Source organism: Chiroxiphia lanceolata, chromosome 9, assembly GCF_009829145.1.
Source record: "Chiroxiphia lanceolata isolate bChiLan1 chromosome 9, bChiLan1.pri, whole genome shotgun sequence".
Lineage (NCBI taxonomy): Eukaryota > Metazoa > Chordata > Aves > Passeriformes > Pipridae > Chiroxiphia > Chiroxiphia lanceolata.
In genome coordinates this window covers 7,837,185-7,909,273 of record NC_045645.1, presented here as the reverse complement: position 1 = coordinate 7,909,273, position 72,089 = coordinate 7,837,185, and positions in this window count along the sequence as shown.

Below are 72,089 nucleotides of genomic sequence, written 5' to 3'. Positions count from 1 at the left end.
AGTAATTGAGACTATTGTAATGGTATGGAAGATTAGCTGGAGATGGGGGAAGGTATCAAACTGAGGTGGTTGCATTTTTCTCACAGTAGTGCATCTATAACTTGGGAATTGAGCATTGGACAGATTGGAAAAAAGAGTGAAACATGTAGGGAGATATTTCACTTCTGCCTGGTCCCTTTGCTCTTGAGCCCTGTGACAGGGCTCCAGTGTGGCCTGGAACAGAATGTGATGATGGAGAAGGAAAGGATGCACACTGGCTTTGGCAGGCCCATGCTGAGTATGGCAGCTGGAAGGGGGAAAAGCTGTTCTGCAATTCCTGCCTGGAGAAATGTAAGGTAAAGAATCTACAGAGACTGAAGAGCAAGTCATGGGCTGCAGTCAGCAGTAGACTGACTCTATTCCATGCCCACTAAGTGCTGGTGAAGGGATGAGATAAAGATGAAACTGGGAAAGTAGAATTTGACTGGGGGAAAGGGAATGGATTTTAAGACCCTGAAGTGATGTTAGCAGTAAAGAGAAGTGACCTCAAAAATGCAGTCCTCAGCTGTGTGCACACAACTCCTTTTCCATCCTTGGAAATAAAGCCCTAATGTCCTGAAGCAGTTAAGAGAGGCCCTTTTCTCCCACATGTACAGGGAGCATATATGATTCTTAGTGGAAGGTGCACGTCTTGAGTAGCCCTGTAAGATTTGAGAACCATCCAGTTAGGGCAGTGCTTTGTGATAAGTATTAGTAGTGGTTATTCTGGGGGAATGCAAGAGAAATTCTGAAGAATGATATTTGAATTAGCTATGTCTCTTGATTCTATAACACTTGATTCTATAACTTCCAATAATGGAACAAAATCCCCAGTGCCTCTCCAAGACTTAGAAGATGTGGTCTGATGTGGTCTACACTGAACTCATGAATATATATAATAGCCATTATATATGCCATGTAGAGTGAGGATCCTGGGTCTCCACTTGACTAGAGAAATGGACTTTATTATCCTATTCCTAGCCCAAAAAGGTTCATAGTTTTTCTAATATGTAATATCCATTAGCTAAAAATATTGGTCCATTATTCTCAATGTTGTACTCCCCTCTTCCCCCACTTTTTGTCCTGGGACTCATGCTAGGGATAAACTTGGCAAAATACTTTCATTAGTGTGACTAAGAGAAGCTTACAACTTGTTTCATTAAAATGGGAGCAAGATTGATACCCTTTATTAGCAAGCTGGAGCAATCCCTGCCTTTTCTTCTCAAACACTCCATATCTACTTGGCTCTGGAGTGCAGGATCTTGATGGATTGTGAGTTAACTTAATGGAGAAGAAAATGTGTGTAGTGCTGGTTGAGGGCAAAAGGGAAAAATACAGATGAGAATCAATGGAAGAGAGAAGAGGCTTGACGGAAAATGAAATGGCCTCTTCCCAAAAAAGTTGATGAAGAGAAAATAAACAGCTGGCAAGCAGGCTCAGAGACTGGCAAGCAGGCTCAGAGAGGGAATGCAGGAAGCTACAAAATTGTCTCTGAGGGGAGAGATGGATCACAGGCACGATGTACAGTTTTTGATTTTTGAAGAGCAGAAAGCGTGGAACTATTTGGATCAAGGGCCCTGGTTCTGGCCCATCTTCGCTCAAATTAAGTAAGAAAAGCTCAAAACAGGAAAAAAAGTGAAAAATTCCTCTCTTCCCCTGAAGTACAGCATATAAAATAAACACTAGAAATTTAATTTTATTTGGCAAAATATTTCAGACAATTTTTGAATGTTAGTGTCTTTTCCCATGTTTCCAGACTCAAAAGCAATTGCTCATGAATGGCAGGTTTTTTAGCCTGTAATTTCTGCTACCTGGGTATATTCAGAGCTACATTCTGTTACTCTGCTGGCTAAATCAATGTTATTACTTCTGCCAGGGGTGTAGTGACAGTCCAGACTGTCCTGATGGCTTATTAGCTAACCTCTGATTTCACAGTCTACTGCTGCTAATGTATAAGCCAGAACAGATCTTGCTTGGCTTTCAGAGTTAGGCAATTACCAGGAGTGGCTGTTGGAGGTGAGAGGGGAAACACTTGAAAATTGAGCTGCCTCAATGAGGAAATCACAGAAAGAGAGAGCAAAAGAGCAGGACCCTAAATACCGGTGTGCTCTTGCAGTTCTAGGGGAATTTTGTTTGTATGATAAGGAATAGAATACAAAAATTTATTTCCAAACTTTTATGTGCCATAAGTAAACCTCACTTTCCTCTTTTTTTTTTTTTTTTGAATTTAGAAGTGGCTACAGGAAACTAAACCCAAGATCAACAGCTACATGGGGTTCAAATTCAGTGTGCATGTAATGAGCATTAACAGCTATTTCTACGTTACCCATGGAAGTTATGCAGCTCAGGGGGATATATTTTCTTTATATAAAGATAAATAAAGATAAATATTTGTCATTAAACTTGTGCTGGGGCAGATGTTGATGTAAAACAGTAGCAGCTGTGTTTCTGAATCAGGGTGTTGAGCATTCAAGCCCATGATAAGGCTCTGTGTTTGTATCCAGTGCTGGCTGCTGTGCCTAATTTATGAAAGATTAGAAGGCATGTCACAATTTTTGAGACTGACTAAAAGAAAGTGGTTTATTTTAGGGTTCTCTCTTTTTTTTTTTCCTTTTCTGAAAAATAATTTTTGGACATTTTTTCCGGACCCTAGATAGAAAGGCACCCTCTCTATCTTTCTGCCACATTTTTTTTAAACTCTCCTTTGTAACCCTGGGTAGTAGAAATTGCACGTGGTGAGATTCCCATGCAAATATTGGTTTTGAGTACCTGGGAATTCAGGAAAAATACCAAATATCCCAAAGTCATTATAAAAACACAGGTTTTTGGCAACAGAACTACTGTTCCTCGTGTGGTCTTTGTTCTCAGTTAGAAGGAGCTGCTCCTGAAGCTGGTAACTTTGCAGAGGGTAGTGGACAGTAGGGAGGAGAGCATGTCACCTTGCATGTCTATAATTGTAACATCTGAGATGCAAGTCACCCTGCCCTAGAAGAAGTAGCTTGTGGGTCTTGGTTATAAAACCACTAACAGATTTCCAATGAGCAGAAAATTGACCCCCTGTTCGCAAGTCTGTTTATCAGAGATTTGGCAGCTATTTTGCAGCTGTGGGTGCATGGCATGTCCACCTGTATATAGCACATCAACATTTAATGAGCTAAGAAACACAGGAGGAAAGAAGCAGAACTCAAGTCAACTAACAGAAGGTGCAAAAGTTTAAAAAAAAGGTGAAAAATGAAAAAAAAAACCTTCAACCCCCCCCAAAGCAATTGAAGAGGGACTAAATCTTTAATGATAGAGCCTTAGATAAAAGACTAAAATATTTATATCACCTTTTTAACCTGAATTTTATAGCAATGAAGTTTAACATATATCTTCTATTACCTTTGTCAAGTTTATGACTAGCTCTCATTTATGGATCCCTTAAATATGTATAAGACAGTTTTAGTTATCTTGTTTACATGAGTTTTCTCTTTGGGCATTTGTCTCCATCACTGCATAGCATGTTTATGGTAATTTACTATAATGCATGTATATCAGAGGCAGTTTAAATGACACTTAGCCTTGAATATATTTAAGATTTTTTTTCCTTGTAGCCACTAGGAAGTCAAAAGATATATGAAAAGCTATTAATTTTCAGATGATAGTAACATAAACAATATTAAAACTTGTATTTGCTCTTGGAACAGTGTGAGGGAGAAACATATAACAAATGAGGCATCACACAGGCAGTTATTAAAGAAGTAAATTAATAAACTCAACATTCAATCTTTTCTTTTCACATGTCAGGGATAATGTGGATGGTAGTTTGATGATTAGAAAGAACAAAATGTGTCTGATTATTTGGGTTGGCTTTAATCACTGACTTTGTTCAAGACTCCTCAGTAAACATTTGCTTTCAGTTAGTTTCATTTCCAGCCCTATGGAAAAGGACTGCTCGTGAGTTATCCCAAATGTTGACTGCAGGTACTTGTGTTATTGCCACTGTGTCCAAAGGACCTGAGGGAATTGCCTCTGTGAGAGGGGCTGATGCTGTGCTGGTACCATGTGCTATGTCCATGTAGCAAGGAAGAGTTTTGTCACAAAGATATTTCTGTGAGCAGACACAGAAGGAAAAAAACCCATAAAGGCAAGAGACTGTGGCTTAGAGACCCAAAAGTGTTTTCCCAGTTGGTGGCTGAGCTGGAGTAGAGCATAGGCACTGTGTAGACCTGGGGTGTGCTTTACCTGGCAATCTACATTGCTTTTAGCACCATGGAGAGGTATTATCTGGCCTGAAGGTCATTGTTTAGGGGGAAATGAGCTGTACTGCTGGGGTTTATTGTCTTGGGTCCAGTTTGTTCTTGTCTGTAAGTACACAAGTATCATTGATGTATCTTTACATTTAGGCATTGTTGTATGTTTCATAATGGGAACAGGATTTTCCGAAATTTCTTGAAAATGCCACTGCATTTCTTTACTACTCTTTTTGGTTCTGGAAGACCTTTAAAAATCTGCTCCCCAATCTTATTAATTTAAAAAATATTGCTATTATGGAGAGACTATTAAAAGCTGACAGCTTATTGAGTAACCAAGCTCTGTGGCCTTTGATGAAGTGATTGAGAAAGACTAGCAGATGTTAGGGAATACCAGAAAGCCAAGCTACTAATGATAATGGAGGCAGAAATCCTTCAGAAATTTCACTAAGATGTGTAGTTCTTCCCCTGTACCTCAGCCCACCTGTGCATACTGTGATGCTGACAAGAGAAAAGCTTACTATTAAGAAATGGTTTTCCCTGAATACATGTTTAGAGAAAAGTCTTTGAACTAATAAAATTCACTTCTGTTGTTTGTCAGTAAAGGTGGCTGCAGCATCCTTGCCGCATGTACGCGAATGTGTAATTGGGATTATTGAAATTTGCTATATTGCAAATACGGAAAGAGCCACCACGGTGGAAACAACCTTTCAGAGGAGGAAGCAAGGAATGAAATTCCTTTTATGAATAAACCCAAATTGAATGATTGTGCATATGCATTTGTATTTGCTTTCTCCCTTTGTTCTTTGTTCTTCCTTTAGTGATGCATTTGCATGCAGACTGCTAGTGATCAGCATGCAGAGCTCCCGTACAGCCGAGCTGTGTGCTGGCATTGATCTAGTGGTCTGTGCCAGCTCAGTGGTGCAAGATTTACTTTAATTTCCTCTTCCCTTTGTTCTTCTGCCTCTGTGCTTTAAATGAAGGCTTTTCTTTTATTACTTCCAGAAATTTTGAGAAGTCCTTGCTATTTTGTATCCAAATGACCGTGACACAATTCTCTGTGATAGATAATTGCAGACCTCCCAGCCTGGTGGGTCCCGCACTTAGGAACATCTGAAATTCTCAAAGTTATTAACTTTAGGGAAGTGTGATTTTTGCTGAGCATTTTAAAGCAATGAGGGTGTGAAGCTGGAGATTATGTGCTTCTGGAAAGAAATCTCTGACACAATTTTGACAGAAGCTCTGGACCAGGAACATACATTCTTCACTTAGACCTCAGAGTTATCAGGATTATTGAGGAAAGGCCCTAAAGAATGGTGTAATGTCTGTAATTTGGCCATTCCCTCTTTTTGTACTGTTGACATTGAGTAGAAAAATAAAGCAGAAAATTCATATGAGTTGATTTGTCTCCTTTACATAGAAAGAGTTAGAGTAGAGGTTGCCTTTTTCTTGCTAATTTTCCTTGTCAGAAGAACAGATGCCTTCATAAAGGAAGAAGACCTCATAAGTGCTGCTACAATTGGGGTAGTTTTGATATCTTTTCTCCTTGTGCTGTAATGTGTAGCTGTGCAGCAGTTCAAGGTGTATTTACATGATTGATCCAGGGTCAGCGGTTTCAACCTCTTTACCTGCACTTGATGTGGCTTTCTCCAGTAAATTTGTTAGGATTATATCCTCTTAGAGAATCAGTAGAACTCATTAGTTTCTATTCTTTAACTTCTCTGCTTAACACACATTTTCTACAGGAGCAGTATATGGTGGTTGTTTTAATTCCTTTGTTCTCCAGCTTGATTTCATACAGACTATTTTCAGGGCTGCTTTAATGAAAACTCGTATAGGAAAAATTGTGGAATATGTTCTTGGGTTTTGTGTTAATTTTGTTCCATTGCCCTCCCACCCAAGCTGTAAAACATGGCTATCTTTGGGCTTATCCTTGTATCACAGCTTCCCTTTATGTTGAAATGCTGACAAGCTGTTTTAATATCCCTGTCAAGAGAGCCATTCTGGTTGCTCCACAGGTACACAGAAGCTCAGTGAGCAAGGTTGCACAGAAACCATCCTTCCAGCTTTCTGGAAGGCGGCTTCTACTTCTGGAAGCAGCTCTAAGTGCTGGTGACCTCACCTGACACCTGGAGTTTTTGACCTTCTGCTTTGCAGCTGGAATTCCTAAGCTGTCAGCTGGTTCTTGGAGGGGAAGCAGATCCCTCTTACAGGCTGGTGAACACAGAAACCAGTGTCTCCTGGCACAGCTGCCCTTCTCCCAGCGTGTAGGCCAGGCTTCCAGTGGCACTAATTCCAGTCAGGATTACAGCCTAGTGGGTAGTTTTGGTAGCTGGTTAAGCTGTAGTTCCCCTTGTCGCAGGATCTAATGAAGACATAATGGACCATGACCGGAGTTGTGCATCTCAAGGTGTTGTGATGCAGGTGAGCACAGTGAGGAAGGTTGTCTGCTGGGCAGAGTCTGCAACAAAGGGGGATGAATGCTCTTTTTAATGAAGAAACTGAGCGGAATTACAAGCAGCAGATTAATTACTTTCCTCAAAAGGAAAATGTGCTTAGTTTCAAACTGGTTGTTCCAGTGAGCCTTGTATTGTGTAACACTCACCTGAGACAGAGGCTGACAGGCTGTCCCAACCTTTAATTGACTAATTAATAGTTATTAATTAGTATTCCCTGCAGTTGTAGTCTCAACCATGAGTTAATTGATTCTGATGGGGAATTAAATGTCCCATGTCAGAGATGAGTGCCCATAACAGCATCTGAGGCAGTTATTTTGTGTAATAGACTAAAACAAACCTGCTTTATATGTGTGTGTACACTGATTCTAAATGGCACAAACCTTTGGTTTTGTTTATTTAAACCTATTGCTCTGTGCCTGTTGGATCATGTGGTTTGTAAACACTTAATGGAGACACTTAATTCTTAGGTAACTGGGAGAGAGGGATGGCTGTTCTCAAACCCTGTGCTCTGATATGGGATTTGTTTCTCTCTCAAAACTGCCATAAAAACATCTGCCTTTCCAATTCACTTCTGTCATGAGTTAAAATCCTCTGGAGATGAGAGCTAACTGGTAGATTTGATAGTTAAGTATTCCAGCACTGACAGGCTGCAGTATTTCATAGCAGCATAAATAACATTGTGTCTGTTCAGTTTATTAGGTTAAGAGATTTTGGAAAATAGCCTCTAATGGGCGGCATGATTTGATAGGCAGGTGCAGCTGACAGAGCAAACATTAGTTTTTCTGTTCAATTTATACTGTTTTTGCAGTTGAGCCCCTGCCAGGCAGGAGCAGCTGGATGGCACTGACTTTGGTTAGGTGGTGTTACGGTCTCCAAATCTTCTTGCTGTGCATTAAAACTTCTGAAGCTGAAGGAAGCCTTACTCAAGACTTTTCAGCAGAGTTATCCCTAGGCTTGTCACTACTCAAATTCAAGCTGTCAAATTTTATGATATTATGAGAGCTCCTCGCACCACTTGGTTCAAAGTGTAAACATAGTAAATATATATTGATATATGAAATGGAATTATCCAAACTCTGCAACAGAGGGGCATTATAAGCGGTGTACAAGCCATGCAGGATAAAATCCTGACTCTGTCAAAGTTGATGGGTATTTGCTAAGCAGTAGAACCGAGATATCACCAAGGGTACGCAAAGAATATCTGACAATCTGGTCTGCAGGAGGTGGTACTTGCTCGGATGTGGAGCTTCATGACTGCTGCCATTTTACAAGAGCAGAATCCAAGTTTTCTCAGGATGGCTGTTGAATGATAAACCCAGAAATAAAATTCTGCAGCCCATCTCCAAAGAGCACCACCAAGACCTTCCTGTCACCTGCTCATGGGATATTTCATATTGCGTAACATCCTTGATTATTGATTAGAAGTCTCCATGGAGGAGAACCAAAGACAGTTCAATCTTCTCTGAAATGATGATTGAGAGGTGAATGGGGGTGAAGGGAGGTGAGGGAAACTGATAAATAGTTCTGAATATAACACTTTAGGCTAAGCCACCAAATGCCTAATTAACATTTTAAAGGAAAAGAGTTGCCCTCCAGGTGAGAAAAAGGGATGCTAAATTATTTTGAAAAATTCAGGTGTCAGGCAAGAATGGGGAAGATTTACATGTTAATGGGATCCTCAGCAGGGGAAGAAGCCTTGGTGTGGTGATGGCAGACAAATAGATGGACCCATCTGCACCTTCAGATGTTATCACACAAGTTTGAGTAGTCAAAAGTTGACAAAAATAAAAATGAGCAAAGATTGATGGTTGGAAGAGACCGACCTGTGAAAGAGCCTCGTGCTACTTTGGAAACCTTTCTATAGAACAGGCCTTCCCACCTGGCCTGACAACATAGCCTTGTCTGCTTTAATTTAAGACATAGCCTTGTCTGCTTTAATTTAAGACATAACCTTGTCTGCTTTAATGCATGCAGAGTTTGGGGGCTGACAGCTCAGAGCTGGGCACTGGGGAGGGCACCGGTCTCTGTGAACTTGAAAAGAAGCGACAGAGACCAGGAACATTTCTGATGGGACGTGACACACACAGCTGAGCCCAGCTGAGATCACTGTAACTAAATTGTAGGAGAGTGCTTAATCTGGTTAGGCTCTGTTTTAGACCTCAAACCACATGATTTTTTTCCTTTTCATTTTGTATGTTTTTTCTTCAAACTTTTGTACAGTTTTTTTCCCCCAGTTAGAGGTCTTCAGGGCGAGTCAGATTTTACAGTGAACTAAGGCAGCTCTCCCATACCATCTCTTGAAAAGACATACCTTGTCCTGAAGTAGCCTGTAAAAGGAATGTATAAAATATCTTCATTTTGTAAGTTTATCAAATTTCTGACTCCTATTTATTTCAATGAACTTTGAATTAAATCGCTGCTGATGGCAGATGCAAATAGCAATAAGGCACTCTGCTGTCATCTTTTTGCTGAAAAATATTTTACATGCAGGATCCAATAGCCATGGCAATATCTTCCCCCCGCCCCCTGTGTTAATATGCAGGGCCTAGTAAGCTTGCTGAACATTTCTGCAGAATTATCTGCCACGGCTAATTCAGGCTGGGCGAGGCATTTGGGCCTGCGGAGAAGCTTTTAAAGATGTCAAGCATTTCATAAATCAGATAATTTTCCTTGGTCAGTAAAAGCCGTGGAGCTCCAGTCCCTGGGCAGATTGAGCTCCTCAATTGAGATGTTAAACTTTGTTTCCTTTCAGGAGCAGTATGAGTCAGCTCCAGGCGAATCTAAGCATTATAGCGGAACTAAAACAAACATAAAGTGGAACCAATCCTAAATATATTTGCATCTAGATTTTGGCAGACATTGTTATGGCTTTCTGTATTTTATGTGCCTTTTTCATTTCCCCGTGAAATATTTTTTGGTAAACTTATAAGGTTTTTAAACCACTTTAAGTTGTTGACTCTTCCACTTATGCTAATGATGCCTCTTGCTCCACTACTTTAAAGTGAGAGAAATGACTTACAGCTTTGCCTCTGCCTTGCCTAAGCATGTGCTAGCAAGAATTTGTGCTCTTGAGAAGGCAAAACCATAAAGAAAGGGGAAAAAAAAAGCAGTGGATTATTTCTCTTAGTCTGCGAGGATGAATAACATCAGAGTGAGGTTTTTGGAGACTTCTGTGATTGAAATCTTACATTTAGCTTCACTGTAAGTGGGACAGGTTCCTAGCTGAAAATAGAAACCTATCCTGACCTTGTGCACATCCTCACTAAAAAACCCAATAAAATAATAAAAAAATTGTAGGAGCTCATGTGGTTTGTATGCACAACAATATAGACATTAATTCAAAAGTGAGTTAAGATAGCTGAAGTACTGCTCCCATCTTATCTTTCTCCTTGTTTAGCTGCCCCAGCAGCACAGGCAGCAAACTCAGTCTGTGGATGGGATTTTGAATGAGTTTGAACTGACACTAAATTGAGCCTAACCTTTGAATAGGCCTGGAGCTGGTAAGAAGAGCTCCATTCTGTCTGCATTGATGAGTCCAAATGTTTCAGACTTTGGTTACAATGGCTGTGGCAGCGACAGTGTAGCTAAATAATGTACTTTTACTTTTAGTATACTTTTTCAGGTCACACTCTTTTCTCTTACTGTTGTGATAGCTACAAGATGGCATTTAACTACTGCAGAGAAAAGGGCTAAAGCATCTCCACCCTTCTTTTAAAATAAAGAGGTACCAGGCTTTTCGGCTTACGTGGGTTCTTGATAGCAGTAAGAATAGTTTGCAATTGCTGTGAATACATAAAAAACACTTATCTGGTCATCTGAGTAGGTTTGCAAAACACAAAATCTACTTCTCTTGTGATGATGAAGTGGTTTCTTGTCAGTGTGTTTTCCTTACACTTTTCAAGGTCAAGTTTAATTAAGAATTTCAGGTACTCTCAGTGAGGGCTTTTTATTGCTTCAGTTTGGAAATATCTTGCTAGCTAGAATTTTCATACATTTATAGAAATGTTAATAATGGACATACCATGGAAATCTGATTTTTTTTTTTTTGCTTCTGAAAACCCATATATAAAATAGCTGAATGATTTATCATAAGTTATTTACTTGCTTTGTTATTTTTAAACCCAAAAGAAATGCTTGCTATTTTCAGTCAATACTTTAGATCAGCTTTTCAGTCCTATGAGCATTAGTTGCATGGTATATATATATTTGATGAATAACCTTGTTTGACTTCTGGCACTACTTGCATGAGTAAAGTTTCTTGTGCTTGTATAGTTCCAGTGTAAGAGGGACACAGAAATGTTGTTAATTTATAACAAGAGCATTGTAGAGATACCTGGTTAGCATGCAAGGAAAATATTTCTCCTCTAGATAAAGCCATAAGAAACAAGAAATCTTTTCATTTAGAGATGGCCAATGACAAGAGTTTTAAGCAAATATTTTAATATAATCCTATTATAGAAATAGCCACGTTGATACTTGCTGATTTTCTAAAATGAAAGCAAAACTTCAGGACCACAATCCACACTTTTACCTATAGTAAGTTTTTGCAAAAAGGACTTAAAAGATGCAGTTACCTAAGTACCTCAATACTTTCTGTCAGAGAGGTTCAGAAAACCCCAGTTTTTACTCCATTGGTATGAAGAATTCTGTTTTTACAGTTAGAGCTGGGAATGCAGATCTCCCAGTGTTCACCACTGAATGCCTCCTAGGAGGTAGCAGTTGACAAATATACCATGATAAAAATTCAGAGGTGTTTGATCCACATGCATAAAAAGGCACATTTGAACATCTTGCTGTGATTTCCTCCCATTATAATACATAATATTCAGTTTCATGCCATTAATAAAGTTCTTCCCTAGATAAAACTATTGTGAACATACCAGGTATGATCCTTATCACAATGCCTCTTTTTACCACGTCTGCATTATCAACAGATAAGACTAAATGTAGGTTACTTGTACCCAGTACAGATTCTTTTATGATGCTAGAAAAGTGTGAAGAAGCTGATATAAATGATAATTCAAATCTAATGTAGTTTATTCTTTTATATTAGAGAAGCCTTTTGTGCAATAGAAAACGTTCTCTATGGGCAGGAAAGCTTTATTATTAAATACGCTCTATTTTGGTGCTAATTTATTATTTTTGACATCTTAATTATATCCTGTCCCATAAAGTGGTGATTGGTAGTGTCAAGATTCCTAATCTGTATCCATGAAACACATATTCCTATTTTTTCCCCCTCAATTTGATTTTTGTGTAAAACTCACTCATGCAGTCAGAGACAGAATTGCAGAGAGGAGGGTCCCATCCGCCCTTCCCTCTGCCAGGATGAGCAGAGCAGAGGAATACAGTGGAAGCCTTAAAAAATGACTCAGCCTCCAAATGAGTTAGTGGGAACAGACAGAAACAGTGCCCTGCCCTCTTTTCAGTGGCATAGGGAATAAAAGACTGTGTATGAAGTAATAAGAAATTCTGTACAAGAGGAAGTGCTATTAGGTGCTAGTTCAGCCATGTCTGGAATCCTGCTTTATGCCCCAGTGAAAAGTCCTTTACATCCATGAGAATGTTTTTCAGAATAAGGGGAGGACAATAAACCCGAGCTTATTAGTTTCTAAAAGGCTCCATCCCAAAGCAAAGAGATTTTTAAAGAATTTGGCTTGTTCCTATGAAAAACTGTTCTACTGAAGTTTTGCAGATCAAATGTACCAGTCTACAGCTGTACAAATTCTCTTTCACAGAGTATGAATGCTGCAATTTGCTAATGTACATTTTGCTTTTCATAATATTCACAAAACCAGTTTACGGTTCAGAACATTCACAAAGCTGCCATTTTTAAACTTTGCTTCTGAACACATGGCATGGTTTTCCCACTTTTAAAAGCAGGGATGGGGTTGTGTTTTTTTTTTTGTTTGTTTGTTTTTTTTTTTTTTTTTGCAGGTGTCTTTTAGATAAAGAGAACACTCTCCAGCCTCAAAAGAAGCAAAAGATTGAAGGGAGTATCCAAACCCTGAATTCCCTGGCGAGAATCTCAACATTTTTTTTGTTTGTTTGTTTTGTTTGTTTTATTAATTATTTCTGGATGCTCCAAATGCTGTATTTGCTGTAACTTTGTATCCTCTAGGTCATTGTATGTTCTAATTCAGTTAAGAGAGTAAAAAATCAGTTAACATCCTAATATGTGCAAGCACTTCTAGTGTCTTCCCTAGGTTGCATTGCATTGTGAAGACCAAGAGTTAAGTGCTGGTTTGCATTCTCTTAGTTGGTTACAATTTACCAGCACAAAAGCCAAGTGTATATAACCCTGTACCACGCTGTGAAAATAGAAACTTCTCTCGTGAAAGCATAGATGAATATTTCTCTCTAAACCTGTTCTTGTCACCAGAAAACATGAACAGTACCTCTCTGCTAATGCCTAACAAAAGACCTGGAGCTTTTGGAGCATTTTGCCCTCATTGTTGCTGCTAACAGCGATAAATAACTACTGCACCTTTTCACAGCTCATCCCCGTGAGTGCTTTGATGACTTAGAGGAACCTGATTGAGGCAGGAGAAATGGTTCCTGCAGTAGAGCGAGGTGCTGTAACACCAGCTGCGTGGATGCCCCATTGCAGGAATTAGTGTATTGTTTTGACGATTTCAGGGTTTGGATGCATTTCTTTGAAACACACGCTTGAACTGTTGTTTACTGAACTGTCGTCAAGGCGTTATGCATTGGGGATATTGTGATGGAGGGGGGGAAAAACACATTGCCACAGATGCAGTATAGTTTTTTTATTTTATTTTATTTTGTCTCTCTCTATTGACTCAGCACCATGGCAGCTGTTCTCTTTTCAAATAGCTTTGTTTTCCTGAGACATAGTCTATACTTATTCCAGGAAGTTGTAGAGGAGGGAGAGCAAGTAAAGGACTCCAGATGAATTTCTGAACACAACCATTCTCACACTATTTAGCAGCAAATTTTATGGCCATGTATACTCTTGTGGATGGTCTGAAAAGAAATGGGAAATTTAAAGTTTTAAGACAGAATGATATCCTCAAATGGGGTACTAGTATTCCTAACAGTGTGTGTGAATGTGTGCATCAGACCTTGATGTAGTAAGGGGTAGTTGTGTCCATTTTGCAGCTAAGCAGCAGAGGCGTAGCAAGTGGTTTGCCCAGTATTTCAGAAAGTCTGACAAAGCTAAAAATAGGATAAACTCAGCTTTGTCACTAGCAGAGCATTTCCAGGGAATGCGAGCTGCACTGGGGTGAGATCTGAATTATTCCACTTCTAAGCCTGAGGCCATTTGAGCAAGGTTTGTTAGGTCTGCTGTAGTGCTTTGCAGTCTCACTTGGCTGTTTGCTCCTGTCTTCCCTAAGTGTAGTATTTTCTTGCTGAGGCAAAAGAATGCAGACCTTGTTGAAAACTAGTAGAGAGGGCCCTTAATAATGAAAAGATATATCCTTGTTTGCATACTACATGCTCCAGAAAAGGATCCTGTAGTATCTGATTAAGGTTACTTTCTCATAGGAGATTTTCTTTTTATTTTTTTTGTTATATTTTTCCTGTTCAGTGTTTTTCCTTTTTTTTTCTTTTCCACATGAATACGGAATTCCAAGAACTTGCTCTGAGAATATATAGCCTCTTGAGATGAGTAGTGAATGTCTACTTGGCACTAAGTTAACTAGCCTCCTTTAGAGATGTCACTAGCAGACACCTAGTTTGCTAAATACTTGCAGAAGTTGAACATCTTAGTGAATCAGGGAAGTGTCAGGCAAATTTCAAGACACTAGTGATGAGCTCTCAGTTTGAAAGTGGGCAGAAACGCTTTGTAGCCTCTCTTAGGTAATTTGTATTCAGTGGATTCTCCCGTCAGTGTCCTGTTATATTAATCCTGAGACACTTGTCACGAGTGAGCCAAAGGATTAAGAGAGAAAACTTTGAGTTGCTCAGACTTTCCTGGCCATATGCTTGGCCTTAAAGGATGTGATGAGTATGAGATGATTCAAATTGAAAAGCTCAGCAGTTTTATAATCTCCTGGTCTCTAAAATCACTCCAACTATGGATGCCAGAAGCAGAAGCTCCCAGACTGGATCATTGCTCTGTGTGTTTGGTACATCTTGCCATTACAGCTTTAGGGGTAAAGATCCAAATAGGAAAGCTCTCAGCCATTTCTTTCCTGTCACAGTGTAAGTACCTGAAAATAATTATATCCCTTTACTGGAAATATTTGGCATCAGTGATGTGGCTCCACCATTAACATTTTCTACAGTTTCATTCCAGACTGCCAGTTCTTTTTATTACTGCCTTGTTAGCATGACGAAATTATGACAATCTTCTATCCTTGCAGCGGATGCAGCCAAATGGCATAAGAGCATTTGTCTACAAAACTAACTGAATAAAAGTCTGAAATGACCAATTAATAACAGCACCTGCCTTACATTATCTGTAGAGCCTGGCCATGCATCCACCACAGTCTCTCAAGGTTTTGTACATTGAAATTAAGGAGATATGCTTCCGTTTTAACTAAATCCAAGCACAGTTTCCCAAAACATTATTTATTCTTTAAGGCCTCCCACTTCATTCCTTTCCAAATTTCTAGCAGTTCTGCTGTTTGTATATCAAGTCTTTGGCAAAAGCATCTGTGCTTAATGGGCCTCTGAACAGAGGGCAATCTATCTAATTAAGGGCTGATCCGAAGCCATATTCTTTTATCATGGTCACAGAAATGTACAGCAAATACTCTGGAATTTTGAATGGGCTTGAATCAAAGTCTTGGACAATGCAAGTCTGGAGTTTACTTTTTACAGCTGGTCTTTTATCTGTATGCTGATTTTACTCATAAATTCTGAACTGTTCTTGGGTTTGGTAAAGTCTATGTCTACTTTATCTTGGGCTTTTTTTTTCCTACTCAAACTAGTCATCCATGACAGAACATCTCAGTTAACATGGCTGTATGTCTCTGCATTAGCTGAATCCTTAGGTTAACAAAAAACCACGATGCTATTGAAGCATTATCAGGAGATAAAATGTAATTTTACCATCTAAAATGACTTCTCCCATACCTTTCCCTCTTCTGTGGCTGACTCATTTTTCTGATCTAAAGCCCCTTGAGCCATAATGTGGTCAGGCATCTCAGGCATCTCTTTGTGCTTCTATTAGCTCAATGTTTTCTCATTCTTTATCTTGCTTACTAGAGATATTAAAAAAAACACACCTGCAAAATGTGTATGGCTTGCTTAGATAATACCACTCAACATTTGTCTGTCCCTTGTTGTTTTTCTGTATCTCTTATCATGTTCTAGATTCGTCCAATTTTAACTGTGAGCATACACAGCTTGGTGTGTATGAATTAATGTTTGCACCTTTCTATTCACTGCAGCATGTCAGGCACATCCTCTGTAGGCTGGCTGAGACCTGATGAGCAGTAGGAAGGTTATAAAGCACTGTTTGAAATGGGTCTCTGTGTGGTCATTAAAGTGTGTTCATTGTCTATCTGTCTACCTCTTCTCTTACTGGTTTTTCCTTCAGTTCTCCTTGACCCAATATTACACTCTCATTTTCCATCAATTTTCAATTCTCTTTACCTGTCCAACTTTCTTATTCAATTCTGTAACAAAATATTCAGAGACACTTTTACGTTCCCTTCTTGAATAGAGTATAGTTCTCTAGAGGGTCAATGCTGGCCCTACCATTTCTTCATCTTCATCTTTCTGTGGATGTAAGAAAAAACGACTGATTCTTGTGTTAGCTTCTCTCATTTGTAGTAACTTTCCATAGTGACTGCTTCTATCCTGTGGGTCCTCTCTTGAAGGATTTCTTCTGAAAAAGTGAGTTAAGTCTGCTAGTCACAGCTTTTCACATTCCTGCTGTTGATACAGGTACTGAGGAACTGACTTGGGAAGACACCATCCTGTATCTCTGCTAACCATGATCAACATCTGATGTACCAAAGCTTTCTTCCTCCTATCCAGTATCTGTTTTCCCATCTCTCTCTGTGTGGCATTTTGGTTATTCTGTTTGTGTTTTCCAGGCATCCGACATCCTGCTGCATCCCACACCCTGCTGCATTCCTACCACTGTCAGGTACTTTCCTGTTTTCCTATATTAATGCACTATCTCAAGAGTTCAAAGTGTTGAAAACTACAGCAGCGAAAACTATTTTTCTGTGTCTTGAATGCATTTTTGAAGGACTACATAAAAGTAAGGATCTTGTAAATCAAATAATTGCATTATGCAGAGTAGAGGTTTTGATTTGTGAAGAGGAAAAAGAACCAAGGAAAAGAGAAGTCCAATTTAACTTGTTGTTAGCTAGGTCTGCTGCAGCATTTTGATGTTAGCCTACTTATATGTTATCTCTGACGCCTATGGGCTTTTAATATGTTTCTTGGAGAAGAGTGAGATTTCAATTGTCCTCCTGCTTGTCTGATGCTTTGGCTGGGTATTGGCATTGAGAGTGAAAGGTACTGATTTACCAGTGGTGATGCAGTTGACAGCACTACAATTCTGGATGTCTGCAGAAGAAGTAAAAACTGGGTTTACTGCCCTTAGGAGTGTAAAGAGAGAAAGCTTGTTTCGAGATGAAACCTTAGGACTTGGTGTAGGAAGTAGTCTCATATATCTAGTTTTATTGCATGCTACATGGACTGTTCTTGACCTCTGCCTCCCAACACCCTCATGTACCTGTCTGCCTCTCTGATTGTCACACTCTTCCATGTAAGAAATATTTTCAAAGTAGTCAGTGTTGCTTCCTGGCCTTATGGGTGCCTACAGTTTCCTGGGCTGGCATCTGTAAAACTGCTTGTGCAGTGATGTCGTTCCTACCACTGCCAAGCTACCTGCTGTTCCTGTTCAAGCCAAAGCCCCAGAGGTCTGGACTGCAACACGGAAAGGCCTGTCCTGTAAAAGTGTGCTACTCCATGAGTGTGCTCAGAGGACACCTGTGCCTGTTGTTCCCTGCTTTGGAAAGAGTAAGGGTTGAGTGAAAGGACAGTAAGGAGAAGGTATGATTAAATACAGAGGGAGATAAGAGGGATGTGTTGTGTGCTAAGTCATGGCCACATGCACAGCCGACCCAGCTTGGGTACTGAATTGTGAAAGAATGGGTGTTTGGTGCATGATCTCAAACAAAGGGTAGGGGGAGTGGGTGTGTTTATAGCTCTCCAGCCTGAAATACCAAATCACTTACTGGAACACTTCAGCCCCACTCCTCCACATCTCCCCCAAATCCCTGGCATCAGAGGCATTGCAGGGAGAGCTGGAGTGCCCCAGAATGATGCTGGAGCATCTGAGCAGCAGCCTCAAGGTTCAGAAATACAGTGGTGGGTGGGAGCTGGGTCACTTCTAAGAAGGGGGAGGATAGGGATGATAATCTTGTACTGCGTCAGATTTGCAAAATTGTTTGAGAATCTTCAGCATGAAATGTGTCGGTTTTCTGTTATGCTGGGTGGAGCAGCCTCACATGATAGCCAAATGCCCCCATGTTTTTCATGTTCAAAATATTGTCAGTGCCTAGCAGAGATAATTCTAGGCATCTATGTCTGCCAGAAATCATAGAGAGGAGATGAACTGCTAAATGAGAGAGAACGGGTTTATTTCTGCTAATTTCAACAGAATTGCCTCTTCTGCCATCATCTGAGAAAGAAGTCAGAGCCCTTAGGTTGTATCTGAAAAGAGAAACTGTAAATCGAGTATTGTATAATTTGAACCAGTAGATGTCAGCAATTCCTTTTGAAATGGCTCTGGAAATACAGCAGCAAATGAACTGACTTGTTCATGTCCAAACTTCTCCGTGATATAAAAACATTTGCCGAAAAAATCAGGAACTGTGTAAAACAGAGCCAAGAGAAGAGGATGGTCAGCTTCCTCCTGGTTATGGGGAGAGTGGCATGAAGAAAAGTGGAAAAAATTGGTCTTGATAAAAATAAAATGTTAAATAGGGTCTACTTTAAAGGTATAATCTTTAATTATTGGACCACTGCATGACATAACTTTCATGCTATGGTCTTTAAAATGTGAGAGCTGTGGTTCTTTTTTTGTCTCTTTTAGCTTAGGTGGTGCAGTAATATAGATGTATGTTACAGCTGATCAAAGAGGTTGTATGCGTCTGCCTGTAGCTGGGAATATATTGTTTCATATATTCATGTCTAAAATAGAACACATACTCTTGTGCCAATTCAGTTTTTAATCTGTTACTCGATGTATGTTTTTTAGAAGCGTAAAGATTGTATTAAACAGTTTTATTCTATTAGTCTGCAAACTGAGTAGTATCACTGAAATCTGAATTGGTAGCCACTCCAAAAGTAGCCCAGAGGGATGAAAATAAAACACATAATTTCCTTATTGCTGTTTTTTGGTCTATGATGTTAACAATGCTTAAATTAATGTCTTTCTGCAAGTCCACTCCTTTGACCTTGAGCCAATATCAAAAATGTTTGCAAAAGCATTTGAAGACAATTCATTTATTTGAGCTCGAGAGTCAGCAGGGGGAGCTCACACCCATGTGGTTCAACCTGGCAAATATTGGTTATTAAAGACATTTTAAACTAGGCCATTTTATTTACACACATGCACACACCCACTCATCCTCTTAGAGATGTATATGGGATTCTTAGAGCTTATAATCTATACATTAGCAGACTGTTAAAAAAAGTCTCATTTTCATATCCTCACGCCAGACATTTCATAAAAAGAGAGGTCAAATGAATGAATGTTTAAAAACAGCACCAAAAATTGTTCTCCTTTGCTTCTTATCTCAAAGCAAGGATAGGGAAACAATGTGTCCCTCCACCCTCTGGTCGGGAGTTGCTACTCAGTTGAAGAAATGCTGTGAGCTGTGTGTTATCCTGGACCTTTTAAGGAAACTGGATGCTCTGGGAGTATAGGCATTGAGAAAGAAGTTAAAACCAGGCTGTTGTCAATATTTTACCATGTGATTATTAAATTAAATATTTTTCTTAATTTGATTGTGAAAAGGTACATTCTGATTCATCTGATCGCGTGCATGCTAAAATGCTTCCTTTCTGTTTCACATGAATAAAAATTAGACTTTTACCATAGGTCCACAATATTTTCTGAAATGTCATTTGGATGAGTTAGTGCAAGTCAGAGATGGAGGCTGTGTAAGATCTTTTCTTCTGCTACAACTCTGTACTAAAAGGTGTTGTTTTATTATATCATATATATAAATCTGACATTTGGAAGATTATTAACAAGACTATAATTACTGAATGGAAGACAAATAAAACTTCTGCATACAGATCTTGAGCAATTTTAGGTAAGGAAGCACTTTTAATCCATTCTGACAGGGGACAGTTAAATGACTGGCCCAAGGTCATAGAGCAGATAGCTGGCATTGCTTGGAACAGACACCCTATCTCCTCAAGTTTCTCTGTGGTGCTCATCTATAGTGCCATGTCATTGCCTTGGGCAAAGGAAGAGATTTTCTATTTTCTGATGGCCTTTAAGTTTTCAGAAGTTTCTTAAAGTATCATGCATTATTTCCCCGGATACTGTTTCATTGTAACTGAGAATGTTTTAACCTGTTGATTGTATTGATTTTTGATGTGGAAATAGCAGGCTGCTCTATTTCAAACTAAAATTTCAAGGGCATGAAGATTGTCAGAATGGAAAAGCCACTTAGCTCAACAGAGTTGCTCCTTTTATTTTTGTCTGTCAGGTATAGAAAGAGCCTGAGAGGTCCTAGCCCTATTTTGTCTGTCCTGGACAGAATCCCGATTGCTTTACATGCTGGAAGAATTGAGATGAAAAGGTAAAGCTCATCTGCTGTATAAGTGGAGATGTAGCTGGCTATGCCTGTGCTAGTGATGGCTGAGGATATGACAGGTGTGTTCAGCCTCTCTCCCTGTCCCGGCTGGGTGCTGCTGTCCCTCTTGTGGGGTGGCTGCTGTGAGAGGCTCCTGTCTGAGCCAGTGACAAACGGTGGCTCTTTGACTGTGGGTCCAGCTGCCACCTTGTAAAGCAGCAACATCCTTACGTGATTTGTATTCTACACTCTGAATACATTTCTGTGTCCTGTCTCCTAGTGTACTTTTATTTTATTTTTTTTTCTTCTTTAATTGCATCCCCAAGCTAGGATTATAGCTTTTAGGAATTGTCCTTAAGTCCTTTCCTCTGGCTGCTGCATGCATGCTGCATAATTTTTCCATTTAATATGAATTTCTCGTTTTGGTCAATTGCTCCTAGTCCCATTACTTCACAGCAATCTACATTTGATACACATTTCCTTTTACAGGCCCAGCCATCTCCCTCAGAAAGTCATTCCCTTTGCACGATAGGCCTGAGCCAACATACACTGAGCTCTGTGGCAATATTCCCATCGTTTGGAATGAGTTTGAAACCTGAAGCTAAGGATGAAAACCTTAGTCAGCTTTGCAGGTTAGTGGACTGGATTCATGGAGAACTTGGGCATGTGGGTGGAGGAAAGAGCATTTGTTTCAAAGCATTTCTGTGTCAGAGCTCGTAATTTTCTGGAGAAACTGCAACTCTTTTATTCCCATACCCTGCAGCCCTGAGGCTTTTGCAGTGTCCTGTCTATATATCCCTTTTCTGAGTCCATAGGAAGAACCACTGATACAGAGGTCTCTTCCATGTGCTTGCTGGTTATTGTGGGTAGCAGAGCTGTGGCATTTTCCTGTGCCTCAAGAGCTCTCCACCTGTGGAACACAGGGTGTATTTGCTCAAAGTTGGTCAAGAATGAACTCTTGAGGGAGAGGGTTTTAGGTGGGTAACTGGCTTCAGTTCCTGTCCATCTCCAGTTGCTTCCAGTGAACTCAACTCTGCTCATGTGAGGAAGATGAAACCTTATTTTATGATTGTAGGGTATTGAGAAAAAAGGAGTGTAATGGGAGCAGCAACTGTAGGTAGTCTATGCATATATTCTAATATTAAAAAAAAATTTCTGTAATTTGATAGTGTTCCCTGTGGCATTTTAAAATGCAGACTAAAAAAAAAAACATTTTGTGTGTGCTATTCCCCCACTGCCTCTCCATCAGCAAGTTTTTAAACCACGGAGTCGCTGGCAGCCGCAGCGTGACAAAATGATGCTGTTCAGGGTAGCTCCCTCCTTGGCACAGGCTGGAATGAGACTGGGGAAGACATCAAATTAAAAAGATCTCACTTAAAATCGAGTGCTGATTACCCACTTCCATAAATACACTGGAGTACAAGAAATTTATTGCACTTGGACATATTTGCAAGCTGCTTTTTGGAAACGGGTACAAATACACCCTGAATAATATACTTTTGTGGCTTGACTGGCACACAATCTCTCTGTGGTGCTACTGAAAAGCAGCCTATGCTGGATTTTTCAGTAGGATGGATCTCCAAGTTTAGTTTTCATTCTTTCCATGAAGAAAATTCAGAAAGTACAAGAGAGCTCAAGAGAGTGATTCTATTGTAAAATGCAAAGTCTACAAATGAGAAGTATAGAAGGTGTTGTTCTGGGTGCTAAATCACAAAGTAGATTGAATTTTCATAAAGAGTATGATGAGTCAAAAAATATAGCAATACAGACTGAAACACTCAACATAAAAATTTCTTCTTGACTCTAGTAGTGTTAAATCAAAGGAGTAGACATCTATAAAACAAAGACATAACATTTCAAACCTGATTATAGAAAACTGTTTCTAGTTCTAGGACTGATGACATGGGGGCATTCCAGAGTCCTCAGCAAAGATACCAAGATCTTGGCAAAACAAAACCAGTGTGAGAAGTCTGTACATTTAATGTGTGTGGGGTGTTTTTCTTTTCCCCGAAAGTGACACTGCTTCTTATGAATGTACCAAAGAGAATTTGACAACGAGCAGGAAATTAAAGAAGTTATCTCTAAATAGTCTGTATAAAATATTCTAAAATAAAGGAGGAAAACAGAAACCAAATTACAGTGTGACACTGAACCTTCTGATATCACATAGAAGGCATTATGTAAGAAAACCCAAACCAACAACAAAACTCGACACAAGTCTATTAGAGACCACATCATAGTGTGAAAATTCTGTGATTTAATAGCCTCCAGAGCAGAACCAAAAGCCCCAAACTTATGCTTTCCCATACCATATTTTTATCTGGTTCATCAATGGAAGGAACACTAAAGCCTGTTTTCTGTGCATCCTTCTTGTACTTACATAAAATGGAAAATATCAAGATAGGAATGATAATTCATGTCGTGTCTGAAAATCAGGTGTAAATATATAGGTTTGCTATACATCCCGAACATGGATCTGTAAATGAGGGCAAAGAAGACTGAATATTAAGGACAAAGTCACATAACTCATACAGGCAGTGACAGAACTGGGAACAGAACAAGCGGAACGGAATGCTCAGTCCTTTAACACTCGGAACAAACTGTTCCACTTAAAGGCAGGGGAGGAATATGTTACTTAAGTAGCTTACTAGACATATTATAGGTTCTTGGTGCAAGTTTGGTAACAATGGAGAAAGCTGGTATTTTACCTGTTCACTTTGTGAAGAGGTTTTATCTGGGATGCATTCCTTTTGATTTCATCTTTGTTTCACTGCTACAGCAGGAAGTAAAGGTGTGAATGATATAATGATTTGTCTGAGAGCTGACATCACCATGAAATAAATTTCATTTATTCAGAAGAGCAGGTACCTTTGAAAAGTTCTGTTGAAGTACAGAAGTAGAGAAGACATGTTTCTACCTGATTTCAGGGATGTTAGATGATATTTATTAATGACTTAAAAATTTGCTTCTTCCTCTGTGTGATTTAAAATGTTTGCACAACTGAAGTTTTAAAATTTGTTCTAAATCTTCTGCAAATTATGGCTCCATCAGCAAATTTGTTTTCAATTTGACCTGTAATGTCAGGTATCACTGCACTGAGTCATTCTGCATCCAAGCAAGAAGACAAACTCTGGCTCCTTATTTTTCATTGACATTGTTTAAATGTAATAATTTTCAGCAGTCTGGTGCTGCTGTTTGTAATACTGAATGATATTTGAAAGATAATTCAGCTCAGTATCTCACATCCTGCTATATCCCATGTGAATTAAACAGTTTCACACTGTAGTCAAACGAAATGTAAAACTAACATGATGTTCTATACAAAGATCCAAGAGAAAACACCAGTTTCAGTCCTGTGGTGAAAATGTGAATGCACAGGAATGGATGTAGATATCCATGTTATACAGAAGGAGAAACCAAGGCATACAGTGATTATTTGTTGAAAATCACAGTAAGTTAGCCCCAAAGGCTAGAAAAGAACACAGGTCTCCTCCAACAAACTGATATATGTAGTTTTTCGTAAGAGTTTGGGTCAGCAAATGACCAATCCCAATCTCATCCTGGATTAATTATTGTTCTTGGGGACTGGAATTCAGTGTTTTATTCCTCATTATGCCTTTGGCAGGCTGTGTGGCACGTGATAGAGTGCTTCAGTTCTCTAGCAGTCATTTTATTCTCTCTGTTACAAACTGCAGTTAATAATGGTTACTCAGTGTCTTGACATATTTGAACTACATGGAAAAAAACCTGAAATAAATGCCAGTTGGTATTACTAATTGTTAGGCTTTTATTTTAATTATTGTTTGGATATTGGTAGAAAGTACTTCAAGCTAGAGGAAAAAAATTCCTTCTGTTAACAGAATAAAGAAAATGGAAAATGTGACATCAAAAGGTGCATTCCTTACAAGGTGTGGTAGCCCACTTGAAGGCAGAATGCTGGTACTGCTCAGAAAGGATGTTAACATAGGTATATATGACCAACATTACAGAAATGTTTGATTTCATATGATTTGCATCCAGTCTCCCATTCAGATGATAATGAGACTACAGCAGAAAAAAATACAGATTTCCTGGGTTTCATTATGTCTGCAAGAAAACTGAGCCAATGGTAAGAGCTACAAAAACTGTTGCGTAGTATCAGTTATATCATATAATATTGAAGAGATTAGAGAACAGAAAAAAATGATTCCTTGCTGAAGGGTAAATAGACTTTTGATCTGCCAGAGAGTGCTTGAGCAGCCTTCTAGCCCTAGGAAATGACCCCTGATAGGTGAAATAAATTTTTTTTTAAAACCCATTCGCACATGATGGACTGTGCCCCACATATGATCTATTGTCTTAGTGATTAGACTGATCAGCATCCTGACACTTCTGGAAGAAGTAGAAGAGTAGGACCTGGGGATGGGACTGGAATATTCAGGTCACTTCAGCAGCATGCTAGAACCTACACAATGAGGCTGCTATTTATGAGTACCAGTTCTGGGACAGGCAGTGGTTTCATTGCATGGAAGAAAAATCATGTGCACAAATTAGTTAACCCAGGGAAATTTGCATGCACAAATCTCCTTTGATTTGAATGTAGGTCACTGGTACATCGGTCCTCTCCTGGCCTCTCCTAAGGTGCTGCATAAATCAAGTGACATGTTCTTTCTACAGTACTTTGAAAAGTTGAAAATCATATTGACTCGTACGCAGGAACCAATTTGTTGCAATGAAGAGGTAAATTGTAGCATCCTCTGCCCGAGTAGTTTCTGACTGGAAGAAAAGGCCTTTCTCACCTTTCTGGAGAAATTTGCCTTTTTCTTCATTGCTTGACCGTGCTGCTTGTACCACTGGAGAGGATGCTGAGGCCACTGGAGGAAGTTTTGCTAGAAGAAGTTGTTCACAGTCAGAGGGTGGAGTACCAGTGGACTTATTTGATTTATACCATGAGCATAAACAGGAATGAACCCCTGACAGTAATTTGAGAGGGATAGTTAGTATCTCTGGTGATGGTATGAGGCTGGACTTACCAGTGTTGTAATTGTGTGACTGACTTGTTTCTGTATTGTTTCCCAAATGTTTTGAAAGGATGACTGGAGTGATTTGCCATGTCTGTGTTCTGCTGTAGGCTTCTGTGAAATACTTTCTTGGTGAAAGTTGAAGTTCCTTATCTATTCTGCTATTGTCTAGAGTGCTGGCTGTCTGTATCTGGGACACTGGACAGATTTGAAAGTAAAACCTCAGAAAAGAGGGAGATTCAATGCTTCAGTGAGAGCAGCCTTTCTTAGCAAGGAGAGAGAGGGAGAAATAGCCAAAAGAAGAAGTAGAAAAGAGAAGGCAGACAAAATAGTCAAATATGAAACCTTTCAAATGCTCAGTCTGAGCTTTGAAGATGGTCAAAGAAGGGGCTTTGCTGAACGCATGGACTTTCACAGATAGGGATCTCAACTGATAAGTCCCTGCTCTGAGCCTTAATTTAACCAATCTTGATTTCCTTTGTGACAACTAACAAGATAGAAACATATCTGAAGAGATGACAGTGGTGACTTATGTCTGGTATTTGGTACTGGGATCCCAGTGCTATCAAGGTCAATGTCTGCATGAGTTATCAGTCCCATAAGTTCAGACTTTCTGGAAGCAGTTTTAACTTGCCTGTTGGTCTTTTATCTCTATGTATGTATGTATACATATATATATGTATATAGGTATGGATACATATTAATTCACCAAAATACGCATCCATAAATATGTGGGCATCGTGCTTTCCTTGCAGATGTGTCTGGTTTTTCCTCCCCACCTCTTTTCGCTGTTTCATGCAGGAAGCTCCTTTGAGACTCTATTTGCCTGGCTCATGAAAAGCTCCTCCTCTTGCTGTTCCTCGTGGTTGTAGAGGAGTCCACTGGACAGGTTTTACTCGACCTATAAACAGTTTCCTATGACACCTATTGTATGTTATGAATGACAGACTGTCACTCTAGTTTAAGCAAATTTGTGGTAAAATATACTAGTGGGGGAAAAAATGGAGAAAATGATCCAAGTGCAGTACATTCCAAAGTGAATTCCCTCTCTATTTAAAATGCTTTTGATGTGGTTGATGGTAGTGTTTCAAAGGCAGTAGTTGTTAGCAAATGGGAAGAAAAGCAACAGTGAATTAAAGATTTGAAGAGATAAAAATGGTAATTTATAGGTGAGAAATACTGATTAGAGATGTTGTTACTTTTTAGTTAATGAAATGACCTATCTAGTCAAATTGGATAATTCCCGTAGTGAGATATTTTCCCTTTATTGTCAGTTTAGCAGAATCTCTCTCTTTCCTTAGTGAAAACAAAATGGCAATTTTAGCATTCTTAATTGGTTTGGTTCTTTTCCATGGTAGCAAGTGAACTGAAAAAATACAGCTTATGAACAAGTTATGAACTTAAGTCTAAAGCTTGTGCACTGTCGGCACCAAATAAAAAGGTGGCTAATGAAACAGTCTTCAGTTTCTAATTTCACAGAGAACTGATGTTGCTTTAAGGTGTAGTTCCTGCATGGAATTCATGCAGTGAATGAACATTAGTAATGAGAAGCAGAGATAATTTGTTGTTGAATGGTGTGTCTATACTCAGAGTGACACAATGCATAGCCAAAACTATATATTATACCAAATTCCATTGAAAGCAATAGTAAAAGTGGAGGAAAATGTGAAAATTACTTCTTTTAAATAATCTTTTTGTTCCCAGATGAATCTGCAGGTGAATTAGAGGTGAAGTATAGCACTCTTGCAGTGATTTATAAGAAAGGTATGCATTCTAGGGGAACAGAAAATATTAACAGTAAATTTTTAATACAGTGGCTTAACTGGTGGTCAGAGAGGTGAATTAAGTAAATTATGCTATAAGTGCCCAAGTGGATAGTATTGAGAATAGTATTGTTTGTCTAAAATAAAAGAATTTTGCAGCCCAGCTGTTTGTCTTGGTAACATGTAGTGGGGTCTCTGGCTACACTTCCATGGGTTTTTCTTTCTGGCTGTTTTGGCACGTAGCTCATTTCTCTCTGACGTATTAAAAAATTCATGGCAGAAATGATCTCCTCCATCATCTGGAATACTTTGCTCCTGATGGGTTTCTCCTATCTGTACATGATACTGAAGTTTAAACCTTTTATTTCTCTTGTCACACATGCTAGCTCTGCCTCTGTCCATTATACCATTCTTTTAAAGTCATATAATGATCTCATAGCTTTGTATTCCAATTTTCTTCTTTCTTCCATCCCCACAAGTCCTTTATTACATCCCTTTCAGGGGATTTTTCATCTTGTCCAAGAATATGGCATTCTAGCAACTGGGTTTTCTGTAGATTTCCTTTTGTTGGGAGTCTTATAAACATAAACAAATGATTAAAAATTGCATTCAAATACAGAAATTGATTCTGGGAACTCAGAAGGGTTTTTGGCATACACGTGTCGTCTGATGCTCTCTGGGTCAAGATTTTTTTTTAATTTATTTTTAAAATCTTTTTCTTTCTTTCTTTGGAAAGATCACATTTGAATTTGAGATGCTTTTGTCACATAATGTCTCCTCCCAAGGGTTTGTCCTCAAAACTACTCAATTCATTGTAGTTTGAGAGTTCTCCATTAGCTCAGGTTGTAGGGAGCTGCACTGTGGATTCTGAAAAATGAATTGAGTTTCTGTCAACAGAAGGAATAAATGTGCCTCTGTGCAGGTAGTCCTGGATTACTGCATTGTCATTATGGCAGTGTGGGTATGGTAAACGTGAGAGAAAGAGCTGTCATCAGGAACTGGAGAAGATCAAATAGAGAGCAAGTACTCACCCTGCCATCTATTGTCTGCAGTGCTCTGACAGAATGGCACATTTTGTTGTGGAAGGGAGCTACACTTTTCTAACCTTCAGTGCACTTATCTAACCTCAAAATGCAGTTGGGCCAGCTAAGAAGGCAGATTGGTTCTTCTTGTAGTGTCAGCCACATATTCGTGATTTGCCAGTCTCTGACAATAGGACTCAGCTATGCTGTTTCTTTATCATTTTTGTTTTGATACAAGAGGAATAGATTGATAATACTGTTTATTCTGAAATATGTTCCTTGCAGTATTAGAGAAGATTAATTCTACCTTCTTGCTGCCTAAAATACCCATATAGCCATGGGAACTGAAAATACCATTTGTATCAATACCATCTCTTTGTAAATGGATTTGTTTTTCTTGCTATGATTTGGCAGAGAGGTGTTGTCAAGATATCTGATTTATGTGTTTTAGTAACCTAGGGAAGACTCATCACTTCCTTAATTTAACGAGCTGAGAAAAAGTTGATCTGCTTGATGAAAAGTGGGGGTTTGTTTGTGTGTTGGTTGTCATTGGTGGGTTTTTTTTTAGGTTTGAGGTGTTTTTTTGGCATGAATATCTGAAAGCACTGCAGCTCTTCTAGAGACTGGGTAATAAACTGTTCTGAACAGCATAGTATTAACAGAGAAGAAAAGAAACCCACACATCCTTTAAAATACAACTGTTCTTGCACTTGATTCTGAGTCTCTTTTGGCCATACATGCGAGTAATGGCAGCCCAGGACCTTTCTTATAAAGGTGTTTTAACTGATGGATGTTAAAAATAACCCTTTTGTAGATACTGTAATGGAATTCCTACAGATCATTCTTTTATTCTTTTCTTTTTTTTTTTTTTTTTTTTTTTTTAACGTGAGCAAGCAGATTAAAATGTATTAAAGGGTCTTTTTGTGTTGTCTGATACTGCTTTGGCCACCACTTCAGATACAGAATCAAGAGTTGTGCTTGGGATGCTGCAAATCATAAAAGCCAAAACAAACTTCGAGCACAAAGTGTGTCCTTTTTTTGTCTGTTCAGTGTAATTTCTGACTTCAGTTATCACTCTGAATTCTAGTAAATAATCAGAACATTTTTTCAGTGCTTAGCTTACCAGGAATGTAAAAGTATTTTAAAAGAAATATTTGAAAATGTACCTGTGTGTGTTGTCATATCTGAGAGCTGCAGTTTTTATAAGCCTTGAGGAAATCATGCAAATCTGCATAATATGTGTAAAAATTTCTTCCATCTCAGGGCCAAACTGACACCCACGGAATAAATGACTTTCAGAGTCACACTGTGAATGGCAAATAAACTTTTCTGGAAAGCCTTGAGTACTACTTAGTTGTTTGGGTTTGCTTTTTTTTTTTTTTTTTTTTGTGAAAAAGCACTAATAAATAGAGTTTAACATATAAAGAAGAAGTGAGCACTTTGGGTTGCTCTGATCAAAATATTTACCCTGTCCCTGGCATGCCTCATTCTCCCTACTTTTTCTTGTGTTCTTTTAGATTATCTGCTCTTTTGGATTATGCTGTTTCTACCTGTGTTTGAACAGCAGCTAACAAAATGGAGCCAGAGTCCTGTATGGACATGGCATTGATGGATTAGTGTAACAGAAAATCTCACAAAGATGATAACAAAGGCTGAGGGATTTGTCCTATGATATCTGACAGACTTCCCTCTAATTTTGATTCACAGGGCCAAATTATTGTCTCATGCCTGCGGCGTGGGTAGGTTTGGGGATAGAGTGATGAGAAAAGATCAGCAGCAATTGTTGCGGTCTCTCAACGTGGAGAGGGGACATCAGGACTGTCAGTGGGCACCACTTGCCTCTGCTAAATTTGCTGCTGAAAGAACGAATCCTCTATTGATCTGTATAGATCTGCACTGCAACTGGAGAGCTGAACGTTCAACGTATGAACTTTCCTCGCGGTTTCCTCACGTCGGTAATGATCAGTGATGAGGGGCAAAAAAAGAGCAGCGTGAAGGGTGTCTGAGTCTCAGAAGGACATAACTGAATCAACATCAGTTTTCCTCCTGTTGTCTCTCCCGACCTGCAGGCTTATTATAGCAGTGAGTGATGTCTGTGAAGCTGGAGTTTTAGCTAAGTCATGGTGTCTGTTAAGTGTGAAGGATTAAGTCATGACCTTCATAGGTAGCATAGCCTGCAGTTTACAGTGCTTTCCTAACCCTGGGTGTGTGGTGCTGTAATGTGCATTGTTAGGCATCTTACTCAAGCAGGGCTCTCTTCAAAACACATTAAATCAGCCTTGCGATATTTGTATTCCATAATAATAAAGAAAATGGTTTGTTACTTATGATATTTCTGGGGGAAAAAACCAACCCGAAACAAATCCCAAAACCTCAGCAACTCTCAGCAATTGGTCAAGAAAAGTAATGACTAGATCTTCACGAGGAGAAAGCAGTCAAGATTTGACCTTGTTGCCTTTGACATTTCTGTTGAAAACAGAGAGTATCTGTGAGCACTGTGTGAGCTATGCAAAGACATGACAATTATCCTGACTTAAATAAGTGTGGATGCTACTGTGAGGAGATTTGGTCAGTCATGTTCCAGACCGCAGAAGGTACTTTTTTTTTCAATCTGCAACTTTATACTTTAATATATATTTTTTTTGGCCTGGATGAGAAGAGGGTTGCTATGAATATTTATAACAAATCACTCCTATCAGAGGACACATTAAGTCTTGCAGCATAACAAAACTGAATTACCATGAAATAAACTTTCTTAATTAAACCAATTAAATTTCTTCCCAGCATGTAATTTAGAAACTCTGATAAACCCTAGTTGAAAAGGTTTGTTCTAGCCTTAAGCTGGCCTAAGAAAGAGTGAACATCTGGCCTGTATATGAAAGGCCTATTTAGGCCTTAGGCAGTGTGCAAAACATTAGCTGCTGTCCACGGCACTGAATACTTTGCGTGGCCCCAGGGCTTTGCTAAAGGACAGTGGTATCATTAGGGCACAATCATGTTTATGGAATATGCTGTAACTAAGATAAGTGAGTCCTCAGACTTCTACCACAGTGCTTGTAGCCGAATGAGAAGTATTTCTGCTTCCTCACATTTTTGTTGTAATTCTACCAGAACAGATGTGGTGTTTTTTAAATTTAATTTACACTTTCTAAATGTTGATATTGGCAAACAGCATGAGGTTTTATGAAAGAAGGAAAAGGAAAAAATATCAGAGAGAGCAAAGGCCTGCTAAGGGCTTTTGAAAGGAGGTATCATCCTTGGTTCAAAATTTCATGCTTGTTTAGGAGCAACTTTTTCAAGAGAGAGGAAACTTAGAGGTAAATGCAGGGACACTTGAAAAATATGCTGTCATGTAAGATTGAAACATAATGTGACAACCAGTAGCCTGCTGCCTTAGGAAGAAGCTGAATGTCTTCAATGAGGAGATGCAGTGCCTCAAAAAAGAAATACTTGTACACAGAAAACACAGTGCTCACAATTTATTCTCAGAAGAGTCACATACATGTGCACAAAACCTTGCCTGGTAAGTGAGAGAAACAGCTCTTACAGCAGGCTGGAGTATTGCTCATTAGGATGCAATAGTGCTGGGAAAAGAGTCTGTCAGCATGCCAGAAACATTTCAGAGGAGAACTGCTACAATGGCTGGTTCTTCGCTAATCAGGAGATGGAAGGGATGAATATCCTTCTCCCAGTAAATCCGTGATACTTTTGATGAGGAAATAGTCTGGTTTCTATAAACTTACCTTATGCTGTTCTTAGAACCATGGAGGTATTGAAATGCAAAATGCCTGGCACTGCCAAGGCTGATGAATGATTTACAAGTATCTTTCATTAATTTCCATTTCCTAGCTTGCACTGAAAATACTGTCTTTTTCACTGTTTCTCAGGAAGGGAAAATCATCTTCTTGCTCAAAAACAAACACAGACATTTTGAAGAAAATAAGAAATAAATCTTAACAGCTCTGCTGTTGTCTATTTCAGCCTGTTAAGTTTAGCAAATGCCTGAGACAAAATACAGTTGCATAGTCCAAAACTATTCCTGATGTAACTTGACATGTCTTAATATAAAAAGAATTTGTATTTTACCGGTCTATCTTTTCCCCACAAAATCCTGTCAATGATTTCCTTCAGCAAAACCAAGGTCAGTTTTTTGTTGTGTTCTGGGTTTGTTTTTGTTTTCTTTTTCAAGAAAGGCTAGTCCTGCTTTGAAGCAAGCTGAGGTAAATACTTCAGAAAACATTTTGTAGTTTATGGATTCCTGTGCAGCTGTATTTGAAAGGCTTGTATTCATTTATTACCATTTGGTCATAATGCTGTTTAAACATTATGGAAGAGTTGGTTTCTTAAGGAAATAAAAAATCCAACATGTACTTTGTTTCACTGACTGAATTATTACAGGCAACCTCATGGATTATAAAATAATTGTGTACTGTCTAAGTAAGTAAGCTTTATTAGTTATGGTGGCTTTTGATTCCCACTTCTGATCCCCTTTTCTTGCCTTAAGACTGCTATGAAACACCTTTGATAGAGGAGTTAAAGAAGGTGCCTGCAGACATCTTGAAATAACAGTAGTTTCAAGTACCTGCCTTTGTCAATGAAAGAAATCTTAAAGAGCATAGGAAATATATATAAAAAGGCGGGGGGAATGGTAAAAGGGGGCTACATAGGTAATTCTAACAGATTCACAGTAACACAGCTTAAGCCCCCAACACTCCTTGTCCATGTTAGATGCTCCCAAAAATTCTCTCTAGCCCTTCTTGCCCACTGCTTTGGGCGTGTCTTTCTTTCTCCCTATTATCCATCTCTGGCTGCTTCTAACTTCTGTATTCATTGTCAAGAAATGTACACTTGACCATACTCTCTTCTTGAAATGCTTTCACTGATCTTATGCCTTTTTATGGCTCTAGTACTGACCACTGCCCCTCATTTGTACAGAACTACCGTGCAGGAAACGATTATTATCTCAGTTGTGCAGCTGGGCAGTTCAGACAGAGAGAACGTGTGAATCCCCTGACATACCCAGAAACCTAAGCCCCACCATGACAGTGTCTTTCTGAGAAGGGCACAGTCAGGAACTGTTGTTGTAAATGTCTCTTCTGCAGTCGCATCCTGGCTCAGGATTGAGTTCTAATGGGCTTTTATCAAGTCTCAACCAATGGCTTCTTGGCCAGACTTCCAGATCCAGTCTTCTTGATCTTCTGCTTGGTTCTTAAGTCTTCTCAACACCACAATTTTGCTTGGCACTTCGTCTTTTTAGCCACTCTTTTCTTCCTTAGTTCCCTCTTCTTCCTGTTTTTTTCTTTTTAATTTATTTTACCTGCGTTCTCTCTGGATGATGTTGTCCAGTTGTATAATTTCACCTGCTACCCTTATCCAACTGAGATGCAGCTCTATTTTTCTGCTCTTGACTGCTCTGCATCCAATTCCATCTTCTTGTTTCTCTCTCTGACAATTGCTTCTGGGTATCATGCCATCAGCTTACACTTAATTGTGTGCCTTTCTTTCTCCATCTTCTCCTTGCACGTCATTGTCGACAATGACAATATTGGCACCATTGTGGTGACTTACAACCTGAGGCAGATTGTTTTTTTAGATTGTTTTCTTCCTTGCTGCAGCAGACAAGTCCTATATAGAAATATTTACAATTAACAAATGAATACATAAAGCTGTATGAAAAGGGGAGGGAGCTGATATGGTGTAGCAGAGGATAGTGCTGATGTGCCACTTAAATTTCAGGAGATTATGCCCTGTGGCAGCTCTGGTCAAAGAGAGAATTGAAAATGTGTTAAGTATGAGGCCTTCAGACACATTATTTAATTTAAGACTTTGGGAAGGCAAAGTCAAGTCTGATGTTGCACACAGTGTTGTTCTGAATGAAACAGCATGTAATAATGGAAGAACAGGTACGAATTTGATTCCAATAGTTCTTGTCCTTGCTAATTAATTCTGAGCATTACATTAGAAAGGTTAGGGGGTTGTTTCGTTTTTTTTGTTTTCTTTAGAGTGCATCTTCGTTTTATGAACACCAACTAATTTGAAATTGCTTAAGTTCTAAACTGTATATCTGAATACACTACTTCAGCCTCAATGAGCTGGGTATGTGTTGATAACAAGAACTGAATTTGTCTTGACATCTTGTTTGGAATATTTCTAATCAAATATTAACATTAGCACTGCCACATGTCTCTGTTATTTCCTTTATCTTTTCACTTAGTCCCATAAGCCTTCTCTAGATAAGAATAACACTAATGCATTACTTAAGAGGTTTTTTTATTTTTTTTTTTTACTGGAAAGCTTAAATAATATAGAGCCCAGTCTTAGTAGCAACCACAGACTCCTGCAGAAGAAGCATGCTTAAAACCCTCCCAAAAGAGACAGACCCCACGGAGACTGATTTCACTGGCTTACGTATTTGTGTGTCAGCAGCAATACAGGAAGGACTCAGCAGTGACAAATAACTTTAACACATACAGCTAAATCACTGTTTCATTGGGATTATGTGACAAAATTGAAAGTAAAACAGAATGTTTGATGTTGCCATAAATCTTTAATGAACGCTCCATGTTTTTGCGATGTGTCAGGCAGTCAAATGCAGGCCTTCTTTCCTTACACTAATAAGGAAGCAGAGATGAATCTTGCACTTTAACTGTGGAAAAAAATGAAATAAAATAAGGGTTAAATTTGCTTTTTGTGGGTAGAGATAAGGCTTGACATGGCCGAAGTATAGATGGAGGGCTGTGAAGGTAATAAGGATGTGCAGCTACCTAGGAGCCTGTGCCCAAGGTGTGTTTGCTGTGCAAGACGGAGCTGAAGGGGAGGCTGTGTGCCTTTACTGCTCCCCTCGCCTCCCTCCACCGAGAAGTTTGTGTGCAAGAAAGGAGAGCTAAACGTTTACTGTGTCCTTAGATTCTCCCTTCGTCCTTATTTGAATCAATGTTGTCTTTAATTATTTACTGTTTGCCTGCCTGCGTCTGAAGTGCGCAGCCCTGAGCCTGTTTTGTGTGAGGTCTCTCCCACGCCGTAGCCGCGCCGGATCCCGTTTTCCCTGTTCCGCAGGAGCAGTGGTCAGATGGTCTGTCGCATCCTGTAGGCTTAACAGATTCACTGATAAATCCAACTCGATGCTAATGGCTGTGCTGCAGTACAGGATGGAGCAGAAGCCAGGGGCCGGTGGTCTGTCATGGACCGTGTAATTTATGACTGAAATGTCTCGGATATTTATGCTGACAAGAGAAGTACTTGATGTTTCCTGCTAATGTGCTGGCCCACTCCTCCGGTCTGATAATTCTAGATGCATTTTTGGCCTATTGGGAGTTGAACTTGATGATCCTTATGAGTCCCTTCCAATTTGAGATGTTCTATGATCTCTCTCCATTTCTGCTGTCTACTCTGTCACTCACAGCTGCCAAGGCTCTTCTTTTGCCTCTGCTGCCCCATTTATTTTAACAGTGAGAGTAACCAGATGATTGCAAGAGTTTGCCCAGAAATAAAGTAGATTCTCTAATTAGAAGGATTGGTATCCTTCCAAAAGTGATGATGTAGTCCAATCTCACATGACTATGATTCAGAAGTCGCTAAGTGGAATCTTCTGGCCCACATTATGTAGGAAACTGGACCGAGGAATGAATATAGTCCCTGAATCCCTGAAAAGCTATGAGAACGTGTCAGTCTTTTCCTCAGACGTGATCATCTTTCCCTGTATCTGTTGTTAGAAGCCACATATTTCCCACACCTTGCATTTTTTCAGTTTGCATTAAACATCCTCTGTAAAAATATTGATTAGCAATATCTCCCAATACAGGCTGTAAATACTATTTTTAAAAAATTTCTAATTATACAAAAGATACCTTCTTGCATTGTTCTAGCAACATATAGATGAAGTGGCTTGAATTGATAAGGCAGCAGTTTTCAGTAGGTTTTATTTTATTGTTTCAAACAGTGCCTGGAAATATGTGACTTTTTAAAAATTAAAATATTACATAATTTTAACATTTTAAAGACATTGTTCTAAGGATAACTATGTCCCAATAGACAGAGCAAACCAGGCAAGTATTATACAAATATTTGATAGTCTTTCCTATCAGTAAATTTTACTTGTTTTTTAAACTAAGATAAAGACTACACTGTCTAAGGCTTGGTTGTGCAGGCACCTTAATCTCCCCTTCTTTTAAGTTGGATGTTACCAATAAATTGCTGATATTTTGCTGGGTGCTATTTTTCTTTTTTTTTTCTTGTATTTGTCAAAGCTTTAATGGATTCATAAAGCACAAATCCTCATTGCAGTTTAACCATCAGTCATGTGTACAGAAATCCTTTAATTTCACCCTGCATAGATGCTAAAATAAAGAGGAAATTACATATTTAAAAACAAAAGAGGCCAACAGGATTCAAAATTGCATCAGCCTCAATTTGTTTATATGAGCATGAAAGAGAAGAGGGGGAGACTTATCCTTTGGGACTGTAAATGGCACCTCCTGCTGCGGTATTAAATTTACCATTTGCAACCTCCTGTGCTTCTCTGAGTGTAGAGGGTGGTGCCTGACTTCTTGGCGCCAGCAAGTCAGCAAAGGTGTCTAATAGATGCACACACAGAGATGAGGGTTGCTTACTTAACCTTGCTCTAGCTCAGCCCCACCAGGGACAGCCAGCTGATCCCCCCAACCTCACGCAGGAGAGTGAGGAGGCTCCAGAAGCAGTTTATGGCTTTAATAATTTACATATCCTCAGTTAATCTCCCTTACCAGCAGCCAATTAGTTGGGGAATATTCATACTGCTTTGATATATATTTTTTATATACTGATCAATTAGTGGGGAAGTAATGAGGTCATAGAATAGCAGGTGTGACTATTAATCTTTGCTCTTGAAAAGAATACTTCTGTAAATATTTCTTGGCAAAAAGAAATACAGAGCAGAAAGTGTTTTTTGGTGTTTTCTGATGCTGTTGTGCATTTCCTTAAAGAAGCTTTTAGCCAAACCCCTGATAGTGAGTTTGATCGTCAAGGCTCTCACCCTACAAGCCTGTGTTTAAGGGGGTTGAAACAGGATTGCTCATGTGAGTAAACTTATTCACAGACATAAATCTTTGCAGGATTGGGGTCCTTAATGATTTAGGACAAAGGACCAGTGGGGAAAAATGTTTATTCTGTTGCACCTGCATGATGCAGCAGATACTGTGAGAGCACCATTAGCTACTTAACGTACCAGCTAATGACTGGCAGCCTTAAAAGAATGTTGCTGGATAACGGGCAGCCTGGTCCATGCGGGTTAATGATTCCAAATGGCTTAGACAGTCTATGGGAATACTGGAGACAGCTTTGCAGCAGAGCAGAGTTTAAATAGCACCATATCACAAGACCATAGACACACGAACGACATGATGAGAATTGTTGGCTTACCCTTGGATTGATATTAATACAAGGAGAGAAAAAAAAAATCTTCTCTAGCATATGAAGGGCTTTTTTCCCCCCTCTCTAAGCACATAACCACAGTGAATCTGCATGTGTTCTGGTGGGTTAATAGTGATATATTTCTACTGTCCATCTAACCCTCTTTTGCATAATTATATTCTTTCTCCCAAATGAGGAGAGAAAACCTACGAAATCTATCACCATGTCACCTACTAGTATGAAACAGAAATCTAGATAAGAGTGTCTGTAAGAAACTGCTGCTGTGGCAGATTTTTCTTTAGGGTGTAGCCACACTAAAATAGGGTGAGAGAAGGAAAGCAAAGGAATAGAAAACAAAAATGATCCTGGAATATATCAAAGATATAGCAGAGAGACAAAGAATAGAAAGAAATACCTAAAAAAATTAAGATCAAATGCCAAAGTCTAGTTTTTACCACAAAGCACCAAGCTGATTTTTCATAAAATAAAAAGAAGTCCCTGAATTGAGAAATATGTGTCTCTCTTAGATTGGATTGTGCAGTGAACAGTATCAAGAACTAAGCAATAATAAATCATCAGGCTGTATGTCAGAGTGAGCACTACAAGATAAACCCCTGTTGGAATTGTCATGAAGGTGACCTTATGAGCAACTACAGAAATACTGAAAAATAAAATAAAACAAAATAAAATAATCAATGTTTCCCTTTAAAACTCTGAAACAAATCTATTCATCCTTTGTCTTTCACTACATTTGCTATTTTAATTTGCTGTTTATTAAATGAAATATTGGTCTATCTAGGGAACACTGCATGATAAAATTATTGAAGATGCTGCTGGTGCAAAGCTATTTGTAGCAAATGAAATCCTGCTGCGTGCAATTCAGAACATCATATTGAACAGTCCAGATAGCAGCATCTGTGGATAGCTCTTAAGACTTTAGACTTGCCTTAGTTAGCTTGTTTGTTTTTATCCTCCGTTATTGATCTGGACTTCATCATGTTTGTGTGGGGAATGGCTTTTCAGATGCTGGGAACATATTTAGAGACAGGTCAAGTGAATTGAATGGAGGGATAAAATCTGCTGATTCCTAGAAGATGTCAACACATGACAGAAAGAGCCCAGAGAGTGGGAGGCCTCTTAAACGGGTATTGACATTGCCCAGAAATTTGCAGCATAAAAGGGGGAAGAGCTTCTGTCTCATGAACAAAGCCTGCACTATCAGCAATGCCTTTGTGAGCTTTGACAAATAACAGGCTACCCTTGCATGTGCTCTGAAAGGTGCAGTCAGTGTTAGTTTTTGAACACTGCAGTTAAGGCTAGAGGATAAATAATGCTACAAGTACGCAATGTTTTACTCATTACATATGTCAAAAATGTAAGAAAAAAAATCCCCATACTGTCAGGATAACACGTCATTCAGACTGATTCAGTACCCTCTGGACTACGTTGAAATAGAAATATAAAAAGAAAAAGGAAAATAAAGAAAAAAGAACTATTTTGGCTGTTGAGAAGAAACAGGAATACTGAGCAATACCCTATTTCTCTGCTACAGGTCTCTAGTGTGACCTCGGGCAAATCATTTATCTCCCTGTACCTCAGTCACTCATCTATGATAAAATAGAAGTAGCAGTCACTTCTCCTCTAATAGGGGTTTGGATCCCCAGGATAAATGGACAAACCTGGATAGTGCAATCGTCATGGGACACGCTAAAGAGGATGTTTCAGATGCCAAAGTGGCTCCCATCCACTCAGGAGACCCTGATCTGGCTCTGGGCAGAACAACTTTGGGCTTTTCTGCATTTGTGCCTTGCCTTATCTTTAAACTGGATAAACTGTGTATGGTTTAATTGATCATTGGCTGCAGTATTTTAGCATCTCCAGGGCTGCTCAGAGGCTCAATTAATATTTAAAAAGCTCTTTAGGATCTCGAGATGGAAAGCTTTTATTGAAATAGAAATAACTTATTGCTACCACTGCTTGAACGTATTGTTTTCAAGGTTTGTTTTGATATAGATGGCAACTAGAATGTCTTGTCAGGAGTCTTACATTATTGTGAAATTTTTTCCATCCTTATATTCAATAATAAATGGTTACATGACAAAAATATCCCAATCAGGACAAAACAAGCTTTTTAGTTCTAATATAGATGCTGTTAAGAGTGAACTGCTCTTGCACAAATAGATATTGAGTATATACATGTGGGATCTTGAGGGAAGTTTATGCTGCTGCAGCGTGCAGTGTGCCACATCTGAGGTACTGTTGTATTGCCAAGGACCGTTGTTTTAAGATCTCCCACGAATTCTTCTGTTCACCTCTCCAAAATAGATGGTGTATCACAAAGTAGGTTGCATGAATCCTACTGTAGCTTTGTGTAGCAACAGGACAAGTGGAAATGGCTTTAAACTGTCAGAGGGCAGGTTTAGATGAGATATTGGGAAGAAGTTCTTTACTGTGAGGATGGTGAGACACCGGAACAGGTTGCCCAGAGAAGCTGTGGATGCCCCATCCCTGGCACTGTTCAAGGCCAGGCTGGATGGGGCCCTAAATAGCCTGGTCTGGTGGAAGGTGTCCCTGCCTGTGGCAGGGGGGTTGGAACGAGATGATCTTTAAGGTCTCTTCCAACTCCAACCATTCTGTAGTTCTATGGTTTTTCACTGGGTCCACAAGATAAGCTTGTTACTTGACAGGAAATGAGGAATTTTAGGTATTTGTCACATCTTGTGCATTTTTCCTAAGAATGAAGTGTTCTCACAGCATTTGAATAAATGACTTAAACAGTGCATTTGTTGGTATAAATCAATGTTACTGTGACTTTGCAGGCTTTACAAATATAGTTAATATATTATGAGACTTTTCTGTTAGAATAGTAAATAAGTGACAATTTTTGCAATTGAAATGCCCTTTTCTTCAGTCCAGCTAGAGAATAGGCATGACTTCTTCAGGGCTTCTTCCCCTCTAGTGCTACTGATTTCATTTCTAAAAAATACTGTCAGGGTAAGGTTTTTTTTTTGTTTTAGCTCAGTGAAATAGGCTCTCCTGAAGACCAACCACTGGACTTTCTTCCTTGCTTCTTCCCTTCCTTCCTCCCTCCCTCCCTCTCCTTGTCTTCTTTTTCCCTCTGTAACGTCAACAGAGTGCAATCAAACTACTCTTTAATTAATATTTATTGTAGCTAGACACTGAGACCTTGGGTGTGGAGACCATCTGAACAATGCATTCAGGTTACTGTAACAAGATGGTACATCAAAAACTCTGTTCCAGAGTCTTCTGCAAAAACATCAACAGCCTGATCCAGGTGAGTGATCTGAGTTAAAAAAAGTCAGGCATTATTTTTTATATATTGGCTCTCTACGTGTTTAGTCTACTGCTAAGATGGCAAGCAAGTTTATCCCTGGCTTCTGTGCCTTTGTTCCTTCCCCATGGAGACTGCAATATGCAGGAGGTGAGGAACAGCGTTTGCCATCTGGTTTGGGTTGAATCAGGAGGGGAATGAAACATTGAATTGGACTGAGGAACTGGGAAGTGCTCCCAGGTCCTGCAGTTTGTGCACAACCATGTATCCACAAGCATCAATCTCATCCATTTTTGTCATGATCTCATTCATAGTATAGCTAGAGTTACTAACTAGCTCAGAAATTCCAAAGTAAAAACACATTTTCCGATTCAGCAAGGCAGAAGTTTGCAAGGGTCCATGTAAGGCTAGGAAAGACCATTAATCTACTTCATAAAAATGTGCACAGTCATCTTTCCTCCTCTGGGCAGCGATAACCCAGATCTTGCCTGTGTGTCTGGTTCTCTTGCCTGCAGAACATGTGGCTGAGGTGCAGCTGTGCAGCCAAGAGCAGCTGTGCTTCCCCAGACACACAGTGGGGTGTCCGAGATGGGCTTCAGCCCGCTCCTCAGCCCATCCTACCACTGCTGCCAGGTTTCTGTTAAGCCTGTTCTCAGGGGCCTCTGTTGAGGGAAACTCACAGCCTGCCCTAAGAACCATATTGCAATGCGGAATTGTCCTTTCTGTTGCCCTTTTTGTCAGGATGTTTTTTCTTGGTCTAACCTGACTACTGCTGGTTGCATTAGCTGAGTACGTCTCGTTCTGCTCTCAAGGACGTGGGGCATAAATTGGTTCTTTCCTGTATACATGGAAATTCAATTATTTATTTATTTACACAGGAATGTCTTTTAAGTACTTGCACCTGTTCTCAGGTATCTCTTCTTTAGCATCAAACAATCGGAATTCTTCATGTATTTATTTAACTGGTCACATTTTTGAGTTTGCTCTCGGACATGGTGACACGGTGGGCTCTGTTATGGATTCCTGCTTGTCTGCATCTTTCTGAAGCAGATGGTGATAGTATAGCAGAGAGAGAAATGATTATGGGATGATCTTTACAGGCCTGACTTTGTACGTTCCTATTCCTGACTGCCTTTTTTGGAGCAGCATGTTACTACTAATTTATATTCAGCTCAAATAGCTTGAACTTCCAACTATTTTTTTCAAATAGGGCTTAAGTTCTCTTAACTAATTTAGTGATTTTACACTGTATGCATCTACAGCTGGTTATTCACAGGTACCGTGTCTCACATTGTTTATCCCATTTTTCTGAACATTTCTCCAGGTTGTCACAATCATTATTAAATCTCTTTCTGGTTTCTGATAAACTGTCAGTCTTTCCAAGTTTCTTGTCATCTGAAGGTGACAGCTACATGTCCTCTGATTGAGCCATTAGAGAAAGTATTGAGCAGAACAACATTTAGGACAAATCCTTTACAGAAACCATGCAGTGAATTTGCCTAAGTATGGAAAAATGACAGGCATAATTTCTCTTTGAGTATGATGGTCCAAACAGTTGTGTACCTAACCCACAGCAGTTTCATTCATGCCATGTTTTCCTAGCCCTTTTTTAGATTATCATGCAAGATCATATGGCAAACATTATTAGATTCAAGGTACAATATTAACTGTTCCTCCCTTATCCACAAAGCCTATTATCTCACTAACAAATAAATGATTTTTTTCTTGGCAAGATGACTTCCTGACAAAATCTTTGTTGGGTGTAACCCATTTCCTTATTAACATGCAAGCACTTATAATATATTTGATTATTTGATTTGAGAATTTCTCCAGGAAATGAAGCTAATTAATAATATTCAACTTCTTTTTAAAGAATGGAAAATATAATAAAAATCTAATCCTTTCTTCTACTGTAAGTCTATCATTATTTTCCAAGGCTAACCTTTAATCCAAAATCTGAGATCTTGTCTCTGCAAGATCCGAGCTCTGAGATCTCTTCTAGCACAGGTTTAAGCAGCCTAGGATATAAGAAAACTTGAATTTGAAAACTCTTAACTTACCAGAAACCAAACCAGTGATTGATATGATGCCTGTATGGCTATCCACTGGTTGGATTTTTTTAAATATTCATGAACTCTTCGATACAACTGGCAGCCCTAGGCCTTCTGGAAGAGCTTTGTCAGGCTAATAAGGCTTTCTAAATTTCTTCCACTCCCTTTTTTATGGAAGTGCTCAAAGGTATTCCCATGTTTCTTCTAAGCTGGGAGGCTGCTAGTGGTGCACTAACGTGGCAAAATTTACTATCTCGTAATATTTTAAAGCCAGTACACAGCTCAAAAATCTCTTTGCCATTACTAGGGAAATGAAAGGAGTTAACTGAATAGTAGATTTTCCAGATTTCATGTATTAGCCTTTCTCCCACCACAGACATGCAGAAAGGCACTGTGCTGGGAACTGATTCTTCTGGGAAATGCATCACTGTGGCACTGCTGGAGTCAGACTTTGAACTCCAGGAGCTGAATACAGCCGGTTTGTATCCTAACTCATGTCTGACTTTACTGCTATCAGAAAGTAACTTTTATCAGAAAGCTTCTAACTTTTTTCCAGTGAATTTTATCTTCAGAAAAACAATGCAGGGACCTGTCTTGCTCTGGCTGCTGCTAACAGTACTTTCTCTGTATTTTAATAACTTTCTTCTGCTATCTCTCCGCCAATAACTGAGCATCTTCTGATCTATTTCTATTCACTTGGTATAAACATAGTAATGATGCCCATGTATCTTCTTAGTCAAGAGCATTATATACCTTTTACATACATAGAAAACAAATTTTCCAGAAAGGCAGTGATAAGGGTCGTTTTGTGCTGTATGCTATTTAATCTTCCCCGTGTCAGCTCTGACCCTTGCAGAGGAATTGAAAAGATGTAAAACAGCAAAAAGTAATTTACCTTCCATTGTTTAGTCCATTCAGCTTTCAGAATCAGATCTAAATGGTTTGCATTAATTACTCTGAAACCTCAGGAGACTTGGAGATCTATCTTTACAGGGTTGCAAAAGATAGAGTCTGTCTCAGCAGAATAAGGTTAGAGTTTATTTGCCTTTTGGTAACAAACCTTTTCTATTCAAACATTATGAATAAGTAAAACTTTTTTTTTTTCCAATCAGCAAAAATTGTTTTATCTTGCCATGGAGAAAAAAAAGAGAAATATATTTGAAGCTGTAGTATAATTCTGGTGAACTTTGAAAGGGCTAGTGGTTAAAATATGGAATTTCTGTTTATGTATCTGCATAGAGTAATTTTTACTAAAGGACAAGAAGTCAGACTGAATGCTGATTTCTGTTTTTATGCTATACTCAATGTGTTTACACACAGCTCCATATTTTGGGAAAGTTTTCTGAAGACTAATAAAACTGGCAAGCAGTTCAGCATCGGCAAAGTGATTACATTTTAAATGAAATGGACTTTCAGTGACGTACTGCTCAAAGTTAGTGGAGACAACTGGCAAATTGAGGGTGGGAGAAGATCAATACACAGAATCTACAGAACTTTGAATCTGTTATCCGAATTATTGATTGAGTGGAGAATTAAAGCAGAGATGCAGTGAGTTTAATTCTGCTGTGTGACAGGTGGAAAATGGGTACATTAATTAGGGAGCCCCAGCAGGAACGTTCTCAGCAGGGCCTGTGGTTGCTCCAGGGAATCCTTTAGTAATTCTGCCTCATTCTGTGGTGTGTTTGATGATGTCATTCTTAGGTCTCATTTTTCTGTGCACTGCACTTTTTAATCTTTAAACATTCTGCCTTGCAGAGCCAGACAATAATTTTGTGTAGTGGACATAAGCAGGGAATGTGGGCAGAACATTTCTGGATGGTGTAGTATGGTTCTATCAGACTTTATTGTTCAAAAATCATGTATTTTGATAAAAGCAAACTGTTACCATTTGCTGTGCTTAACAAGCAACAGGCAATCTCCTCTGTAAGTCCTTTTTATTGCATTTCAGAGTTGTCTGGCTTTCCCTCTTACATGGTAATTCACTTTGTGTTCACTTATAAAATCTTTGCCACTCTCTTGATTTATTGCTTTCTTAATCTGGAATAAATATAACAACTTAAAATAGCCTGTTACTTTTTTGGCTAAGGCAAAATATAACAGATTGCATGAATGACTACAGGACTCAGGAATGGGAAGTGACAGAACAAGTGCAGCCCATTACCCAAATGTATCTCAAAGATCCACGTGCTATATTGTGATTGCTCTCTTCCCTGGTACAGATTATCATGAGATTCTGGCATGAAGTGTGTCCTCTGGGTCTGAGGCAGGTGCTGTGCTCTAAGTTGTGCCTTTTCACGAAAGAGAGAAACATTCTGTCCAGCACTGATTGCCATTGGTTTCCAACAGATCAGAGTCAAGCTGCCAATAAGGCTCTGGCTTAGGGAGAATTTGATCTTAACTGTGACAAGAAATGCAAACAAAAATGAAAATTAGCACCTAACACTGTCGTGTAATACAAAACTGTCAGAACCAATTCTAAACCCATCAGACTTTACATTCATTTGGACTATTTCAAGTATTTTGGGGACATTTTTCCCTTGACTGCATTCTTGGTTTCAGTCAGTAAGATTGGTGTCCTGGTTAGGAGACAGGGAGAGGTAAACATAGAGACCTTTGAAGTAAATTACTCCCCTGATTTATTTCTGTCTCGCCTCTGCAGGAAGCAACGTTGCTTCAATTTTTCATCATGATGTCTGAAACATTAAAGTCTTAAAGTAGGCATTTAGTTCCCTGTTCTCAAAACGTTTACTCACAGAGGGCTGGGGATTCGTGTTTGTTGCCTCAACAACTAGGTGCCTTTCGCGAGATTCAAAAAGAGAGGGCCTGAAAATTCCCCACCATTCCCAGTGTAACTCTCTGGTGAGGTGTCCCAGCAGCCATGGCTAATGGAAATACTTTTTATTTGATATAGGAAGAACGGGCTGCTCAGGTCCAAAGGTGCTTTCAGGATCTGTAGCTCCAGGCTTGCTGCTCCAAAGCTGTGAAGGTTGTGGCAGCTGCTGCTCAGACTTTGCCTCTTAGGGTTCAAGGACTCCTTTGAGCAGAACAGGCATTCAAAGGCTACAGATCTGTGCTTTAATTCTTAACTTGTCCTAGAGCCACATACTCTGGAAATACTACGACTGCAGCTTTTGGGGTTGACCTGAGCAATCCACATCGGGGTTGAACGAAGCCGTCTCCACACAGTGGGGCTGTTGCAAGGTTAGAGTGTTTCCAGGGCTTGCAGATCTAGTGCAGCCTTCCAGGGCTTTCAGGTGGCCCCTGCACTGTCAGGCATGTGAGAAGTTCCTCAACAGGGAGTATGAAAACTTTGCTTAGGAAGGCAGCCTAGTGGAGGTATGACCTGCAGCTTGGGGCCTGGGGTCCTTTGAGGTGCTCCCAGCCTGCAGTTGCAGGGCAGCTTTTTCATAAAGATCAGTTCAACTTGAATTTTACTTTGGGTCCCAGCAAAGACAGAGATGGCTCAGGGCTCTCTAGAGGCCCAGGCAACCTTTCCAAAAGCAGAAGGCTGTGAACCCTCTGAGTAGAATGACACTGAACAGGACAAAGGCCGTTCTTGTCCCTTTCATATTGCTGGTTCCTAGGGTTGTTTCCAAGTCAATCCACGAAATGTCATGTTTCAGTCCTTTTAAAATGCATTTTTTTTTGAAAGTCTCAAATCTTCATTGCAATCCAATTTGGAACAAAACCTTAAAAGACATACTTTTGCCAACTGCCCTTTCTTTACATTGTCTGGCTCTTAATTGTAACAAATGATCCACACCACTGCAGTATATCCAGGTAGGTACCATATGCCGTCTAAAAGCAAACCACCCTGGTGTGTCTCTGTTATTCAAGTTCATAAACAATGTGCTCCTACAGACTTATAATAGGTGCAGGGAACCTTTAACAAAAGCTTTGTGAAGTGTGGCTATAAATATCAAATGCTGAGTAGAGAGAATAACTATTTTCAGAATGCAATGCAAACCTTTGAGAGACAAGCACAAACAGTTTATATAAGCTGTGTCTCAAAATAAAAAAAAAATAAATATGAAGAAGCAGTCCTGCAAGAAAGGAGAGAAGAATGATTAGTGCTAAAGCCCATATTAATATTAGTCTTGTTCATTCAGAATAATATATTCCTAGCAATGCCTGCTGACCTGTACAACACAGTCTGATATTTATTGCATTAAAATAGTGAAGATACTTTAACTGATCACAAACTAGCATGAATGATCATCTAAGTACACAGGGCAATGTTATTTAGCTCATCAGCAAAGTACAGCAAAAGTCAACAACAAAGTCAGGGTTACTGCAACTTCCAAGGATTTTCTTATGTGTATACTGTAGTGGGCCAAGTACATGCTTTCAAAGATATTTCAGTAAAAGGAATTAACTTTCAAAAAAGGCTTGCTGCTTCCAGAGTGCTCTCAGAGTGATACGATTTTTGTCATGCAGGTTATAACCTGGTCTTATCAAATTTCAGCATTTCTGTGTCCAATTAGGTAACATGGTGTTGCGTTGTGATTAAGTGACCCTACCCATTTTGGTTTAAATGCTTTGGTTGAAAAGTTACTGTCCCTTTGGAACCGAGCTTTTTCCTCCGTGTTTTATATTTTTGTGTAGCAGCTTTAAATATGAATCACGCTAAGAAGAGAGTAAAGCTGAATTACATTACATGTGACCCAAGTATAAAGGTTCAAATCAGATTTTCCTTAAACATTGCATTTATGATTATGTTCATGATTATACAGTCTTTTAATAAAATGAAATGACTGGGATATGACATATTCGAAGCAGAGGTCAGATAATTAATTCACACATCAGACTGTTTTTTCTTGCAGCTTTCTAAAATTCTTCTGTGTCTAGTATGTCTCTCTAATTCAGTGTAACCTGTATATTTGTGAAATGGTATTCATTATGTCTGAATTCTTGTATCCTGTCATACAGATTATTTTCCAGACTGTATGCACTATACAGTATGTATTTTAGCCATGGGAGTTTCCCTTCATAGTCTGTGGACTGATGCTTCTTTGTGGAGTACGTATTTCAAAGGATGAACCTCAGGACATGTGACAGACACATTTTGCATATAAATTATCCGGAGTCCTTATTAAAGTTTTAATCATATGGTCAGTTGAAGAAACCTCTCCTAAGGATCAGGAAAGAGCAAGTAGAAAATTGACATGATTTAATTCGAAAAGTCTGTGGCTGATAAATGAAGAGAAGGTGTCAAAGAACAATGGATCCAACAATTCACTCTCTGCTACAATATAGAGCGTCTATTTGAGGCCCCTTATTTAAAGAGGAGGACAATTTATTCTTTAGGTGACCAACAAACTACAGCAATAAATCCAAGTCCAAACAGAAGTCTGCTTGTCACAGTGGACAATTAGGGCCATCATGAACAGGGCCCCAAGGCACTATGGTATTAGGCATGATATATAAGTAATAAGGTGATATATTATAGCCAGAGTTATTAGATAAATTTTTATTAGGGAAAAAAATTACTTCCTTTAAGTGATGTGACCATAAGAAGTAGAGAGATCACGTGGTCTTTGGTGATCAGTTCTGCTCTGAATAGTCATCATAAAGAAATAATTTTATAAAAAATTGCGATTCAGTGCAGTATTGAAGATCATTCTTAAAGATGGCCTTCTGTGTAGTTTGGTGCTCATTACTGTTGAAATAGGAAAAATAAAACATGCAAACATCTGAAGAACTAAAGTGTGCAAAGAATTCACTGACTTTTGACCTTCTTTCTTCTGTAGATGAATACTCTCACTTGGCATCTCTAAAACTGCCAGTGTAGCCTACTCTATGATTAGGAATGAATTCTGTTGTCAGGGAACTGGCAACTTTCAGTCTCTAAACAAGGGCTTGTAACAACAGAGTAAGCGCACATGCTCATGTTATGTTGTTGTTACTTCCATTTTTTCCATGGCATGTCTTATATCCGTCTCTCTCCTCATCTTACTAATAGCATCCTGGCAGTGTCTGTTCATTTCTGCAATTGCCTGTCCATGGTTACTGTCTTTATGATGGTTAAAATCCTTGCAGAACCCTATTCATAATAACCCACTTGAGCTATTCTTGTTAGGTACACCAAGGTCTTCTGTTCTTCTACTGCATTTTTGCGTTTTTATTACCTTGAATGAGATTCGTATAAAAATTTTAAAGGTATTTCTTTGCCTGTATTAAAACTCAATGAAATATTCTCTTCTGGTCCATTGACCATGTTACTATGAGTGGACACAATGCCACCAATGAATATTGAAATCTTTATCTCTAATGCTTCAGCATTAAACTTTTTGTGCCTGAGAAGGTGCTGTCTTCTTTTTGGCTAACTGTTCACCAGCCATTATTTCTAATACATTAGACACAGTTTGGGGAAGATTTGGACTCCCTCCTTCTCTTGTTCTGTTGCTGCATATTCATTTTGTAATTTTCTCTGCAGAAACCATGGCCTAAATGGACTTTAATTTAAAGTCCAGCTTGCTTGTACCCCCCAGTACATGAGTAGGAGTGTTTTCCAATGCCATCACTGTATCTTCTCCTCTTTCCTTCTCCACACTCATCTATTTGTTTAATTTTGCTGTCTTTCGACTGTATGTAATTTTGAGAAGAGAACTTTTAATTATAAGTGCAATAATAACAGGACCAGTATTTTACAGGAGCTGAGGATGAAAAGAAACTTTCTCGTGTTTATGAATTGATAACTAAAATCACGTGAACAGGATAACAAACGGGAACAAGGTAAGTGGAGGAAGAGCAGAAATTTCTGCTGTTTCAAACAGACCCTGAAGACATAAATGTGAGATGGAGTCATGTTTTTTAGCAAAGGAAGCTACAACTTGCAAACCAGTAGGTATCCTCTGAACAGGGGGCAGTGAGCCTGGTTGATACAACACACAGGTATTGCCTCACAGTTAAATGATTGTTTACCACTGCAGTTATTCATGGCCATATTTATTTTAGTTGGGATGGTGTGTTTAAAATTATTTTAGTTTTAATTCCTACAACTCTCTGCAATTGACTCTACCTGCAGATAGTAACATGGCTCAGAGTATTCTCTAACACAGCTGATAGTCCCTATTAGCCATCTACCAAAGGTGTGCTCCTAAACCTTGTAAGGCCTAAATTAAAGTAAAATTCTTTGCTGATACAGCTGTAGTGCCAAACCCTCCTGGTGGACACATGGCCAATAATATAATTCACAAAACTAAAGGTGTACCAGTATAAGCCAAGACTATATTAGAGCTTTAACTTAATAAAAAAAAGTAAAAAATAAATAAAAAAAACCCCAAACATGGACTTAGCTGGCATTACATTTGGTACAGCACAGGTACAAGTTTCTATCTCAGAGCAGGCCTGAGTGAAGATGGAGGCTTCATCACTGGCTGTAAGTAAATTGCAGTGGAAACAGAAATTCTTATTTATATTTCTCAAAAAACTGACCCAAGTGCTCCCTGTGTCTCCTCCCTCGATCCTGTCCCTACCAGGTCAGCTCTTCCTTATATCTCCTTCTAATTTTTTGCCTCCTACATTTTCACTCAAATGTGTGAAAAATAAATTGTCCAACAGGGGAATAAACAGAACAGAATTTGGTCCAAAAATTCCCCAAAGGCATACCATGGTTAGACTTTCTTCATTCCACAGCTGCAAATCCTCATTGTATTTGATGGTGCTGAGAAAAGACTGAATTTGACCCTGCTTTTTAATACTTACCTTTTTCAGCATTTTCTTCCTTTTTGGCTATGTAGAGAACTCAACTGGAAATCTTTGCACAGCTCATTCTTTCTTAAATTTGTAGTGATATCATGGTCAGCTTCTTTACTTTTTTTGTCATGTACATCCTATCAAATCTGAACAGACAGTCTGAAATATCTATTCCCAACCTCCTTTCTCAGCTCTAGAAAGCCAACAGCAATTCAATTTCCAGGGATAAGAAAGTAACTTAGAGACCTGTCCTCATCCAGTTCTGTTCTGCTGCAAGCCCCATGATCATGGGCAAATAAATCGGACACTTAATGACATTTCTCATCTCCAAGGGGTACAGATCTGTTAAAGATGCCTCTGAGTAGGATGCCAGAAGTATAACGTGCAGTGAAGATATGAGTTTCAAGGGGTATTATGGAGAAAAAAGTATTATCAGAGCTTTGCAGTGCATCTGCAGTCAACAAGAAACAGTTAACACATTTGTTGAATCCCGACATGATGAACTTTAAACTTTTATCTTTGGACAATGACATATCCAACTTTCCCCCCCACCTCCATCACTTCAGCTTTATGATACTGCCTGGGAGAAAATCAAAAAACTGTAGAATTTATGAGGAAAAGTAAACAATGCTTGGTAATTGCTTGGATTAATGTTTCTCTTGCAGACATGACTTTTCTTGTGCACAGGATTTTTAAAAAAAGTAGAAGTCACAACATGTACTGAGCATCCATGCAATTAAAGAGTATTCTGTGCCATGAGATAGACTTTTCTTTGTGATATTTTTATATAGCTGGAGTTAATGCTGAATATAATCTACATCCAATCAATGGTATTGTGCATCATCAGATGAAAAACATATTCAACGTAACTGCTGTTAGTTCCTGTTTAAAGCCCTAATCAGAGTCTATGCCAACATGTAATCACATTGCAGAATAAATTGTTATAATATAAAGTATGTGGAATAGATACTAAGACATGCTAAAAGACTGCTTTCCATCTCCAGAAATAATTGCTGAGAGGTTTCCTTGGAAATGCCTTAAACCACATGACCAAATGACTATAACAGCTATTATAGCAAAGAGTGCAGGATAAGAAACTGTCCAGCATAGGAGCCAATAGATATGGGGAGGGAGAAGGTGCCCAAGAGGTTGGTATCACCTAATTCCCCTCTGAGCATAGGTTTGGGTACCACTACACATTTAAGAAAGATTAGGGGATGCAGAGATTTCCAGCTGAGTTCTCTGCAAGTACGTAAATGGCTCAACTATAAAACCATTTTCAGTGACATTAATATTTATTTGTGCCTTTAAGCACCTCCTTGATTAGGAATGGTTTATCCCAGGAAAGCTATTTGGTCAGAGAACACGCTTTTGATGCACAATCCTCTCCTTGCTTTGCTCTCGTTCTGCACACGTATGTGCTGGTAACGTGTCAGGCTGTGTCTGTGTCAGCAGCCACCCTTGGCTCGATGTGGTGCTCCAAGTCTCCCACTCATCCCCAACCAGAGCCAAGCAGCACAGCAGCCTTTTTATGGTATTTTTTTTCCTCCAGTTCACCTTCTGAATTGTGCATCCAGGTGTACAAGAATCACACTGTCCTCACATACACTGAAGGTATGACGGTAGCAAAAGTTTCTCCTTGCCATACATCCCAACTTGACTTTAATGGGGTGATTAGTACATCTCTTCTAGCCTGGCTCTTTTGGGCTGGGTGTAGCTTAGCTAACAAACTAGAGAAGGCTGTGATATGTGGTAGGGTTTGGTGTGGAGGGCCTGTGAATGAAGCCAAGTAGAAGAGGTGTGGAGCCAGCTAGGGATATACATCTTTGTATGAACCAGAAGATTCAATGTTGTGTAGCTCCTGTGGCACTAATGTGGGAAGAGAGAAGTTTCATTCTAATGCACAGCTTTGTGAACTTCAGTGACAGCTGCAGGGCAAGGAGGTGATTTACAGAAAGGCTGAGTGGATTTCATGTGTTTCAAATCCATTCCCTTTCTCTTGTGCCTCTCCTAAATCTCCATTGCTCCAAAAGCTCGTTCTCGGTGAGATCTACTTAAGAGCCCAGAAGGCATTAAGCTTTGGAGGGAATTGAGACAATGAGTGTCACAAACTGTTTCTTAAGGCTTAACTGTTCATATATGCAAACATCTGCGTCCTGCATTTGAAATGTCTGTAAATGATATTGCTAAGTAGATCTATTACTTAGTAGTAATTCTTTGGTGATTTCCTTACTGTTGCTGTTGTCTAATTGCCAGGACCTCAGTACTCAGGAAGTCGTGGGGTGGGTCTCTGCTGGGTTGTTGTGCCTTGGGCCTGTGGCTTTGGAGCCAGGTAGCACTGTCAGGCACATGATTTGTCCCCAGTGTCCACTCTGTCCAAGAGTGCTGGTGACCAGGTAAGGCATCACGTGTCTTAGGACTGTTGTCACCTACTGCACAGCAGATTTTTTACTCATCGTCCTCTAGTCCTTTCCTATCACGTTCTGGTTGGCTCAGCTCTACAAAATTGGAGATGTATGGATCTGTCTTGCTTTCCCCAGAAAGTCTCTGCACTGCTTTAGAGAGAGCTATCAAGCATGTCCAGTGACTGTCACTCTCCTTGTCTGCTGGAGCCTCTGGACCCATCTAATTAAGATGCTGCGCTTTGCTCTTGGTGTGTGTGCACACAGAGCACTCAACACAAAAGAAATCTGTCTCCCCTTCACTGCTTCTCTCCTGTTCGGACAAAATGAAAATCAAATGTTGCAGTATAAACAGGAGGGTTACAAAAGTGTTTCTGGTTTCCTTGCATGTTGTTACTATGGAATATATAGGCAATAACAGAATTATGATTTAAACATTCTCCTTACCATGAATCTGCTACTGCACAGTTTTTAATAAAATAATTTGCAGCCGCTCCCAATCAGTTGTGTCAGCAGATTTAGTTCATCTTTGAGGCCCAGCAGGGATGACAGTCTATTTGTTATTAGAGTAATAAATAAACAAGGAACTTGTCAGAGGCAAAACTGCTATGTGTGCTTTCGTAAGATAAATGCTGCCTTTGAATAGACAAATATTTACGGTTTTACAGACCAAAATTGTCATCCTAGCTGAAGGCCTTGTATTGTGAAATTAAAGAAAAAAAGATTATGATTTCTGGATCTTTCTGGTGAAGGCAAAGATAGCTCTACCTAATGAAAATGGATCAATAGATTTCATGATAATGAGCAGGCCATTTTAGTAAAAGTAACCCTGTATCTTTCTACAGAGAAATTTATGTTGGGTATTTATGTCAGCATGCTGCTGGTATAGCAAGTATTAAAATTTTTTTAACATCACCTTCAATTTCACGTCCCTGAGACTGCACTACATATGTTCTATGAGACTTTTTGCAGGAGGTTTTCTGAAATGCTTTAGAGGAATTAGGAGAAAGGATTTACTGAAAATCAATGTGATTCCTGATTCGAGTGCTGGAGAGCCTTTGAAAATCTTCAGAGGAAAATGTAGGAGGCTGGTTTGTTTATTCCAGCCTAACCAATATGAAGTTGAATGTTTGGGGAATTACTGTATTTTGTACAGAACTGGAAAGAAATGTTAAGTTTTAACTTTATTATACAGCAAGTGATCTCTTATGTGACTATTCTTCTGTGGTGGTAAAGCAGCCACCGCATCAACAGACAGAAGGAAATACAGAGTTGAGGGGTCAAAACAAGATTGGCAAGGCTCTTAAGAATGAAAAGATGTGAAGCGTGAAAGCAAAAGGATGCCAGCTGTTATCAACTTTTAGGAGTTAAAGTTCCTGCATTTCATTAAAAATCGGGGAGGAAATAAAAGATTCATCAAAGTAAAGTAAAAATTCTCCTTCTCCTAAAAGAATTCCCAGGAGTTCTCAGAAACTCCCAAGAGGAGTTAACACCTCTCAGACCGGGCATTATTGTACGTTTAATTCAGTCTTAGACAGAGTATGTTATGCGCAGACTGCTTCTTGTGGTGTTCAGATCCATCGGTCTGTTTATTTGCTTCAGCAAAATGCATCAACCATGGGCAGAAACAATGAAGTTTGGACAGTTCCAATCTGAAGTGTAGCCACAGCTTCCAATTCCTTAATACAAACATTGGGTTTTGTTGGAAGCAGAAGTCCAAATGAAAAATGGCATCACCAGACGTGAATGGTGCTGCTTTTTTGTGTGATGTATATTAGACAGGAGATGTTGAGGAATGAAGTGATACCAGTATTACCTACCCTTGTGCTTTCATATAAGGAATCTGTAACTCTAACCAGCAAGCTTCTTCAGAAAATTATGATTCTCTTAACTTATTCCAGCTCTTATGATCTTCATGCTATAATTATATATTTAAAAAAGGGTTCGGGGGAAATCACAGCTGGGGGTTGACTTTAAGTTACTCTGTGAGCTGAAGCAAATCTCATTTAGAAGCAAGTAAGACTTACTGGGGACTCCCTTGGAGTTTCTCTTCAGGCAGAACTTTGATTTCTGTCCTGTGTTGTTATGGTGTGATGACAGTCTCCATGTAAGTCCAGGGCTGATCTCACTTGCCTTAATTTGCCAGTCCATCAAATTTACCTTGTTTATGCATACGTAACTGAAATAAGAATTGTTCCTTTTGCATTTCACAGGAACTATAATGCAGAACTTACTTCTATTACTCTAGTAGTATATTTATAAGCTGGATCCATCCTTTGGTGCTGTCATTATAACAGAGTTTATTATGATCTGCAAGCTAAATAGCCTGAGCAGCAATAAGAAGCAAATTAAAAACCCCAGAGCAGTATGATTTCATTCTTCTCCACCGAGATCTAACTGTAATGTAAAGCTTGCTATTTTTTTAAGGAGAAATAAAATTTGCTCTTCTGTCACCTAGTTTCTCTTTAAAGAGACTACCTCATTGCCCAGTTCACCAAAAATAATTTCCTAAACCTATTCTTTGTGCTGTATCCTGATGTACACACAATTTGCTGAGATAATTTTTTCTGACTGTCATCCAGCAAGCCACACTACAACTGTGCTTGTGCCCCACATGGGACACAGAGAAGCAAGATTAACCACCATCTAATTTCTACTTTTGTCATAAATGTTGCCTATAACACATGGCAGACAAAGTGTGCTCTCTGAGGAGTTTGACACAGCCACTGTCTGGCAGTCTGGGTGGTAGAGAATATATTATTTATCATACTCAATGGGATGAGGCGGGCACTGAAGCTACTTATTGGAGCAGCTGTGAACCCCCAATCTCCTTAATTTTCAAAACAGGTAATTAACTGGAAAGTCATTTATAATAACTACTGACATCTCCAGAAAGCAGAGAATGGGCTGTTAACTTTGCAGTTTTATTGTACTGATATTTTTGTTGACAGTTCCGTACTGAAGTCTGTCAGGAAATCACATATTCTTTATACCAAAGAAGAAATGTATCTGAACATTTCTGACATGTCAATATTAGCCTTGGACATCATAAGAAATGATTGGAAGCTGGGTGATTTGGAGGACAGAGCAGTGGGATATTTTTGGCTGGGCTTGGTTTTTAATGACTGTGTGAAGAGAAGAGGCCAGAATCTGAGCAACTAGCATTTCACATAGTAAGAATTTTGTCACGTGCTGTGTTTGGATGCTGAATGGAATCCTAAGACAGCAATATTCATCCATGTAAAGGCTGATGTGTTGGGAAGGGCATACGGCTGCTGCAAACAAAAATCTGCTCTGCTTCACTCTAGGTTAGGTAGAAGGCCAAGGTCCAGGACACTATGAAGAATGAATTGGTTCTAACAGGGCTGTCATTCCAGATAAGCAATCAGATATTTAAAGTGGTAATGTGGAGAATCATGTTGTGAGTCCGTGTATCCAAACTGACTGTTAAATGGAGTCAGTTGTGGCATTCAGGTGCAGTGATAAGGGTCTGGCAAGTGCATTAGACAGATGAGATGCATCAGATCGGTGTCCTTACTTTATACTCTGCTTGACTATGATAAAAACTTCCATCTCCAGATGACTATCAAGGAGACTTAGGCTGAATTTTCTGCTCTTCACAAGAAGGTTGCTCAGGGTGAAAGACAGCTGATTTAAGCAAATATTTCTATCGAACATTTCTGAGCTGTGAGGTGTCTTTATTACACAGTTTGATTCCTGTGAACAGTAAGCAGAATTCAGCAGAAACCTGATTTTTGCTAACTGAGTATCATTTGTCAAAATATACCTGATACTCATAAACTAACCCCTGAATATGTGGTAGTAAGCAGCATTATAGGCTATCTATCAGGAGATGTTTTCTTCAAACTTGTCAGTATTGTACTAGAGTTTGGGTTTATCTTAGAAAACTACTGTCTGTGGCTGTTAGACAACGAGAGAAGCTCTTTGTAACCTCACAAAACACAGATTTACGACCCTTGTAGTAATAACAGCAGCTGATTCAGAAACCAAGAGTGTTAAGATTTTGCAGAATCTTAACAAACCCTCAGCAATGCGTAATTCTGCATCTGTTGAAATGTGTTCTGGGAACAGAGTAAAGCAAAGGGAGAGTGCTTTCATCCCATTGCATAGGGCATAATTTATCCCATTGCATAGGGCATATGTATGAAGGATGCATGTTCAGGTGATGTCTTGTGAGCAGTATTCTCCAAATTCTACTTTTTGTCTTAATTAAAAACATTGAAGGTCGAAAAAGAGAAACTGAAACAGTAAGACATGAAAAAGAAAAGATACAATTTCTATGAAAAGTCTATCTGAGAACTTGAATCTTTGAGGCAGATTCTCCTGTTGACTCCCTCATTCTTCATACACACTGAATACTGTTCCCCAGAATCTCTTAACTCATTTCATGAGCATTATGAACATGGAATGGACAACAAAATTCAACTCTGAGATTTTATTTACTAAATGAAATTTTGTTTCTGTGGTTTTACGTTTGCCTAATTTAAATGGGTTTTGTCTATTGTAGTGGGAAGCACATCTTCCTTCTTTACAGAACATAAAATTAGCTTTCATTGGCGATTTGGGTTTGTTTGTATCTATATAAGCTTCTTCTCTAAATGAGTTTGTTCTTTCTAAAGCAAATATCACACTCATATTTTGAAGGTGCAGAAAATTTGTAATCTTGTTTCTTCGTTTTCCTTATTATGTTGTGTTAATTTATGTATACATTAACATGTATTTGCATGATTTATTCATTTAAAGCTGTACATGTTTATTTGAAAAGACACTCAAAGAGCTTTATCACAAAAAATGCTAAATTCAACACCATTGACAGAGTGTGTGTTTTTGGACTTAAGCCGTGAGAATAAAAAATGGGTCTATCATTTTGTTTGATTAAAAAAAAAACTTTCTGAAGAAGGATTTTCTATTATTTTAGTGACTAAGGGTGAAATTCTGCAAGCAATATGAGGATTAAGGAGAAAGTGTTGAGTTCAAAGGCTCTACTGCATAAGACATTGTCTGGAGTATTTTCTTCTGGTCCTTGTGTAAGTCTTAGAGGAGGCAACAGTAGATCAGGACAGAGCTTATGATTGCAAAGTGTCACAAGCATTAACCATTGTGAAAAGGAATTCACAAAATCCATCTGCAGCAAACCTGGAAAATTCCATCCCTAAAAAGTTGCTAAAAAACTGAAAATGTCTTCATTTTCATCTGCAAAATTAAACCCTAGCATTTGTTAATGTACAAACCCCAGAAATTCCTTTCCATTAATTCTAACAATGAAGTCCATTTTATTGGAGAAAGTAAACACTCAGAAAATTGTCAGATGGTGCTGGTCCTTCTTCAACCTTGAGCAAGTTAGACCAGAGCTAAGTCAAAGCAAAGAATTAACAGTTTCTGGGATCACTCCTTGTATCCAGTCTCTGCACGACAGAGCTCTGATCTTGACCCTGCAACCAAGCAATTTTCAAGGTGTAGCATTTACTACCATCCAGAGAGGAAGCAGTCCTGGGGTCTCAAATTTGCCACCTTGTCACAGGAAAAGTACAATGCAAGTAGCATAAAAAAGCCATATGTCCATTTCAATATAACACAGCTCTATCTGGATTTCTGCTATGAATATTGACCTTCTCTAAGTTAAAATCAAAGCTGGAGAGTCAGTGGTGCATCCTCCTTATCTTTTGTTTATATGATCCTGTTGGGCCTTTTCAATTATTTTTTACCAAAATAGATGAAATCATCACTTCAACCTCTTGTTCAAATAGTTGAAAATTATGAAACTAAACTAAAAAAATTAAAAATTATGTAGAGAAGCTGAGTGGAAAATTGAAAAATCTGTAGCAGTTCATGGTGCTGTGTAAAATAATTGGCATTAATTGCTGTTTGGAGCAGGAAATAAATGATTTTCAGTTGATATTACATAGAAAATAACTTAATGACAGTTGCTATTAAATGGGTACAATTGTAAAAAAGTAGTCAATGAGAAGTATTGAGCATGGAAAATTTTTCTATTAGGAAAATTTTTCATTAAATGCCTTGATATTCAGCATATAGACCATTTATCCAAAGCCATCTCACATTTTCTGATAGGTCATCTCAAGCTGATTAAAGAGCACTGTTAGAGCACTCCTGCACTTTAGAATTGTATTAATGTGCTCTTTCTGAGTCCCTCAGGCACTCAGTTAATTGTAGTCAATGCCCACTTTCAAGCCTCACCCACTGTCCACGTTGTAAATCTTTGCACTTGCACTACAGAGCCTGCCTTAGCTCCAGCTCCAGGAATTGCTGGAGAGGTGAGGAACAGCTTGACCTTGTGTGCTGTGGTACTGTGGGACTGGGTTCTTCACCATGTCAACAGAGTGCCTGGCCTGAGGCAGCTGAGCTTCAGGGCTGGACTGAAACTGCCACTTTTCTGGCACACGTTCTCCAGCTCTTCCTCACACCATTTTCTGAATTGCTCTGTTGCCTCAGAGGGGATAGGACTTCAGAGTTTTCGCCTTATGCCCAGGAGGGTGTCCCTGCTGTTCCACCTGTCAGTGGAGGTGAAGCCCACTGAGCCTGGTTAGGACTTCTAAACCCAAAATGCCCTCTTATTTCAGTTTTGAGATTCATTGCTTGTAATTGTTCCGAGACACCGTGGTTTTTATTCACTGTAAAGCTAATACAGGCCTTTTCTGGGAAGAAAGAGCATTTAACATCTTTATGTTTTTTTCTTTCTAAGCCGCAGTGCCTGTCTGACCACATTATTCTAGGTAACCATTAGAGGAGAGGTTTTTAAATCCTCAGGCTTGCAGAAGTCAGGAGAACTAGACCAGATCAGCTGCATGGGCTGTTAGCTTCTGAGACGTTCTCCTGATAGATGGTTTGCAGTGCTTCCTGCAGAGCTGGGCTTCAGTACAGTCCTTACCACAGCTGGTGAAACAGAGTGGGCAAGAAATGTAGCCAGTGGCTGTCAGAATTATTGCAGATAGTGCAGATACAAGGGATACCCCAACAGCTGTAGGGCTGCAGCGCAAAAGGAGGTTTCTGATGTCCTTTGCCTTGGGAAAGAAGAATCTGCTCCTATAACCAGCTGAAGATCCCCTCCTCTTCAAATTCAGTTTTCTCTGCTTTACCTTGAGGTCAGGATTCAGTCCTGAATAATTTTGAACAGGAAAAGTGTTTTTTGCTCAAGCAATCCAATTTTAAGCTGCTCAGTCTGCAGTTCTTTTCACACATACCCACTCTTCACATGCTCTTGATGATCTGCAAATAAACAAACAAAAAAATCAACAGCCACCAGTTGTGAGTTGGCCAGCCCACTCTGTTGGATTGCACTGGAATTGTGTAGGCACAGGGATATTAAAAGAACTGTGTTGAAAAGGTTTTGTGTATAAGGCTAAACCTCTTACAGAAAACTTATGTGATTGTTATTGCACAGAACTGGATTACACAATTAACTTAGACAGAAATAACAGAGCTTTTAAAAAATTTGCTACAGTCTCATTTACTTTATTCTATGAATCAGAGAGATCGAGGCCAAATAATCACAATGAGAAGGAAGTATCCAAGTCCTGTGATGAGCACTAGAGAGCTCAAATTCCTGTCACCACACAGCACTCCTTACAGGCTCAGAGACAAAAGACAGACCCATAACCCAAAGGTTTAAAATTCAAGATACTAATTAGAGGCCAGATCTCTGTTCCTAATGTGATCTTGGCTTACCCTTTTTGCTTCTGGAAATCTTGGATTCTTCTTACAGCATTATGGTATGAGGCTTCAGCAAAAACTCCAGCACAGATGTTGATGTGTAGAGGTCAATTCTGATTATGTTTGGACTGAGATCAGAATTCAAACTTTGTGAAGCTGAGGTATGTAAGGGTCCAGTGTTGTGGGTTTTAGCCATTTTTGCTCATGAAACTCAAATTGTTGGATTGTAGACTTTCTGGATAGGCTTCCAAATCAATGTGTACATTAATGATGTAGAAAATATGAAAGGTAGGTTTTCTGAAGTGCTCTACAGCCACATTTTGAATGGTGTTGGTATGTCAATAGCTGACTAACCAGAATTGCAGAAGAGCCTGGCCACTCTCTTCTGGCTGGTTTCCACTGAGCTTTTTGAATTTTATTAAGCATTAGCTAACTTTTTCAAGTTGCTAGAGAACTTCAAAAACAGGCCCTGCTTGAGTTGTGAGGGTAAGTATCACCCATCTGCATTGGGCATAAATTTGTGAGTCAGATCTTTCCGCAAAACTTGTGCGTGGGATTTCCTGAGAGAGATGTTTGCACAGTGTTTGTAGCAACACTGGAGCTGCTGCACTGCAAGTGAGGGCAAAACTGCAAACAGCACAGTTTAGTGAAAGAGTCTGTACGTTTTGGGTCATGTACAGGCTTGGGTCAAGGCTGACCTTGGGATTAGAGGTGCAAATTCTGATGACGAGCAGTGTGTGTGTGTGTATCTCTTCAGGAGTGTGATGATATTAATAATCTGACAGAAAGTCCCTCAAGAAGGCTAGTGCTTGCTGTATTTTGAGCAGAGCAGAAATTCTGAGAAATAAATCTTGTGATCTGGTTACATTCTAGCTGTTCCTTTCAACCATATGGTAGAAGGCCAGGAAGGTTCTGATTTTACTGAGGGCCATTCACCTGTCCTTAGGAGCTGTTGCTGATTAATTTGAATGTGGCTAAAATTTAGTGGACTAAAAGCTGTGCTTTCTTTTCTGTTTCATTTTCTCTGCATTTTCATGAGGTGCTGTATCACTGTAATCCACATATGAATGTTAGTTTGAATGGTGTTATTGTTGCAAAAAAAAAAGTTTAATAGGAGCCCGAGGGTGTATAATATTATTGAAATGAAAGTTTTTTTGAAGCTCATATTTCAGAGCTCATTAACTTACACAGTTCTGTGGGGGGTAAGGATCAGTAAATGAACAGCAATTATCTATAATCTGCTGTACATGTGCTGGTGTCTGCCTTAGCTTTATATCGAGATCTGTGTCTAGATAGATAACCTTTTATATATTTGTACATATGATACAGGCAGGGAATTTATCTTTGGAACGGATTGTTTAACACTGGACAAAAATACAAGGTCAAAGGATTACTGCACATGTAATCTTTGACTTGAACTCAAAGTCAAGTTAGAGTGTGAACCAAAGGTGTCGAAACTCACGAGCTGGACTCCCAGGGTGACCTTAACTCTGCTCCAGGTGAACCTACAAGTGTGGTCGACATACTGTGCTCAATCCAAGCTCCCTGTCTGTGCTGTTGCTACAGATCTTCAGCCAGGAGTGTGTTAGTTCAGGCCTACAACAACACTTGTCAGTGGCAGCAGAGACCTCAGCACTGCCTGTGAAACTCATTCAGAGTGAAGTGGATTTTCAGGCCTGAGCTGCCCAGGCTTCACTGTTGGCAATATTCATGTCAGCTAATTTTGGGCTGTTTCGGGTTGATGACATATGTCTCCCTTTGGCTGCTATCCTAAGTTATCCAGTTGGGCAAAATCCATTTTACCATTAACACCTAGTTATAAATGGCTATTAAAAAGTTAGACTAAACATGCTTTGTAATATAATATGTGTAGTATGTGCTTATAATTTGGTCAAATCAGAGCCAACATTGCCCTGAATACTTAAAGACAATTTTAACCACTGAAGTTAATTTTCAGTCCAGAATTCATCTTTCTTAGTTTGGTTCCACATCTGTTTAAAAGACCCCTAAAGGCTGGATTTTTTTTCTTGTTATACATACACACATTTCTCTCTGCCTTTTCTTAGAAAAACTAGAATCCTTTTTGCTGAAGCTTCCAAATCTTAGAAAACAATAGCTCTAAAGAGTAAAGTTTGAGAAAATTGGGTAGATGAAAATAGGGAGCAAAATAGGAGATTTTTCTCCTCTGATCCAGGAGTAGCTGCTCAATTTAGCTCTAACTTGTGGTGGCCCAGATACCAGTGGTGGACACAGTAGGAGAATCTTGGCAATATACAAAGTCACCGAAGGATACCTAGACAGCAGACTGTGACTCTCAGCACCAAGAGTAGTATCTCAAGCAGTTTGTGGCAGTTCTGCACCTCTGACATATGGAAAAGACCATCTCAGAAATTTTTTCTGATTATGAACTTTATATTGTAATTTATTAGATATAACCTTCCCTCAGATTCATTGCATTTATATTATTCTCATTTTCCTGCAATTTTGGCTCTAGCATTTCAAAAGCTATCTACAGATTTGGCCCTATGCCTTTGTCTCTCTGTGCTGTCCTCTGCTATGCCTCACCTCTCTTGCTAGTCTGTTTTCCCATAAGACTTTTCCCTCCACTACTGTTCTGCTTCCCTAACCCAGAATCTCTTCCTCTGATGTCTTGCTCTTCCTTCTCCCTTGGAATTCATGATCTTCTTGTCCTACAGGACCTCTGCTTCCATTAGTTTACCCTGGAGATTTCCTTGTCCCCACTCCAGCTTCTGGCAGGATTAGGAAGCACTGTCTGCAAGAGTGCCTTCCATCTGCAAGTATCAACACTGTATGCCCAAGGCAGCATGGAAGGGTTTGGTTTTTATCTTAAAACACTATTTGGGAGTAATAAAAATTCCCGATTAAGTTTTTCAAATAAAAAATAAGAGTTGTTACGGGGATAACCCTAGGCTTTCATTATTTCTCTTTTTTAGCATGCAGTATTTCACAGTGAAGAGATGAGATGCATTCAAACTTCACATCCTCACATCATGACTCTCAGAATATGCAATTCCATCCAGTCATGTTGGATGAGCCACTACAAGGAGCAGGAAAGGAAAAAAAGGAAGACTGATCTCTGAGATTGGGTTGGAATTTCTTCTTTTAGCTGGCATTCCAGTGGCAATGTTGGTAGAGGCTGTCTCTGTGGTTTTCTTGTGGTATTGGAAGTGGGACAATCCATTTAAAACATTGGAGGGTACAAGGGCTGCCAGAATTTGCTCTGTTCGGTGTATTGATGTTACCAGTATTATTCCATACACAAGTGGCACTTGATGTGCTGGTAATCATGTCTGTCCTTAACAACAGCAAACTAAACTAGGTCTTCTCTTTTTCTTCTCAGCCCCTTTCCCCACTCCAGGTTTTCTCCCCCCCCCCTTCCTTTTTTCTCATTTTCTTTCCACTGCTTCTGGAAATATAACAAGAAAATTTCCTTTCTTCAGACTCATGGCCAACTGTAGCTCTTTCGATTGCTTTTACTCAGGGCTATTGGAACTCTTCACTTTGAATTTTTATTAAAAAAGCTTGAAGTGGGATGGGGAGTTTATACTCCTGATCTAACTTTTTAAAATAAAACAGGTACAGTTCAAAGGCAGAACAGCTGCTGGTAACTGCTGTTCAGAGTGCTGGCTGTCAGTCTGATTTTTAAAATGACTGCTTCCCTCTTTACACTGTAATAACTTCATGTTTAACATCAAACCTCAAAGCTGTGATGTCACCCAGGGCTGTATGTATAGTGAGTGCTGACTTAAACATTACTAGGCTTTTGAAACAAAAAAAAAAATTGAAAAATAAATTCCTTCTTACTTTTCTGTCAATAAAACAGCAACACCAGTGTTGAAAAAGATCTGCTTGTTGGCCAAATCAAGGCCAAGGATGTGAAATTAGGGCAGTACTATAGTAGTTTTAATAATCTCCTTGATACATAGTTTATATAATAGATTTGGTCAGGAATACAAGCCTCAGATCAGGCTCAGATTTCCCCAGACATGAGGATGGAGGGTGACAATGATTAAAAATAACACTGGAAGCCTGCTTTGAAGTTTTGGTCTGTAGTAGCCTGTAATGTTCATGAACTTGGGCAGCTCTGACCGGTATAAAGAACTTCTCTTGCAAACTTCCATCTTCACCAGGTCAGCCCTTGCCTAGAGGCAATGGCATCGCTCTCCTTGCACATGCAATGATAAAGGAACAGGACTTTGGTGATATTTAACCAAGTTTCTCACCCAAATACTTGAAGGAAAAAGGGAGTTGTCTTCCTCTGAGATAATCACGGAATGGTTTGGGTTGGAAGGGACCTTAAAGATCATCTAGTAATGAAAGGCTAAGTAATATTTTTGTTTGTTTTGTGAGTCCTTGAGTGTAGCTACTGTTGCAATTATAAAACCAAATAGTGTCCTTTTTGGAGAACTATTAGCATTGACAATGACATCGAGCATCAATTCATCAGGAGCCACAGTGTCAACTTTGGTTTGGTAGCGCAAAACAAACGGAAAACTGAGATGGTGGTCTGGGGAAGGGAAAGAACTGCTCTGGGGAAGGCATTACATTATGGGCACCTTTTTCCTTTAACAATAACATTTAATAGCCTTTAAAGGAGCATTTTCCCCATTCCCCCAAGTAATTTCTTGGCAGAGAGTTAAGTGAGAGGAAGAGGGTTTTTTCTAAGGGCTTTTATACGATACTAAATAAATCTAGCAGACTTCTGAACAACAAACCCCTCCCCTGTGCTGCCCAGACTGTCTCTTACCACCAGCCCTAGAGTGGCCTGATGGTGTCTGACTGGTAAGTGCTGAGAGCATTACCAAACCACACTGAGGGCTAAGCTCTCCAGCGGATGCCAGATGGAACTGGCATCAAGTAATTATTATTATTATTTATTAATTATCCACCTGACTAATGTGCAGAGCAATTTAGCGCCGTTAAAATGCACATTACAAATGGAAAAAAAGAGGGCCTTTTCTTGAAGACTGTGCCTATTCTCCAGGGATGGACACCTCCTTCTAAACGGAGAAGTTTTGCCTGAGTCAAGACAGAAGGTGGTGGACTCCTGGCCACCTTAACAGTGTGTCTCTCCTGGTCTCCCTCCTTCTACACTGACCTTACAAGCCCTGCTGTCATATAGGTCATGTGGAAGAGGGATGGAGTCTGCTAAGTTTGCTCTACTCCTTTGCAAATCTTGTCTCACATGTACAAGGGGCTCCCACTAGCTTTTCTTCCTGCATTCCCTTGGTGCTATCAGGGGACCAGGAATTTGTCCCTGAATATGGAATCTGGTTCTACAGCTGAAATGAACTGCAGATCAACATTGTGCATATGAACCTGAATTTTAGGATCATGACAATGAAAGAAGAAATAAAAACATCTGTTCACAGAATGACTGAGAGGTGACAGATAAAGAGAAAACACCTTTTCTGGCAGCCAAAGGTAGCATTATCTTGTAGGGATCAAAGGCCAAGACACGAGTCCTTTTTCCTTTGTCATGTTGTGGCTTGTGTAGCTATATAATTTGGGACCTGTCATGGTGTGGGGCTTAATATTTTTTGCCCCTAATGTCAGTTTTCCCTGCAAGCTGGAAGTACTGATGTGAGCACAGAATAAGTAGTAGTTACAGGGAGAGGTGGAACGAGGAACAAGACATGCTGGGACTCAGAAGAAATCAGATCAGGAAACAAGGCACAGTAAAAATATGGAACCTCTCCTGACCCCTTTTGCACATTTTTTCCCTGAAAATTTCTGCTCTGATGTTTATTCCCCTTGCCCCCTCCCAAACCCTTATGTGGGCAGGAGTGCAGTTGCTGAGGGATTTGCAAGGATCTAGGACTGTCAGAAAAGCCAATGCAGAAGTCATGGAGCTGTTAGCTGCAGTTTTGGGAAACGGGAGACAGGACTCAGAAAGAAAAAAGTAAATATACTTGTCTGCTCCACATCAGCTTTGGTGAGACAGACGGCTTTATACTGGAGGCAGGAATCCTTGGTCCAGGAAACTGCCTCTGGTTTGGGTCCTGGAAATAGTGGGCATTTCTTACTATTTTGACCTTAACTGTTAGCTTGCCTGAGGGACATTTTTGATATTGAATTTAAAAAATAAACAACAGCACCTAATACTGTATTCAGCCTGTGAACTGGACTGAATATTGTGCTGACGATCCAGTTCTTGACATTTGCATGCCAAGGAGCTATGTAGTGCAATGTGATATATATTATTCATGCTCTCATGTACCTCATTTTCACTCTGTGTGACAGCACTTCTAGGATCAAGGTTCAGCACACTTCAGTAGACCTGGAGGCTTTATGGTTCTGATGCCTGGAAGCAAAACAGAAAAGAAACATTTGGGATGTGAGGTGTCTTTTGCCCAATGGATTTTCTTTGGATCATGCCGGTTAACCAGGTCTTTGGTCAGCACGCAAATAGGCACTATCTTTGGCTCAAGCATGCACCTTAATTAAAAGGATTCAATTAATGTAGATTAATTTAAGATTCAATTTAAAAAGACCTGAGTTAAAGCAATGTGGATAGCTGCGTAGACACTTTGATCTTTCTAAACTAGACTTTTTTAGCTGAGTTTAAGACATTTAGGCCAACGTGAAAGAAGATGCTTGCCAATTAGTAACAGGGGCTTAGCTCATCCTGGATAAACTGCTTTAAGTAAATCAGAAAAAGCTTGTGGGCAGATAAGGACTAAATAGGTCAGAGACAACTGGTGTTGACTTAATAGATTTGCATTTCCCTCTGAGTTAGTTTAGAGCTGATGCCCTCACGCTGTCGGGTGTCTTTGCTGATAGTGCTGTTTTTCAGAGGAGCTATAAAGCTGAGTTCCTGACCAACTATAAACCCCCACAAAATATTCTTTCCTCTTTATGTTGGCCTGCTTCTATTTTGAATAAAATTTATGTTTGGGATGTCTAAATTTTAAGTCAGTGAATTTGCCTTGTGCTTGTGGCCCTGATCCTGGGTGCTGATCAACAAGTGCACATCACAAGCCAAGAGGATGTTGAAAAGATGGCTTTAAGCTGCTTTTGGGGTGCTCTGCCCCACTCTGGGGGTACTAGCACGGTGTTGGCTCCTGTGTAACATCCATCCAGGCAACTCTAAATCATGCAGGCTACCAGCTGCCCTTTGCAGCTAAAGAATATGAACCTCCTTGTCCTCTTTAGCAAGCTGAATGTGCCTTAAGGATGGAGCACATGTAAAGGAGCTGTGCTAATTCCGTGCCCCGTGACAATCCTCCTGTAGTGAAAGATGCCTCTTAGTCCTGGTGGTGGGGCTGCCCCCACTCCACTGAAATTGCAGAGCAGGCCCAGGGAAGGCCTGGACTGATGGTCACTGGGAGCACTGCCTGGTGTTGATGCCCATGAGCTTGGGATATTTCTGTTATCATTTTCTTTTTATATCAAGTAGGCATTTTGCTGTTTTTTGTTCAGCAGACTCTCGAATGGCTGTTTCAGTGGTAACAAATATGAGCTCAGCAGTTATCAGTACCTTGTTTTTCAGAAGTGCATGTGAAAGAAACCAAGGGGATGGACTGTCTCCCCCTGCCCTAGACAATCTCCTAAAGAGACTGACCATGGTGTCACACTGCTGCAGGAATATCAACTCATCTTTGATAAGGCTTCTGAAAAGCAATGGTGTATCTTTATCCTTGTTATGTACATGAGAAAATGGAGGCAGAGAGAGGGTCGGTCATTTGCCTAAATCTGTGCATTAAGTAACTGTCAGCCAGGGATGTGAACTCAGAGCAGCCAGAACAGGAGCCCATGACCTGTCTCTTTGACCATTTTACTGCTGCTGAAAAGGTTATTTGGCATTTGCATTCAGCTTGCGAAACGCTTTGGTTCCTGGCAGATTTAAAGCAAAATGTAGAACATTAGGCTGAGATGTAAGCAAGAGAAGTTAAAACCCTATACCCAGGGCCAAAATGGGCTAATGTGGGGGAGCAAAATAAGATGTCTCGATTGATGAAAAACCCTTGGTTTTTGGAGACACTGGCTTTTTTTATAAGAAAAGAGCATCAAGGTCTGTGGGAGTTCAGACAGAGAGATTTAGGCTTAGTCCTTTCTGTCATTGTGATCCCTGTACTGTGGTTCTTTGTAGACTGCCATGAAGATGGAAAGCTACACCCAGTGATCATTTTTAATTAAGAATAGTTGCTATTATTTAGCATAGTGACACGGACAGCGTATCAAGGGAATTTCGAAGTTCGTAAGATAGACAGAATTGATGACAAAAGCCCTTCCTGAAAGCTAATGGTTTCAAGCATATCCAAAATTGTGCTTGCTTTGCCTGTGCTATTAATCCGAGGGTGGAAGCCAGTCAAGTAGGAAACACTGGGTGCAGCATCCAGAGCTTCAGGCGCACATTAGTCAGCCCACACTGGTTTTGCTGAAGTTTTGGGCAGGGATTGAAGTAACTCACAAGATTTCACCCTGCTCAGAAGCAGCTGTCATCAGCATCACAGGGACAAGGGACCACTCCTGAGACATGGGCTCTGCCAGATCCCTTTCCTGCTCGCTCTCTGAGGGTCCATATGTACCCCACAGAGTACTTAAATAGGGGCACCCTGCCTGGCACTTTGTTAATGGGGTGCTTTTGTGCAGAAGGCAGCATTTCTGTAGGTCTCTTTATGCTGCTGCTGATTTACAGAGGAGATGCTACTGGGTATTTGTCATTGCTATGAGTTCAGTTCTACATGGGCGTGAGGTGGGGCTGTGGGGTGCTTGTGTCTCATCCTGGTGAACCACTGGGCTTTCATAGTGAGATGTTGAGATGTAGGTCTTCATCTTCTTGTGTTTATATCTATTACGGTCTTTTCTTGTATTTAAGTTTTAATTTCTCTGTAACAGTTCTGTGTTTTTACCATGCTTAGGAAGAAAGGACCCATATTTATGAATAAAGATTAGAAGATGTAAAATAATGATAGTAAAAACCCACAACAGTAAAGATTCTTGCAAGAATCTGGGCCATGCTGATAGTCATGTCGTAAGATGCAATTGAAATCAAGTTTTTCTTTTCCTTTTTTATTTTATTTTATTAGTTCGTTGCAAGGAATATTGGAGCATTTCTAGGGACAAAGAAAAAAAGCATGTCAATGAGGGGTTAAAAATATTGACTTTTGGTTCTTATAATAAGAAGACTTTTCTTAGTTCTGCAGGCAGGTTCATATCAACTTTGAATTCAATTTAGGGATTGACTTTAACATGCGTAACCCACTGGGTTTGAAACTATAAAGGGACTTAAAAATGTACAACAGATAGGACCTTAGAAGTCTAAAGGATCCTTCACAAGATGAAAAGTATTTTATGTTGTTTGAGATACAGTAGTCTCTGAATTACACTTCAAAAAGCTTAACACATCCTTAAAATACATTCACAAGGGAAGATAATAATGTACAGTTTTAAATTTAGGCAGTGCATGTTCACCAATAAAGTTTCATCATCTTGAATAATTTAAGCTAGTGTGGATATTATCACTGAACTTACAGAGAAAGCTGAAAAATATGGAGACCCCTGCTTAGAGCTGATGACTGTGTAATGCTGTGAATGGTTGTAAATTCTTTGGAGAATCCACTGATGCATTCTTCTTGTATATTTATAACAAAACTCTGGTATTAAAGTTTCATTTTCTTCTGTTTTAAACCTAAGCAAAAACAGGAGTATAAAAGCCATCGAGGAATGCAGAAGTATTACTAATGTTTCAGAAAATGGAATTATTAACCATAACACAATAATGCTCAAGGCCTGCTGGATGTTGCCTACTGATCAGCCCGCCTTGAAATTATGTTTATTTGCTTAAGTGAGTTTTTGGTTTATATTCTGTGAAAACAATTTTTTTTTTTTCCCTGTGCATGAACCCAAAATTGCTTAGTCTGTGTCCTTTTCCCTTGGATGCGATACCATGGCAGCAGCAGCAGAAGCACACGCAGTTGCTAGCTAGGTAGCTTATTATTATGGTCACACTCCAGCACACAGCATACTTGTTGGAAGTTTCCAGAAATATTGCACTGCAGTCATTTTCCTTGCCGTTATGCTAATGGAATCAGGAAAATCAATTGTCCTTAAGGAACAGGGGAATGAGATGTGCTGTAAATGCCACAGGATGAGTGATTGGTTGATTGCAGGGATGGTGATTCAAACACGCCTCATCTCTACATTATCCTGATGAATTTTTATGGCCCTGCCTTTTTTTCTTCTATAGCTGTGGAGGAAGGTTTATGGCTTGCAGCTTTTTAGTTGATTGAATGCAGCTGGCATTGTTGCAGTGCAGAACAAATAGGTACTTTTTCTTTACAGCCTTAAAAGTAGATTGAAGAAATTGCACACCAACATTTTTGCAACAAAAGCATTCTTAAAAATGCAGATATTTTATGAAATTACTTTGCTCTCCTTCTCTACTGTCAGTAATCTTTCTATCAGAATAAAGGACAAAAATTGCTTGAGATTCTAGAGGAACATAGCTCCAATTTTTTATTCTTATCACAAAGAAAGCTAACTAAGGAGTTTCATTAGTATTCATTTTAGCCCAATGTAATTTTCTCCTTCCTAGTAACAAAAAAAAATGAAAAAAATGTGTGCCTGTAACACCACTGAACCAAAGAAGGTCATCCTAAGTATATCAGCATTTTCTGTAACTCTTTCAGATTGTATTCACAAGGTAGTAAAGATAACTGCTTCAGCTCAAATTATAATAGTTCTAGTTACAGAATATAGAACACTATAATATAAAGGGTCTTATTTGATTGTATAAAACAACACCCATGATCAGCTCTGAGCGCTGAGCTGCTGACAGCTAAAGCCAAACACATAAGAGCATTCTATTTATATCCCAATTAATTTGCTGATAATTTATTCTTCCACTATACAATTTCCACATTACAGACAATGTTGATGTGACGTAGGAAGCTTTTTTTGTGAAGTGCCTTTTTCAGAGTTGGAAACTCAGCTTGTTTTTTGCCTTTGAACCAGTAATCTTTAAGAGGCATGAAAACTTGGGTTACAGTATTTCCTTATGGAGTTACTTTTTTACGCCATCACGACTTCTTGACCATTTTCCCATTACATTTTGCATTTATTTAATATTCTCAAAACCGAGAGAACTATAACAGCTGTGCACTGTGACATCTTTCTGACACAGCCATGCCTGTGCATTTTGAACCTGGTTTATAACAACTTTGTTATTCTCGGGCTGCTCCTAAGCAGTGCCTTCCAGCCACAGGATTACTTGGTGATAGTTACAGGAATCCGTGAGAATTTAAGATAAACTCAAACCATTATTTCCCTTGCTGCCTAGGTCTGCTGATGGTATCTGTAGGT